The sequence below is a fragment of the Brassica napus genome, chromosome C5 (genome assembly GCF_020379485.1).
Source record: "Brassica napus cultivar Da-Ae chromosome C5, Da-Ae, whole genome shotgun sequence".
NCBI lineage: Eukaryota > Viridiplantae > Streptophyta > Magnoliopsida > Brassicales > Brassicaceae > Brassica > Brassica napus.
The window spans coordinates 37,811,939-37,884,027 of record NC_063448.1 but is presented as its reverse complement, the minus strand read 5'-3'; the positions used below and the strand labels follow the sequence as shown (position 1 = coordinate 37,884,027).

General features: G+C 36.2%; 4 protein-coding genes and 3 long non-coding RNA genes across 13 annotated transcripts; 2 read left to right on the top strand and 5 right to left on the bottom strand.

The window, feature by feature from the left end:
- Positions 1-24,468: 24,468 nt before the first annotated feature.
- Positions 24,469-27,860, bottom strand: LOC106367508. Of its 2 annotated transcripts, none has more exons than XR_001273867.3 (2): positions 25,322-27,860; positions 24,469-25,215 (listed from the first exon to the last, which is right to left on the bottom strand). It is a non-coding gene; the product is annotated as an uncharacterized LOC106367508 (long non-coding RNA). The 2 variants fall into 2 exon arrangements; XR_001273868.3 differs by having other exon boundaries at positions 24,469-25,212.
- Positions 27,861-28,070: 210 nt separating this feature from the next.
- LOC106367509 (CRM-domain containing factor CFM3A, chloroplastic/mitochondrial-like) lies at positions 28,071-32,134 on the top strand. Its single transcript, XM_022707114.2, is given in 10 exon segments — positions 28,071-29,271; positions 29,356-29,818; positions 29,888-30,018; positions 30,326-30,685; positions 30,760-30,916; positions 30,988-31,280; positions 31,359-31,418; positions 31,518-31,616; positions 31,695-31,874; positions 31,876-32,134. Coding segments are annotated over 10 exon segments (2,616 nt in total). The 5' UTR covers positions 28,071-28,446; the 3' UTR covers positions 31,924-32,134.
- Positions 31,409-34,251, bottom strand: LOC106367510 (phosphatidylcholine transfer protein). 3 transcript variants are annotated; one of them, XM_048756591.1, is made up of 7 exons: positions 33,780-34,251; positions 33,457-33,607; positions 33,105-33,277; positions 32,979-33,021; positions 32,797-32,878; positions 32,293-32,716; positions 31,409-31,890 (listed from the first exon to the last, which is right to left on the bottom strand). In XM_048756591.1, the coding sequence occupies exons 1-7, from the start codon at positions 33,992-33,994 to the stop codon at positions 31,860-31,862; spliced, it is 1,119 nt and encodes a 372-aa protein (XP_048612548.1). In that variant the 5' UTR covers positions 33,995-34,251; the 3' UTR covers positions 31,409-31,859. The 3 variants fall into 3 exon arrangements, with proteins under 3 accessions (XP_048612548.1, XP_048612547.1, XP_048612549.1); XM_048756590.1 differs by having other exon boundaries at positions 32,297-32,716; XM_048756592.1 differs by lacking the exon at positions 31,409-31,890 and having other exon boundaries at positions 32,151-32,716; positions 32,979-33,045; positions 33,082-33,281; positions 33,780-34,130.
- Positions 34,252-35,486: 1,235 nt separating this feature from the next.
- On the bottom strand, positions 35,487-37,947 carry LOC106367511 (protein WVD2-like 3). Of its 2 annotated transcripts, none has more exons than XM_013807302.3 (6): positions 37,793-37,947; positions 36,591-37,042; positions 36,414-36,490; positions 36,230-36,323; positions 35,957-36,151; positions 35,487-35,860 (listed from the first exon to the last, which is right to left on the bottom strand). In XM_013807302.3, the coding sequence occupies exons 1-6, from the start codon at positions 37,794-37,796 to the stop codon at positions 35,630-35,632; spliced, it is 1,053 nt and encodes a 350-aa protein (XP_013662756.1). In that variant the 5' UTR covers positions 37,797-37,947; the 3' UTR covers positions 35,487-35,629. The 2 variants fall into 2 exon arrangements, with proteins under 2 accessions (XP_013662756.1, XP_013662757.1); XM_013807303.3 differs by having other exon boundaries at positions 35,969-36,151.
- An 8,480-nt stretch (positions 37,948-46,427) lies between these two features.
- LOC106364771 lies at positions 46,428-47,627 on the bottom strand. Of its 2 annotated transcripts, XR_002660221.2 has the most exons (4): positions 47,127-47,627; positions 46,973-47,064; positions 46,830-46,900; positions 46,428-46,735 (listed from the first exon to the last, which is right to left on the bottom strand). It is a non-coding gene; the product is annotated as an uncharacterized LOC106364771 (long non-coding RNA). The 2 variants fall into 2 exon arrangements; XR_001273307.3 differs by having other exon boundaries at positions 46,830-47,064; positions 47,127-47,624.
- A 3,265-nt stretch (positions 47,628-50,892) lies between these two features.
- LOC106367512 lies at positions 50,893-56,945 on the top strand. Of its 2 annotated transcripts, none has more exons than XR_001273870.3 (6): positions 50,893-53,599; positions 53,906-54,210; positions 54,918-54,994; positions 56,050-56,285; positions 56,385-56,474; positions 56,571-56,945. It is a non-coding gene; the product is annotated as an uncharacterized LOC106367512 (long non-coding RNA). The 2 variants fall into 2 exon arrangements; XR_001273869.3 differs by having other exon boundaries at positions 50,898-53,599; positions 54,909-54,994.
- A 303-nt stretch (positions 56,946-57,248) lies between these two features.
- On the bottom strand, positions 57,249-62,005 carry LOC106363348 (putative F-box protein At3g23260). The gene has a single exon (XM_048758776.1). It carries the CDS (start codon positions 59,832-59,834, stop codon positions 58,701-58,703), a length of 1,134 nt encoding a protein of 377 aa, XP_048614733.1. The 5' UTR covers positions 59,835-62,005; the 3' UTR covers positions 57,249-58,700.
- Positions 62,006-72,089: the final 10,084 nt, after the last annotated feature.

Here is a 72,089-nt window from a genome sequence, read left to right as displayed (position 1 = left end):
TTCACTCACTACAAGAACCAGATTACCAAGAAAATCTAATTATTGAATCTATTTAGCACTTGAAGGATGATATAAATTTAAAGGTATGGTTTTCATGAAACTATGAGTCTGACTGGTGACCATCCGGAAAACAAGAGGAACAAATAAAAAAAAATGTACGGAAATAAAATAGCAGGAATGAAAAAGAATGATTATTTTTTATCAAATTTAACAAGGAATAATTTTGTTCTTTAATTCTCTACAAAAAAAAAGAAATGAAAGAGAATAAGAGAGAATTATTATTTCTTGTGAATGATAATTTTTTTTCAGGAACGTTAGAGAATGCATTATTCTTCGCCGTTTCCTGGTAACCATTCATACCCTATATATTTTTTGATTCATCATAATATTGTGACAAAAAAAATTCAAAATATTGCGACAAATCGCATGGATTTTATATGCCAATACATTGCATGTATTTTATAATTGGATAGCCACTATTTTAAACTATACTAACTAAATTTTGACAAAATCAATCATTTATAATCATGATGCAATGATAACTAGTGGATTAAAAAGGATCGTGAATGGTAGTTTCCGGTGATAGTGTGAAAGGAGTCGGTTGCGGCAAGCATCATGTAGCAGCAGTGCATTATTATAAAACATATATATTTTTTATTATAAAATAACAAAATTGCAAAATAAAATAAACATCGACAAATAAATTTACTTTTCTTTTTGAGTATAATAAATTCCTGCCTTCAAATTAAATACTTGTTTTTGATATGCTGATAAATTATTTTAGTATTTAGTTACCTTTATGTAGTATTCTAGAAAACAATATACATAGAACATACGTAAAGGAGCGACACAATGTCTAGTAACTCTAGTATGTGAATTTTTTACAGAGACATTTTCTCACATTCAAATTACACTACAAGACACTTATCACTTGAGACACACTTTCTTTTGTCAAAAAGACTTTTATAACCCTAAACTAAAGAGAATATCTATCCTCTTATTATTTCATTTTATTATTTTTCTTATTCTACTTTATGTATTTATTTACTTTTATCTCAAGTTCTAAAATATATTAAACAAAAATAATTATCATAATAAACTATATATAAAATTTTCTATCTTTTAAGATCCATGTTCATATATATATTATATATTAATGTGTAAACAAAATGTGGACGTGGACACCAAAACGTGGATAACAGAATTATAAATTAGTTGTAGACATGAACATCTTAACAAAATTATAAACTAGTTGTGGACATTGACAATATTCATTCGATTCCATTCATTATCCCGGAATCTAAATTCAACTCTAATCAAAATTACATCCGTCCACATCATGACAAAGCGCAAATTCCTTAGATCAGAAATCTCTGACATGCAAGATCTATTACTCTCCGACAAAAGGTAAACGCTTCTTCGATTTTTCTCTCCGCTCATACTCACAATATCATCTCTTTCTCATTTTGATTGAAGGTTAACGGCAGATAATTTATCAATTGAGCTCAAGAAGCCAAATGTTTGTATTGGAGATAACAGAGTCATTGTCCACGTTTTATGGTGTAATTTTAGTAACATGAGTCTATGTCCACGTATTGTTGTATATTTTTATGGAATCAAAACAGAGAGTTTGTCCACGTTATCTACTATAAACACATTAACATCACTCATCCACACATCACCTATCCACAAATCACCCAACCACGCATCACTCGTCCACAAATCACTCATCCACAAATGTCATTTCCATTAAAGGCAAAATTGTCCACAATCTGTTGCTGGCCCACAACAAAGTGTGTCACATGTAAGAAATATCTCTAGGTGTAATAGAAAGTCAAAAAGTGTTCTTAGTGTAATCAACTCCTAGTTTGTTGTCATATAAGAAAAATCATTTACAGTATAATATATGTTTTTCTAACCCAAGATAGTTTTTTTAATTCAAAAGAAAAACTGTGAAGGAGAAAGTTTAGTAAAAAAAACTGTGAATAAAAATATCAGTCAAAAATTAAATGTGAAGAAAAATAGAAATATTTTTTTGGTTAGCAATATTTAGTTACTATGGATACTTACTGACACAAGCTCGTTTTATAATATGGGAGGTCTCCATTATCCGAGTCTTTACTTGCCACTTCGTTCCGAGTATTCCAATCATCATCGCAATAAATTCCAGATACCAAGCCTTTTGTCAAAAATAAAATAAAATAAATAAATCCCAGATACCATCTCCTCTCGAGTCTTGACATTATTGATGTGTATGTTAAAAAGAAAATGTGAGATGATTATCTATTAGAGGAGATAAGGATGATGTCATATTTTGTCTTTTTCTTCTAAGTCGGTCACGTGAACCGACCTTGGATCATTATAAATAGTGGTCTCTTCTTCTTGTACGATGAGATATAAGTTGAATGAAAAAAGTCTTTCAACTCATAACCCTCTCTTTATTACCACTCAAAAATAAAGCAATCAATAATAATAAATATAAACTAAACCTCAGCTTTTATTATACTATACGTTATCAGCACGAAGCTCTGAACAACTGAAGTTTATCAATCGGAAAGTTCTTAAACCAGCCGAGGTAATGTTTAAATTTATGTATTTCAATATACTTAATTTATTTAAATTTTATTATTATTTCGGAGTGAGAGGCTGAACCTTCTCCGTTTATTTTTCGGGATGATAGGCGCTGCCTTCCCCGACTGATCGTTATGGTAGGCTATGCCTTCACGATCAGAGAAACACGTGGTAGGCTTTGCCTCCGTGAATAAAAATAAAAGGTCAAAAATGGTAGACTAAGTCTCCTCGGACTTTGAAATAAGTAAAAGTCAAAATGGTAGACCATGTCTCCTCGGACTTTGAAAAATGATCAATATGGTAGTCTATGACTCCTCGGATCATGTGGTAGGCTAAGCCTCCCGATTTTATTTATGCTATTTAAATTCCTGCAATTTAAATTTCTGCAATTTAAGTTTATGTTTTATTTTATGCCTTTAATTTCTGCGGTTAAATTATGCATTTATATTATGCATTTAAATTCTCGTATTTACTATATTTATATTATTATTCTATGAATACAGTTATCATCTCGAATTTGAAAAAGCTCAAAATTAATGCCCTGGATATTACGAGAAATAATTATATGACCTGAGCAGTGGGTGCAAAGATGCACCTGAGAGGAAACGGGTTTTTGGAAACCATCGATAGTTCGAAAACGGTGTCGGATGAGAAAAAAAGGCTAAAGCCATGATATTTTTACGACACCACATCCATGATGGTTTAAAGGATGAATATATTACGAAAGAGGATCCTTGTGACCTCTGGAAATCTTTAAAAGAGAGGTTCGATCACCAGAAATATGTGATCTTACCGAAAGCTAAACACGAGTGGATTCATCTCCGGTTCCAGGATTACAAAAGTGTTAGTGAGTTTAATTCCGCGATGTTCGGAATTACTTCGAGGATGATGTTATGTGGAGAGAAAATAAATGACTATGATATGATCGAGAAAACTCTCTCCACGTTCAATCCTAAAAATGTAATCCTGCAGCAACAGTACCGGGTGAATGGATATACCCGTTACTCGGAGTTGATGCAAGTCCTCCTTTTAGCGGAGCAGAATAATCAACTCGTGACTTTAAACCATCAAGCTCGTCCCACTGGATCTGCTCCATTCCCTGAAGTGAATGTTGCATCATCCAGTTATGATAATAGAAGAGGACGAGGTCGTGGACGTAGTGGAAACCGTTATCATGGTCGTGGAAGAGGACGAGGAAGAAGATTCCGTCCCTATGATGAAAGAAATAATAAAGACTTCCACGAAAATGAAAGGAATGAAAAGGGCCAGGATGATAAAAGGCAAACAGGAAAGGTTTGCTACAGATGCGGCATCAAAGGTCATTGGGTACGTAACTGTCGTACGCCAAAATATTTAGCCGATCTGTATAGAGAATCCCAAAAGGGAAAAGAAAAAGGAAGAGGTGAAACAAACTTCATCTCTGATGAACCTAGGCCATCCTTTCATGGTTTAAACGATGATACTCATCTCGACGTATCAGATTTTCTGGTTGAGCCAGAGAGTATCGATGCGTGATGTAGATCGATGTGATATAAGTAGACTGTACTATAGTATCTATATCTTTTGTTGTAAGATATATGTTATGTTTCATGTTTAATGTTTAATAATATATGTTTTATATTCAGAAAATGCCAAACTTTGAGACTATGGATGGAGATTTGTGTTTGGCAGATAGTGCGTCAACGCACACGATAATTAAAGATAAGAAATATTTCTCCAGTCTCAAAATAAAAGATTACGCTGGAAGCGTACGTACAATATCTGGTAATGCAAAGATTATTATGAGCTCTGGAAGAGCAAAATTTTCAATGCCAGGGGGAACAATATTTGAAATAAGTGATGCATTGTATTCTCCTGAGTCTCATAGAAACTTATTAAGTTTTAAGGATATCCGAAGAAATGGATATCATATTGATACTATGAGTAAAGATGGCATTGAATTTCTTTGCATTAAGTCCGAGAGGAAACATATATTGGAAGAGTTAAGAATGTTATCCTCTGGACTATATTGTACGAAAATAACCATGACTGAGTCATATGCTGTGGTAAACATGAAGTTTACTGATACATTTAAAATTTGGCATGAGAGACTAGGACATCCTGGTTCAGTCATGATGAGAAAGATAGTGCAAAATTCGAATGGTTATCCGTTGAAAAATGGAAAAATTTTGCAAACGGGGGAGTTTACATGTAATGCATGTTCTCAAGGAAAACTTATAATTCGGCCATCACCAGCAAAAGTAGGCAATGAATCACCAATGTTTTTAGAAAGAATACATGGTGATATATGTGGGCCGATCCACCCACCGTGCGGGCCGTTTAAGTATTTCATGGTATTGATTGACGCATCTAGTAGATGGTCAAGTGTGTCTCTTTTGACGACACGAAATATGGCTTTCGCAAAGTTCATTGCCCAGATAATAAAGCTGAGAACGCAGTTCTCAGAGTATGCTATTAAGAAAGTAAGGCTTGATAATGCTGGTGAATTTACATCGTAAGCATTTGATGATTATTGTATGTCAATGGGGATTGATGTGGAGCATCCAGTTCCCCATGTGCATACACAAAATGGCATGGCCGAGTCATTGATAAAACGGTTGCAGTTGATTGCTTGACCGTTAGTCTTGAGAACGAAGCTCCCAATTTCTATATGGGGTTATGCTATATTGCATGCGGCTTCACTGGTTCGGCTAAGACCGAGTGCATATCATAAGTACTCCCCATTACAATTGGCATCTGGGCAAGAGCCAGATGTATCCCATCTCCGTGTCTTTGGGTGTGCGGTCTATGTTCCGATAGCACCGCCACAAAGAACAAAAATGGGCCCACAAAGGAGATTGGGAATATATGTGGGTTATACGTCACTAAGTATAATAAGATATCTGGAACCAGTAACTGGTGATATGTTTCCGGCACGATTTGCCGATTGTCATTTTAATGAGGATGAATTTCCAGCGTTAGGCGGTGGAATTAATAGAATTCCTAAAGATATTACTTGGTGTACACCGTCGTTGTTACACCTTGATCCCCCTACGAATCAAAGAGAGCTGGAAGTTCAGAAAATTGTGCATTTGCATAATTTGGCAAACCAGTTACCAGATGCGTTCACAGATACGAGAAGGGTGACGAAGTCATGTATACCCGCTGAAAATGTTCCATCAAGAGTTGATGTTCCTAAAGAACAAACTAATGGAAATAAAATGAATGAACCTAGGGTTCAGTTAAAGAGGGGGAGGCCAGCGGGTTCTAAAGATAAAAATCCCCGAAAGAAAAAGAAATTGGATGAGCAAAATAGTAAGGTTCTAGAAGAACTTGATATTGAAAGATGTCTGAAAGAAGACATAAATGGAAAAGTTCTAGAAGAACCTGTTAATGAAAAATGTCTGAAAGAAGGCATATATAAAGATGATCCATATGACGAGAAGGGAACAGAAAAGTATGAGATTTCCATCAACTACGCCCGAGATGAAAAAATATGGATCAGAAATAAGATAAAAGATGTTGATGGAATGTTCTCCTTTTCTGTGTCCAAAGAGATCGATCATGAAAATGATGATCCCGATCCAAGGTCCATTTTGGAATGTCATAAAAGACATGATAGGGAGGAGTGGAAAAAGGCCATTCAAATTGAATTACTCTCCCTGAATAAAAGAAATGTCTTTGGACCTATAGTCATAACGCCTGAGAACGTAAATCCTGTTGGGTATAAGTGGGCATTCGTGAGAAAAGTAAATGAGAAAAATGAAGTAACACGATATAAAGCCCGATTAGTTGCCCAAGGTTTTTCTCAGAGACCGGGAATTGATTTTGAGGAAACATATTCTCCGGTAATGGATGCAATTACGTTTAGATTTTTGATGAGTCTAACGGCGTCTAAAAATCTTGAAATGCATCTCATGGACGTTGTGACTGCATATTTGTATGGTTCGTTGGATAACGATATATATATGAAGCTCCCTGAGGGATTGAAAATGCCTGAAGCATTGAAAGAAAAATCCAGGGAGATTTGTTCGGTCAAGTTACAGCGATCACTTTACGGATTAAAGCAATCCGGACGCATGTGGTACAATCGCTTAAGTGAATATCTTTTGAGTAAAGGATATGTGAATAATGCGATATGTCCATGCGTTTTTATAAAGAAATCGTCATCTGGCTTTGTGATCATTGTTGTATATGTAGATGACCTGAACATAATTGGAACTCAAAAGGAGGTTGATGATGCTCAAACTCATATGAAAGAAGAGTTCGAAATGAAAGATCTCGGCAAGACAAAGTTTTGTCTTGGGCTCAACATAGAGCATCTCCGAGAACGGATATTTGTGCATCAGTCAAACTATACGAAAAGGATATTGAAACGCTTTCGTATGGACAAAGCGACTCCTTTGAGTACTCCAATGATTGGTAGATCTCTCAATGTTGAGAGTGATCCTTTTAGGCCCTGCAAAGATAGCGAGAAGATATTAGGTCCAGAAGTACCTTATATGAGTGCTATCGGTGGGCTGTTATATCTTGCAAACTGTACCAGACCAGATATTGCCTTTGCTACTAACCTCCTGGTAAGATATAGTTCTGCTCCTACTCGCAGGCACTGGGACGGAATAAAGCATGTATTCCGTTACCTCCAAGGTACAATTGATTTAGGGTTAATGTATTTTAGAAAACTCGAGTTTGGTATGGTTGGTTTTGCAGATGCAGGATACTTATCAGATCCTCATAAGGCTCAATTGCAAACCGGCTACGTTTTTACAATTGGTGGAACCGCGATCTCTACGCGGTCCCAGAATTAAACTCTGGTTGCAACTTCTTCGAATCACGCAGAAACTATCGCGCTTCACGAAGCATGTCGAGAATGTGTATGGCTTCGGTCAATGAGTCACCACATACAAGAATCAAGCGGAATAGTCAAAGAGAAAGAGCCGACGAAAATATTTGAAGACAATTCGGCTTGTGTTGCTCAACTCAAAGAAGGCTACATTAAGAGTGATAAAACAAAGCACATCCCTCCAAGATTTTTCTTGTACATAAGGGAGCTCGAGAAAAATAAAGAAGTGGACATTGAATATGTACGGTCATGCGACAATCCGGCTGACTTGTTCATAAAAGCTCTTCCGACTGCAACGTTCCGAAAACACATTTATGGTATCGGAATGCGGCATTTGCGTGACCTGTGACGAGAAAGTTAGGTCCACTATTTTCAGGGGGAGATTACGGTAGTGTACTCTTTTTTCCTTGTCATGGTTTTTGTCCCAATGGGTTTTTCCATGACTAGGTTTTTAACGAGGCACTACGTACGTAGTACAAAATAGATAATCAAGAGGGAGTGTTAAAAAAAAATGTGTGATGATTATGTATTAGAGGAGATAAGGATGATGTCATATTTTGTCGCTTTCTTCTAAGTCGGTCACGTGAACCGACCTTGGATCACTATAAATAGTGGTCTCTTCTTCTTGTACGATGAGATATAAGTTGAATGAAAAAGGTCTTTCAACTCATAACTCTCTCTTTATTACCACTCAAAAATAAAGCAATCTATAATAATAAAAATAAACTAAACCTCAGCTTTTATTATACAATAGTGTACTCTTTTTTACTTCAATTATCACAAATTTGATGCATGGATACACCAGTTTCAGGCAATGGTTTCGTGGATGATATAAATCACTAGTCTAATAAGTTAAATTTGCATCGTTAATGTAAATGGGGTGTTTTTTTATCAAAGAAATGGGAGATATTTTGGATATCCAAATGGATATTTGAAGCCTAATAACATTTGCATTAACATGGCATGTCACATACTCGTACGTATTACTAGTGCTGATCGTTTTATTTTTTTTTGTAGAAAGTGCTGATCGAATTTTCTTGTTAACACTAGAAGTTTTCGTTGGTTTTAAAAACCTGATTATGTATTAACTTTTACTCGAAATTTTAGCAATGAACATTTTTTTGTTAGCTAAAATTTGGTTGAACATATCTTATTACGCAACCAAAAACAAGAAATTAAAGTTGGTCTGTTGTCATTTCATCATACATTGGTATCCGAATTTTCTTGGACATGTGGTCCGTAATCTGTCATGTTTAAACTAACTGATGATTATATTTGTGGCGGCTTTAGATTTAAGTCATCTCTCTCAAAATATATGTTTTTCCTAATTTTAAATCAATAATTTTCATATTTTCATGAAGAAAAAAGTTTATAAGTTAATTATTATACATTCGCAAGAGTGGATATACATTTAAGACAACATTTTAGTATTGTGTACACATAATACGTACTCTTATACGCTTGTTGATGGTTCTTATTATTATCACTGATGCGATGTGCTTTTTTTTCGAAAAACAAAATTATTGATCATCATGAAACAAAATGAAGACCGAGTGTCGTTGTATTTGAACGTAAACCGGTTCAAATCAATCAATTAGAACCGAGATTATTTAAGCCGGTATGTGGCTTGAGTTAGTAATCATGTGCTGTGTAGCACGTGCTGTGGGTGCGGTACGTTTATAAGCCGTTAAAATATCTATCTCTCGAGGTGTATCGAAAACGAGAGATAGAGAGAGTCACCACAGATTGAGAGAGAGATCGAGTTGTGATCTGAGCTCGGGGTTAAGATAAGCTAGTGAAGTTGCTGGTGATCCAGCTCCGGAGATATATAGCGGCTCTTCCACGTTGGGAGAGTGCGGTAAACTTCGGGTGACCAAATACTCTCTTGCATGTTTTCTTTATAGCTTTAGATCAAACGCAATCGAGTAGATCAAGACCATTAGGAGCCGTAGATCGCACAAATTGGTATCAGAGCTGAGGTTCAGCTAACGGGAGGAAGCGATCTGCAAATCTAGGGTTTCGGAGGTGAAGCGATGACCAGAACAAAATTTGAGATCGAACAATTCGATGGCGATGGTGACTTCTCTCTTTGGAAGAGAAGGATACGCTTACCTTAGTGTATCAGGCTTGAAAGACGTTCTTGCCGAGAAGACCTCAACCTCTGAGGGGAAAGAAGACGGATCTGGTGAAGAAGATCTTGAGGCCAAGAAGAAGAAGATCTCACACGAAGAATCAAGATTAGAACGGTGTGATAAAGCAATAACATGATCTTTCTCAACGTCGGAGATCATGTTCTGAGGAAGATCGAGAGATGCACCACCGCGGCAGAGACGTGGTCATTACTAGAAGTGTTGTACCTACCGAAGTCTCTTCCAAACAGAGTACACGCTCAGCTGAAACTCTACGGTTTCAAGATGCAAGATCAACGAGCAATCGATGAGAACGTTGATGATTTCCTCAAGATTGTTGGTGAACTGAGTCACCTTAGTATCGAAGTACCCGAGGAAGTTCAGGCAGTACTCTTGTTGAATGCTTTACCAACGAGGTATGATCAGCTGAAGGAGACTTTGAAGTACAGTCGCGAAGCCATCAAAGTAGAAGATGTTACGAGCTCTGCAAAATCCAAAGAAAAGGAAATCAAGGAAACCTTCCGGGTCTCGTCCCAGCTCAGAAGGCCATTATGTTCGAGAGAGATCAGATTCAAGAAACTGGTCCAGTAACAGAGGCAAGTCATCAGGGAGGTCGAGGTCCAAGTCAATAGATAAGAATAAAGTCTGTTGGATATGTGGAAAGGAAGGGCATTTCAAGAAGCAATGCTACAAGTGGTTAGAGAGGAACAAAGGAAAGAATCAGTCACACAGTCAACCTGAGTCGTCTATGGCTATGGATGATGCCCAGGACCTAGTGGGACTAATAGCATCAGAGGTCAATCTTTCACAAGGGTAGAATGAAGCATAAGAGTGGGTACTAGACATTGGATGCTCATTCCACATGACTTCAAGAAAGGACGTGTTCATCGATTTTCAGAAAGCTACCGGGGGCAGGGTTCGTTTGGCTAACAACAACATCACAGAGGTTCAGGGTATAGGATCAGTGAGGTTCAGAAATCCAGATGGTACAACGTTCGTACTACATGAAGTCAGGTACATGCCAGGCATAGCAAGGAACCTGATATCATTGGGAACTCTTGAAAGGAAAGGCTGTGAGTTCAAAGGCTCTGATGGTATGCTGAAGATAGTTATGGGATGTTTTGTGATCATGGGGGGAGAAAGGAGAGGAAATGATACTCTCTACATACTTCAAGGAGGAGCCTTACCGTGCGAAGCTAATAGTTCAAGTCAGACAAAGGACGTTGCTGAGAGATTGGCTACCACCAAGCTTTGGCACAGTAGGCTTGGTCACGTGGGTCAGAAAGGCCTGGAGGTGCTGGCTAAAGAAGGATGCATCGACAAAGCGAGCATTACTGATATAGATTTCTGTGAAGATTGTATCATAGGCAAGGCTCAAAGGGTGTGCTTTGGACCAGCGAAGCACGTTACCAAAGAGAAGTTAGACTACGTGCATTCAGATCTTTGGGGGTCACCAAATGTTCCAAGGAGCTTGGGACACAGTCAATACTTTATCTCATTCACAGACGATTGGTCTCAAAAGGTGTCGATCTATTTCCTTAAAACCAAAGATGAAGCTTTCGATAAATTCGTCGAGTGGAAGAAGATGGCTGATACGCAGTCAGAAAGGAAAGTGAAAAAGCTAAGAACGGACAATGGTCTTGAGTATTGCAACCGCAGATTTGATCAGTTCTGTAAAGACGAAGAAGTGGCGAGGCATAGGACGTGTACATATACCCCGCAACAGAACGGGGTTGCAGAGCGGCTTAGCATGAGTATTATGAACAAGGTTAGGAGCATGTTGAGCGAGAGTGGTCTGGATCAGAAATTATGGGCAGAAGCGGCATCTACGTCTGTATACGTCATCAACAGACTTCCCTCATCATCTATTGAGTTCAAAATCCCAGAGCATATGTGGACATCAGCTCTTCCAGATCTCTCAGGGCTCAGGAGATTTGACTGCATTGTGTATGTTCATTCAGATAAGGGAAAGCTAAATCCAAGATCAAAGAGAGGCGTTTTCACAGATTATCCAAAAGAGGTGAAAGGCTTTAGAGTTTGGCTTCTGGATGAGGAAAAATGCGTCATAAGCAGAAATGTCATTTTCCGAGAAGAATTGATGTACAAAGACATCAACAAGACAAACTTAGGTAACTCTGTTCACTTAAATATTTTATCTACTAATGAAAATTCGAGTTTTGAGAATGCAAGAGAACATGTTACAAGTAATGGTAATCAAGAGATAGAGACACAGTCAAATGAGGAACCTGTGTCTGGTTCTCAACAGTCATCAAGCGAGTCTACTGCACCTGCAGCTCAACAAGATGTAAGCGGGTATCAGTTGGTCAGAGACAGAGAGAAGCGGCAGGTTCGTCAGCCATCAAAATTCAAAGACTACCTAGTGTATGAGGGCGACGAAGAGATAGCTGACTTTGCGTATCTCATGACGGAAGATGCTGGTAGGCCCGAGCCTGGGAGTTATCAGGAAGCCTTAGAAGATCCTGATAGTGAACTCTGGACGGGAGCTGCAGATGAAGAAATGGAATCCTTGATCAAAAATGGAACCTTGGTGCTTGTTGATAGAGTGAAAGACCAGAAACCTATCGGGTGTAGATGGATCTTCAAGAGAAAGGCTGGAATCGTAGGCGTGGAGGATTCTAGATATAAGGGGAGACTGGTTGCAAAGGACTATGCTCAGAAGGAGGGAGTAGATTTTCAAGAGATTTTTTCCCCGGTTACAAAACATGTCTCTATCAGATTCATGTTGTCCATGGTGGTTCACTTCGACATGGAGCTTCAACAGATGGATGTCAAGACAGCGTTCTTGCATGGATATCTGGATGAGGTGATCTACATGGAACAGCCTGAAGGATACGTCGATAAGAAACACCCAGAGAAAGTATGTCTCCTCAAGAGGTCAGTGTATGGTCTGAGACAGTCACCTCGTCAGTGGAACACACGGTTTGATGAGTTCATCACGAAGCATGGATTCACTAGAAGCGAGTATGACATTTGTGTTTACTACAAGGAGTACGAAGCAAATGGGTACATCTACCTGCTCTTGTATGTGGATGATATCCTCATAGCGTCCAAGAGCAAGAGTGAAGTCACAAGTTTGAAGAAAATTCTCAGCTCAGAATTCAAAATGAAATATCTTGGAGATGCAAAGAAGATACTGGGAATGAAGATTACACGAGACAGAGAGAAGGGGAGTCTCACAATATCACAAGAAGAGTATGCTATGAAGTTTCTTGGGAACTTCAACATGGACAAAGCCAAGAGCGTCTCAACCCCATTAGGAGCTCACTTCAGACTAAGCTCAGCCACTGAGAAGGAGATAAAAGAAGAAGGCGAGTATATGAGAAATATTCCATATCAAAGTGCAGTGGGTTCTCTTATGTACTCAATGGTTGGAACCAGGCCTGATCTTGCGTATGCAATTGGAATGGTGTGTCGGTTCATGAGTAATCCTATCAAGATTCATTGGCAAGCAGTCAAGTGGATCTTGAGGTATGTTCGAGGCACAGCGAAGATGAAGCTTTCATTCAGAAAAGAAGGACAGTTCATAGTAAGAGGGTATTGTGATGCGGATTATGGAGCAGACCTAGATAAGAGGAGATCAATCACATGAATGGCATTCACTGTTGGAGGAAATGTAGTGAGCTGGAGATCGAGTCTTCAGAAGTCTATAGCGTTGTCAACTACAGAAGCTGAGTGGATCGCACTAGGAGAAGCCTCGAAGGAAGCTATGTGGCTAAGGGGTTTTATTAATGAGATGGGGTTTGAACAGGATAGAGTTGAAGTCTTCTGTGATTCTCAAAGTGCTATTGCATTATCGAGAAACCCGGTGCATCACGAGAAGACTAAACACGTTGATGTGAAGTATAACTTTGTCAGAGAGTTGGTGAGTGAGAAGATCATTGACGTGGTGAAGATTGCAACTCAGTACAACCATGCAGATATTTTTACGAAAGTTCTACCAGTTGGGAAGATGAGAGAGGCTCTGAGGTTTCTCAGAATCTCTGAGAACTGAGTACAGTGGAGGAGTAAGTTATTGAAGTCGGGTGGTCTAATCCGAGGAGATAAGTTTTAAAGCTGAATGGGTTTATTCAAGAAGAGTTGATGAGAAGTGTCAACAAGAGAAGACAGTCAGTTGAAGCTAGAGTCAGTAGCTTCAGGAGGAGTTGGTAATAAGAGTCAACAAGAGATGATGGAGGATTTCAATACAGGACAAGGAAGAGATTTGAAGAATGAGTGTCCTTGTATTTGAATGTAAACCGGTTCGAATCAATCGATTAGAACCGAGATTACTTAAGCCGGTTTGTGGCTTGAGTTAGTAATCACGTGTTGTGTAGCACGTGCTGTGGGTGATGTAAAACGGTGCGTTTATAAGCCGTTAGACTATCTATCTCTCGAGGTGTATCGAAAAAGAGAGATAGAGAGAGTCACCACAGATTGAGAGAGAGATCGAGTTGTGATCTGAGCTCGGGGTTAAGCTGAGCTAGTGAAGTTGCTGGTGATCCAGCTCCGGAGATATATAGCGGCTCTTCCACGTTGGGAGAGTGCGGTGAACTCCGGGTGACCAAATACTCTCTTGCATGTTATTTTTATAGCTTTAGATCAAACGCAATCGAGTAGATCAAGACCATTAGGAGCCGTAGATCGCACACAAAAGAATCAAAGCTAGTAAAATTGATTTATTAACATGTAATAATTCCAAGTTACAAAGAAAAAATTAATAATCTCAAGTGGCAAAAAACCCCATGCATGTTTTAGTCAAAAAAAACCACATGCCATGGTTTTTAAAACCCTTTTGATCGAGCATTATAATTATTATTATTCAGATTATGAATTACTACTTTTATAAGATAAATTAATCATGTAATTTGATATTTTCTATCTAATGAGAAATTTATTAAATCTGGGGTCCACGAGAGGGGCAGGGAACAAGAGCATGTGCATGTTGATGGGTCTTTTAATTCACATGGCCATTATGATATTGTAACTTGTACCCTATTTTGCCGATCACGAGATGAGAAATTTATCATATTTTAGAATTTGTCTCAGTGTTTGTGTCATATTCTAACTCATATAAATATTTTATACTTTTTCTTGGTCGTTTTAGGGAGAGAAAAATAACTAGACCAAGGTTAAGCCTGCAATATGAAAATGACGAACAGAGAACTATATTAGTGCGAACAGAAAAAATTAACTAAAGCAAGGTCCTAATGAAGTAATTATACACCAGCAATATTTGACAATTTTGTTCTTTCTGTGTATGGTAACTATACTAGTATATATTTCTTACCAATATAATTTTGAATCTCCTGTATATTAAAAGAGAAGCATTACAACATTTGAAGTAACCACGCATTATCACCACAATGATTTTTAAAATCCTTAAAGAAATATGTCGGTTCATCTAAATATATAATAAACTTTTAATTAAACTAAACATAAATTAATTATTAATATTCTCAATTATTTCCTTAAAAAAATTACGAAATTACCTAATGTGGCTAAAGTATATATGACAATTAATGATTTTGAATAATAAAGATTTGATACAAATTAGTGTATTTTCTATCATTTCTGTTTAACTTTAAGTTATTAAAATAAATTAAACAATAATAACTTTAAGTTATATTTTGAACTTTTTAAAAAGTCTCACATTGAAATTTTTATGGTCCATAATTTATTTTTTATGACAAGATACAAATTATTACAAAATCATGTAAGTAAAAAGTCTCTTATATATTAATATCTTTTAATTAAACTATATACCATAGAAAATACATAAAGATTTTAATTTTGAAATTTGCTTTGAACAATTATTTTTTGATAAAATCTTTGAACAAATTCTGAAAACTTAATATTTAAAATTGAAAATTTGCATTAAATGTTTATAAAAATTATAAATTACTAAAACTTTCAAAAACATTGCACAATGAAAATTTGTTATCAACGATTTACATTTTTTATTATAAAAAGATACAAATAAGTAGAATGCATCATTTAAAAATATATCAATATTAAAAATATGCTATTTATCTATGTATATGTTATGAAAATTTTATTATATAAAATAGAAAATAGAAAAAGTGATCGTTCGAATTAATAAAATTTATTTACCTATTCATACCAATTTATTTATATACGTAATAGTTACTAACTTTTTTATTATCCAATATATATATATATATATTATTTTATAATATATAAAAGAACATATAATATGTAAAATAATTTTATATACGATGTTCATCCTGAGCGGATCTTAATGTAGTTCTAAGCTTAAAACGGAACTTGGGTGCAATACAATTGACAAGAAAATATTATATACCTAATCAAGAAAATCCCATAAACTTTACAAACTAGGCCAGCTCCCATTAAAAATTTGACAAATGGCTGTAGGAATGAACATTGTTTCATAATATTATATACTATACTTCAAAGGTGAAGTGAAATGGACCTCAAAATCTATTTGTTATATTTCTGTTTATAAAGAAAATGAGTGATAGCCTAAGTTACAGAAAAGAAAGAAAATGAGTGTTAAACCTTTAAGTCATGGAAAACGAACCCGACACCTTATTGGATCCGACGCAATGATGCGACTTTCCTTTTAAATATGTAAGCTAGTCGATGGAAAATACTAAAAGTTTATAGGGCCACGCATTTGCATTCTACGTCAACTCTCATGAATTTAAGCACTATATCTTGCTAGGGTAGGTCTATGCTACGCGTGGGATGTTAATTATCGTGTGATATATATATATATATTTTTTTTTGATTAACCAGGTGTTGACCTTGCGGCCCCCCACCTAGGCCCGGCGCCAGCCTTTGTCTGTACCTTGTTACGGGCTCTGGACACGCCTCCCCCTCCCCGCGAGTCGAACAGCCGACCTCCCCTCCCCAAGGAGGTAGTACCACTGGACTACGAGGTCCTGGGTATTATCGTGTGATATATGTAGTGTGATATATGTAACTATATTATTGTAGATTTTCATTGGTTGTGTTTTCGTTTAGAATTTTGCAGGAGTGATTTATAATAACATTTATGGTTTTTAAAAATATTTTAGCGTGTAGGTATTATAAATACTAAGATTCATTATGTTTGATTTTTGTGGTTGTGTTTATATTAAGTGTTTGTGTATAAAATATTATACTAAGAGTTAGATTTTTATGATTTTAATTCTATAGTTTTTTAAATTAAGTAATTTCTCTTAGACTGTAAATTTAGGATGGCGAAAAGATTCATCACGTTTATTTCATAATCTCAACCTCTCGGATGGTGGAGAAGAATGAGTGAGTTAAATCCATAGAATCAGATCCTGCGCCGTATGAGAGGATTAAGGTTTTTCGTTATGGGATGGAATCAGTGAGCCGAACATAAAGCCCACACATGAAATAGCCCACAACTCTCGCTGGTTATGTTAATGAAATGAAGAGCATAAAGAGAATGGACACGTGTAGCACCCAACTTCACCGAATTAATGACGTGGTACATGTGAGGAAACCCTACTTTATATATAGATATATAGATTGTTACTTTTAAAAAATATATTTTTCATTATATATTAATCACTTATTGTTCTTTTCTATTATTTTCATGTTAATTTCTCTAAAAATTAACTTGGTAACCACATAAGAAAAATAATTATTTGTAAAATTTTATCTCTTATTTATGTTAGTTGGAGTTTGAGAAAACATGAAAAAATAATATCTTAAATGGATTTCCTTTCTTTTTTGTTCATACGAACTTTTTGCTATTTATTCTTGAAGTATATATATTTAGGATGAGATTGTATATTTATTTGTCAACTAATCTTTTCACCAAACTGAAATTATAATATGCTTTTTTTTTATTGTTTTGATGATATATCTTATTATTTTTATTTTTAAAAATTCTAAAATATTTGTTTGAATATTTATCAAGCATTTTTTGTTGTTTTTTTTTCCTTGAGCTTATTGACCTAAAAATAGAGAGCAAATTTAGTGAGATTCACTTTTTTCTTTTGGTTTTGATTTGATGAAACGTTAGAAAAAACAACTATATGGAAAATTGAATTTTCTCCTTTTCGTTCTTATAGGTTTCTCTTGAAGTATATTTAAATATTATGTAATTTTACTAAAGTATTGTATGTTCACCATACTTTTCACTAAACTCATATATTATGTATCATCACTAAATTTAATTGTTCTATTTTTGTATTTTGTTAGCTTTTGTTTTACATACTGGTTTTTTTCCTTCTATTTTGATTATGTATTAATCAGTAATTATTGTTTAGGTTAACTTTTAAATTTGGTACTCAAAAAAGAAAAAACTCGCGAGATTCATTATTTTTTTTAATTTTCATTGGTATTAATATAATTAAATGTTAAAAAAGCTCGCGAGGTTCATTATTTGTTACATTGTCAGTATTTACGGAGATCTTTTTGTTTCGCCTTCTTACAGCTTTTTCACCGTAGGCAGAAATTAGTAGCCGTAACATATGTAGCTAAGAATTATTTGTTTTGAAGTAATTTACGTAAACATAAGTCTCCTATAAATTATATTTGAGTATAAACCAAGTGGTCTTGGCCTAGTGGTAAAGGGGTTCCAGCTGGAGCTTCCGCCCTGGGTTCGATTCCCCTTGGCCACCCATAGACGCCTTGCCTTAAGTGGCAAGAAAACCCGGATTTCTATGAGCCTCTTGGTGATTAATCTTTGGGCCTAGAAAGCATTTGGAATCACACCATGGTTATCAGAAAAAAAAAATATATATACCAGTGTATGTTACGAAAGTCAAAGAAAAAAGCAGCAGCCACCGCAATTGTTGAAAATATAAAGATGTGGGGCCCGCTGCACTATTTGCACAGTGAATTTCTTCTCTATATAAACGATCGATTTCGATCGTTTAGAAGAGCATATCTCAACTTCTCTTCTCTCTAATAATAAACACTCTCTATCAGTGTTATAAATTCTACGGATATAAATTTTGCCCTTATTTAAGTTCCCGCGATACAATAAAATTCCAGTTCTTTTTATAATACGTTATCAGCACGATCACTCTGCGATTCGGTAAAATTTATTTGTATCATTTATACCCTGTTATAATGGTCGGTATACCGCCTCTACTATTATTTATATCATGTTATAATGGCCGGAATACCGCCTATATTTTTTACTAGTAATTTAATTTATTTATTGGTCGGCCGAGCCGCCTTATATCCTGTTTATTATTTATAGGTCGGCCGAGCCGCCTTATATCCTGTTTATTATTTATTGGTCGGCCGAGCCGCCTTATATTCTGTTTATTATTAATTGGTCGGCCGAGCCGCCGTATAATTTATTTATTACTCTGCATTGATCGGCTGAGCCGTCACATGATTTGTTGTCATAACATAAATATTTCATTGCCATAATTTTTACTTTTATGAAATTTTATAGATTTGATTGACTGTTTAATACGATATTTTCAGACTGATTTTTAGTGCACACGATTTAACCCCAACGGTCACAAAGAAAAATTTTCAAAAATTTCCCCTTTCTCTAACGGTCATGAACAGTAATTTTCATCTATAAATACAACTCATTTTCACTCCATTTCATCATCCAAAATATTTCATCTTCTCTCAAAAATTTTAAATCGCTCTCCTCCGATTTTTCATTTCAAGAAAGATGATTCGCGCACTTTTGTTTTTATGTGCCATTTTTATTTGTGTTTCTATTTATGGTTTATTCGTTGGAGAATTTACTCCGAGTGAATTTAAGATGAATATCGGTTTAATTTTCTTTACATCGCTTCTCCTTGTAATTGCTTGCATGATTAATGTAAACGGTTCCTTTAAATATTAATAATATTCTAATAATTTTTATTTATGTGCTTTAGAAATACAAATGGCAAAAATCGAGAAACTTCAGTTTCCGGCATTGGAAGTAACTGGGACAAACTACACGGCATGGGTTACAAACATGGAGCTTCATCTAGATTCCGAGGAAATACTCGGAACAATAAAAGACGGCAATATATCAACCTCTCATGAAAAGGCTAAGGCCGTGATATTTCTGAGAAGGCATCTAGATGAAAATCTTACGCATGATTATGCGAGAACCAAAGATCCCTTAGATCTTTGGAAAGCTCTGAAGGAGAGGTTTGATAACCAAAAGAAAATTACTCTCCCCCATGCACTCGATGAGTGGAAAAATCTACGATTTCAAGATTTTGAAAAAGTGGAAACGTACAATTCCGCTATATTGAGAATAGCGGCGCAATTAGATTATTGCGGTAAGCCTGTCTCGGAAGCAGAAATGCTCGAGAAAACTTACCAAACGTTCCACAAAAATCATTATGTTCTACAAGAACAATATAGAAATTGTGGGTATACGAGGTTCTCTGAACTCGCTGTGGCGCTTATAATAGCGGAGAGAAATAATGAACTCCTCATTAAAAACCACAATGCCCGACCCACGGGAACCAAAGCATTTCCTGAGGTAAATGCAACGGATATAAAAAATCCGGAAAAAGGAAATTATTCCTATCGTGGGCGTGGTCGTGGCCGTGGTCACAATCGTGGTTTTGGTCGTGGTCGTGGTTATCGATTTAACCGCAACCATGAAAGGAGTAACAACCCAAGAGGAAGGGGATCCAACACATGGAATCGATCTGATCGGGTAAAAGGGAAAGAAACCCAAGAAAACCCTACTCATAAAAATGAGAACGTCTGTTACAGATGTGGATCGAAGGGACACTGGTCTCAAGTATGTCGAACTCCTCGGCATCTATGCCAATTGTACCAAGAATCTATTAAAGGCAAGGCAAAGGAAGTAAATCTCAATGAACACCTTGTGGGTACAACATCGACATACCTCGAATCCTCTGACTTTATGGGAGATTTCGACGAGGCCACTCATCAAAATAATTGAAGTGCTTGTACTGATCAAGCTTAATAATGCCTAGTGATGCCATAAAATATTATGTATTTCACTTTCAAAATAATGTTGTATTTCAAAATATCTAATGTATAATTATTGTGTACTTGTTATTGATGCATAATATGTTTACTTATGAAAGTTTATTTTCTTTATTAATATTAACTGTGTGTTACAGAAATGGATAAGAAAGCAAATGGAACAACAACTAAACAAATTGGTAGAGAAGTTTGCATACCAGATAGTGGCACAACGCACACTATACTGAAGGATAAGAGATATTTCTCTACTTTAAAGTCAGTAAAAATGACTATAAACACAATATCAGGTCCTACAGACCTGATCGAAGGAATTGGCAAGGCGAACTTTATGTTGCCTAATGGAACAAAGTTTTCCATAGATAATGCCTTATATTCTCCAAATTCTAAGAGAAATTTGTTGAGTTTCAAAGATATATACCGTCAAGGGTATAACACTCAGTCTGCAACTGAGAATGGAAAGAAGTATTTGTATATAACTTCTGAAAAATCAGGCAAAGGCCTTGTACTGGAAAAATTTCCAGAACTTCCTTCTGGATTGCATCACACTTATATTGATGCTATAGAATCACATCTTGTGATCAAAAGAAATCCAGAAGATGTTACATTATGGCATGATCGTCTTGGTCACCCAGGCACTACAATGATGCGAAAAATCATTGAAAGCTCACATGGTCATTCAATAAAAACCCAAGATATATACCAAAGTAATAAAATGACATGTGATGCGTGTGCTCTTGGGAAATTAATCATAAGACCATCACCAACCAAAATTGACAAAGAATCACCAAAGTTTTTGGAAAGAATCCAAGGTGATATTTGTGGACCAATACATCCACCGTGTGGACCATTCTACTACTTTATGGTATTAATCGATGCATCGAGTAGATGGTCACATGTTTGTTTGTTATCATCTCGAAATATGGCATTTGCGAGATTTCTAACTCAGATAATCAAATTAAGAGCACAGTTCTCAGATTATCCAATTAAAAGAGTTAGATTAGATAACGCTGGTGAATTCACATCCCAAGCTTTTAATGATTATTGTATGGTATCAGGGATTGAAGTAGAGCATTCTGTTGCTCATGTTCATACACAAAATGGTTTGGCAGAATCATTAATTAAACGGCTGCAACTAATTGCAAGGCCATTGATCATGAGATCAAAACTCCCAACATCTGTATGGGGACATGCTATTTTGCATGCAGAAGCACTAATTCGGATAAGACCAAGTGCATACCATAGATATTCCCCATTACAGTTAGCATTTGGAAAAGAACCAAATATCTCTCATCTAAAAATCTTTGGTTGTGCGGTTTATATTCCAATAGCACCACCGCAACGTACAAAGATGGGACCGCAAAGACGGTTGGGAATATATATTGGCTATGATTCTCCATCAATAATAAGATACCTAGAACCACAAACTGGTGATGTGTTTACGGCACGATTTGCCGATTGTCATTTCAATGAGAAAGAATTCCCAACTCTAGGGGGAGACAATAAACAAGTAGGAAAAGAGATCAAATGGAGTGTACCATCGTTATTACACCTTGATCCTCCTACGAAACAGTCAGAACTAGAAGTTCGACGTATCATGCATTTACAAAATATAGCAAATCAGCTACCTGATGCATTTGCTGATACCAAAATGGTAACTAAATCACATATACCCGCTGCAAATACTCCTGCTCGTATTGAAATACCACAAAATGGTGGAACGGCAGTTGATACACGTGAATCAGGAACACGTTTAAAGCGCGGTAGACCTATTGGTTCAAAGGATAAACTTCCTAGAAAACGTAAGGAATGTGAAAAGCATGATACTCCCAAAATAACAGAAAATATTTTGGACGAAGAAAATTGTGAATCTAACGACAATATAAAGCATCTTGAATCTGAAGGAAATCATGAGATTTCTATCAATTACATCCATAATGGAAAGATATGGAAACGAAATGAGATGGATGATATTGATGACGTTTTCTCATACCTTTTAGCAAAGGAAATAAATGAAGAAAACGAAGATCCAGAACCAAAGTCTGTATATGAATGTCAAAAGAGACATGACTGGATAAAATGGAAAGATGCAATTCAAGTCGAATTAGATTCGCTTAACAAACGAAATGTATTCGGACCTATTGTGCTCACACCCAAAGATGTAAAACCTGTTGGGTACAAATGGGTGTTTGTCCGAAAAAAAAATGAGAAAAACGAGATTACAAGATACAAAGCTCGTCTCGTAGCCCAAGGTTTCTCTCAAAGGCCAGGAATTGATTATGAGGAAACTTATTCTCCTGTTATGGACGCAATCACATTTAGATTCCTGATGAGCCTAGCGGCCAATGAAAATTTAGAAATGCGTCTCATGGATGTCGTTACGGCATATTTATATGGATCATTAGATACTGATATCTATATGAGAATCCCAGATGGATTTAAAATGCCAGAAACGTTAAGTTCCAAACCTAAAGAGTTATGTGCAATAAAATTGCAAAGATCATTATATGGGTTAAAACAATCTGGACGAATGTGCTATAATCGTCTCAGCGAACACTTAACAAAAGAAGGATACACGAATGATCCTATATGTCATTGTGTTTTCATAAAGAAAACAACATCCGGATTTGTGATAATCGCGGTGTACGTTGATGATCTTAATATTATTGGAACTCAAAACGAAATCCAAAAGGCATCAAACTATCTGAAAGGAGAATTTGAGATGAAAGATCTCGGGCAGACAAAATATTGTCTAGGATTACAAATTGAGCATTCTCAAAAGGGTATATTTGTACACCAGTCTACATATACCAAACGAGTATTGAAACGCTTTAACATGGATAAAGCAACTCCTCTTAGCACCCCGATGGTCGTTAGATCACTTAATGTTGAAAATGATCCGTTTCGACCATCTGAGGAAAATGAAAAAAATACTTGGTCCTGAAACTCCATACTTAAGTGCAATTGGAGCTCTAATGTATCTTGCAAATTGTACTCGACCTGACATATCTTTTGCCATTAATCTTTTATCGAGATTCAGTTCGTCTCCTACGCGAAGACATTGGAATGGAATTAAACATGTCTTTCGTTACCTTCAAGGAACAACTGATTTAGGCTTGTTTTATCCTAAAAGTTCAAAAGGTCAAATGATTGGTTTTGCAGATGCAGGTTATTTGTCAGATCCACACAAAGCTCGATCCCAGACAGGATATGTTTTTACAATTGGAGGCACCGCCATATCTTGGCGTTCTCAGAAGCAGACACTTGTTGCTACTTCTTCAAATCACGCTGAGATCATTGCACTCCATGAAGCAAGTAGAGAATGTGTATGGCTAAGATCAATAAGCCGACACATCTGTTCAAGCAGTGGGATTGACGAAAATACGGAGCCAACTATTCTATATGAAGATAACGCGGCATGTGTTGCTCAAACGAAGGAAGGATATATCAAAAATGATAGAACCAAACATATACCTCCGAAGTTCTTCTCATACACTCAAGAGCTCGAGAAGAATAAAGAGATTGAAGTAAGATATGTTCGATCATGCGACAATGCAGCCGACCTCTTCACAAAATCACTCCCTACCTCGGTATTCAGAAAACACATCCATAACATTGGGATGCGTCATCAGAAGGATCTATGACTGTTCATTCGAGGGGGAGCTTACGTAGTTGTACTCTTTTTACCTTACTATGGTTTTTCCCATTGGGTTTTCCTGGAAAGGTTTTTAACGAGGCAACAAAGACGTTAAGCGAGAGCGGATAGTGACACCGGCCCCCAAGGGGGAGTGTTACGAAAGTCAAAGAAAAAAGCAGCAGCCACCGCAATTGTTGAAAATATAAAGATGTGGGACCCGCTCCATTATTTGCACAGTGAATTTCTTCTCTATATAAACGATCGATTTCGATCGTTTAGAAGAGCATACCTCAACTTCTCTTCTCTCTAATAATAAACACTCTCTATCAGTGTTATAAATTCTACGGGTATAAATTTTGCCCTTATTTAAATTCCCGCGATACAATAAAATTCCAGTTCTTTTTATAACAGTGTATACATTATACAACATATATTATTAGGTGATACAAAGTATTTTTGTCCCACCAAACATCTTTGTATCCGGACAAAAGGGAATGATGATGGCAAAAAGAAAACGTCTATTATTGTCTTCTTAAGGTGAAGAAGGTGTGATTGTGATGCTTTTATTGTTTCCTTCGCAGCTTGATCACGTTTAATGCTATCTCTCTCGTGTGTTGCTTTGTAAAACCCATTAGCTCATCTTGTAAATGTGTATTGGCAGATTCAGCTACTGAAAATGGAAACTGTAGAGGACACAAATGAGAAGCAAAGAGAAGTGCAGCACCTGAAATTCACAGATGGTTTAAACTCGAGGAACTTGATATATGCGAGCATAATCCAAAGTTTTTTAGTAGAGGCATTGGAGAATTTGATAGCTTGATTTGAGGTAAGATCTTAGTACTACTGGTTTTCTTTCAGCTCAAAAAGACCAAGGAAAATAGCAAAAAGGAGAAAGGATTAATAGAGCACATCCACCATATAAGAGCTCCTAAAATCACATTCTCTATTTTCTACGTTATCTGAGAATCAAACACCTCAATCTCCACCTGAAATTCAAATTGTTCAGACCCCATAGGACTCACCTTCACAACGTAAAGATTCACACTTTTTGAGCTATTCAGTTACCGGAAGATGACATATATCTCTGGCTTTCGCAGTTTTGCATATATCCAAGGCTTTGGTAGCTGCTGAAGAAACAGTAATTAATTGCAAACAATATATCAAATCTCAAATGAAAGAAACGATAGATTCTGTTACAATTTGGAAAAAGGAAAAAAAATCCAGATGGCATACCTTTGGTTGCAACTTGAAAAAGAAAAACAAAAGGCTGTAACACAGGAGTTAACTACTCATCCTAAATTTTCTTCTACACCAGCTTTTAAACCAAATCATGTCTTCTACAATAGGAAAGTGAGTGTTCGTGTTAGCCAGTCCAAGTAGCTCACTCGTCTCTTCAAATTCGGTTGAATCACTAAACCGAATCAGCAGAGGTAAGTGGTGAGACGGGGGACGTTGACGGTGAGCTACAGTCTCGTCCACTAACAGTACATTGTTTTATCTCTTGATAGCTTGATATGCAGCATTTCTTCTCATATAAACACTTTCCGCCGAGCCCTTTACCACAACACAAACGGCTGTAGAGAACACATAAAACAGAGGGAAAGAGGGAAAAAGGAAGAACACAAAACTTAAAATTTTGTTTCCGTACCAATCCATTCTAGTGAAATCATCCCGCAGCGGAATTGTTAAAAACGGCTTTAACGGTGATGAATTTATTTTAAGGAATGATCAAGAACTCATAAGTTATAATAAGGGCGATTAGGATGAACACGTCGATTGCAGCTGATCGAGATCTGTCGCAGCAGACTGTGACTCGGAAGCTAGCTGATGACTTTGTGATGCTCCTTGGCTTTTGATGATGAGATTCTGCTGACTTCGTCATGATAGGTAATTGGTCCATAACGGAGATTGAGATCTGGAAGATTTTATGGTTCGGGTAACCCTGGATCAACCCTCACCCAAATTGATAGGGTCCTTAATCCAAAGTTTAGTTCCATTGTAAAAACCAAAAAAAAATCGATGGACCAGAGTGGGATGCTGAAGTTGAAGAAGTTCACGGGAAGAAGAGGATGAACCCTAAACTTCTTCTGAAACCAAGGAAGACGATATGAGTTTTGTCGCTTTAGTTCGACCAGCATAAAGAATCGTAAAGCCCAACACACAAAGTCCAAAAATATTAAGTAAAACAGTTAATGAAAAGCAGCGTTGAATGAGAGAGGACAGGTGTCACGTTCTCCTTGCATGAATTGACGACGTGGCATCCGAGCTGGATCCACTAGGAGTGATTCAAGGTTTCCTTTGTATATAAAGAAGATTAGTTTTTCTTTTCTTTTCTGAAAGTAGATTTCTCATTTCGGTAAATTGGATCCAGTAACCACCAAAAACTTTGTTATAATTCACAAACTAGTTTGTTGTTCAAAAAAAAAATTCACAAACTAGCCAAAAAGTCAAAATGATATTTTTTGTATATTATATTTTTTCTCTTTCTTCTCTACTAGTTACATTTCTTCTTTCTTTTCTTTTCTGTTCTTTTATTTTCGTGTTAATATTACTTGGTATTTAGAAAGTTGAATTAGATTAGAATTTGAGGTAAGGTTTATGATTATAATATTTATGGAGTTTCTATTAATTAACTTTACAAAAATAATGTTCAACTTTATTACTTATGTATGTAAATGAAATAGAACATCTATTTGTAGAGAATCTATACTATGTATTCTACATGAAAAATAAACTTTTTATTTTGTCTTCATCATTGTTTGTCGCCTGCTTATTTTGTCTTCATCATTGTTTGTCGCCTGCATCGTTGTTCTTCCATCTTCTGTTTAAGAAATAGAACTTCGGTATGTGGTAATTAGTTAAGTGTTGTCATTTTATATGCATGATTTAACTTTCAATACTGTAACTTTTATCTTGTTCGATCCATAGATCTTCTTAATCGTCGACGATATTATTTTCTCTCTCTCTCACTGGAAACTTGAAAATAAAATGGGTAATAAAAGATAAAAACTGTCAAAATTGTTATGGATTTAATTATGTCAAAATCAATGCTATATTCTTAATTTTATGAGAATTTGTTCGTAAATTCACACCCTTTCATTTTTTGTAAAAAAAGAGAGAAAAAAAAACTAATACAACGCCATATGTCTTACTAATAAATTTCTGATACAATACTAACCGTAAAATGTATAAACATAATAAAAGAACCAAACTACACAAACAATAAATATGAAAATGCTTATAGGTATTGCATGTTTAGTAGTATTGAAAAAATCATTCGGAAAAAATCTGAAATGTTCATTTGAATTTAACAAAAATATTGTTTCATTTAGAAATAGTCAAATAAGTGAATTTTCAAATTCTGACTTTAAATGTCTAGAAATGAGCTCTTTTGACCTCCATGAATTTATCCACATCACGTTTGGAAGCTCCCTTAATCCAATGATTTGACTAATGGTTCATTAATGCTTCTACACCATGAAATCTGAAAATCAAGCCTCCAAAAATGTCGTTCAAAAAAAAAAGCCTCCAAAAATGCAAATTATGCTGATTATAGAAAAAAATGTTACATGAAATATTCAATATAGTACAAGGTGTATCGAACATGGATTGCATAAGACTATTTTGAAGTAGCATAGTCAAACATGAATTCTTATAAAGTAATAGAATTGTCAACTGTAAAATAAAGTAACAGACTTGTAGGCAGTAAAATCGTACTTAATATTTTTCATAATTGTAATAGCATAGCTACGGACATTTAAGAAGAAAAAAAGGCTATCGGCGTCTGAATTCTGTTTTTTTTTTTTTTAAAACTAAATTCGAACTCTTGAAATGACCGACTGACAGAATGAGCCATAGAATTTGAAAGCCTGGTACATTAACAGACCCAAAAGCCTAACCAAAACTCATGGGCCCATATTATGTAAGGCGTAGTTTACTTCTTTTAGAGCTTTGTTTATTTTCTTGATACAAAGAACGCCATTTCATATTTACTACCTAGCTTTCTATTTCTAGTTCCTGGTTGTTCTTAAGAAAATGAAAAAAGGCCATTTTCCCAAAAAAATTAGGAAATTTTTCTGGTTTGGTCGTGGTGACGGAACCGGCGCCGTTTCCGAACTGAGGCTCATTTTAGCCAGACTTTCTTTTAAGATAAGCCGATCGATCTCCTCTGAGTGAGGGCTAGGTTTAACGAAAGACTTGTATCCAAACAACCCTTTAAGATTGTCTCCCATCTCCAATCCTTTTGCCCGCCATGGATAATCAGATAGCCATGGCTTAGCGGCGGCAATGAATCCGCTAAAGCTTAAACATTTCTCTGTGATTGAAACCATCACTCTCGCGTACATTTAACCTCAGCGATGGCGATTAAACCCAGTCGCCAGTTTTGCCCAACCATTCTCACGAAGACGAAGCTTGTACACTCGTTCCAAAGCTCCTTCTGCTTCCGTTTCTTGAGGTACAACAGTTTTTCGATTCTAACACCGACCCGTAACGCGATTATCGCCTCTGGTGATCAAACTCAATCGAAAAGGTTTAGCCTTTCTCTGGTGAGCAAAGTAAAGAGTAGTAGTAACGCTGAGTGGTTAGAGAATTGGAACATAACTCAGAAACGGAATCAACCTAAGCCTCCGAAGATAGTTGTAAATTACAGAAAAGAAGGTCGATTTACGAGTGGTGATTCCGTTAGTAGAGATGGTGATGGCGTTACAATGGAGAAAATCGTGGAGAAGTTGAGAAAGTACGGATACATGGAAGGTGATGATAGTAAGGAGATTGAGCAAGAGAGAAGGATTGAGAAAGGGTCAGTGGAGGATATATTCTACATTGAAGAAGGGATGTTACCGGACACAAGAGGTGGGTTCAGTGACGAGTCAGTGCTTGGAGAAGTTGGGTTTCCTTGGGAGAAGATAAGTGCTGAGAAGAGGAAAGAGTTGGAGTCTGAGTGGATTGCCAAGAAGGAGAGTAGATACTCTCTTGCGGAAATGACTCTTCCGGAGTCTGAGCTGAGGAGGTTGAGGAATCTGACGTTTAGGACGGCGAGCAAGATGAAGATTAGAGGAGCAGGTGTTACTCAGGTGGTGGTGGATGCGGTTAAGGAGAAGTGGAAGAGCTCTGAGATTGTGAGGTTGAAGATTGAAGGAGCAAGCGCGCTTAACATGAGGAAGATGCATGAGACATTAGAGGTTTTGCTCTTATATGCTCCTTAAGAAATGTAGGCTGTGAATCTTTGTTTAAATGTTCTTTTGTTCTCTCTCTCTCTGTTGCAGAGAAAGACTGGTGGTTTGGTGATTTGGAGGTCAGGGACTTCCATCTCGTTGTACAGAGGTGTTAGTTATGAGCTTCCAGCAGGAAAATGGAATAAGCAGAAAAAAGAGGAGAAGTCACCTTCTTCCTTACCTGCAACTACAAGTGTGGTGGAAAGTAGAGATGAAGAAGTGCTTCTTCCTCAGCGAGACGAGGAAACAACTAGTGTGGAAAAGAAAGACCAGGAACCAGAAGTAGAATACGAAGATGAAATTGAAGAACTGTTAGATGGTCTTGGTCCTAGGTTCAAGGACTGGACTGGAGATCATCCATTACCTATAGATGCTGATTTGCTTCCAGGCGCCGTTCCTGGTTACGAACCTCCTTTTAGGATACTTCCTTATGGAGTTAGATCATCTCTTGGACCAAAGGAGGCAACAGCTTTGAGAAGACTTGCTAGATTTCTCCCTCCACACTTTGCTTTAGGTAAGTTTCTATATTTTGAGGAGTCTGATAGAATCTTTTCAAGAGTTGGAGTTTCCTTTTGATTTCTAGGTCGAAGTAGGCAGCTCCAAGGCTTGGCGACAGCAATGGTTACGTTATGGGAAAAGAGTATGCTTGCAAAGATTGCCATTAAACGCGGTGTACAACTGACCACTAGTGAGAGAATGGCTGAAGAGCTCAAGGTAATGACAACCATCTCTGCTGCTTAACTCGTTATTATGGAAAAATACTTTGTGTATTTAGACTTGTACAAGTAATGTTATGGCATGTAATCCTTTTCGAGAAGAGTTTGCTGGAAACTGAGAAGAGAATTAAGAAAAAGTTTGAATTGATTTGGTCATGATATAGAATGTCTATTCTATGATATTTCTTCTAGTTCTAATTCTAAGCATCGCTCGTTCTGTTCTCAACATTTATGCTCCTCTTCTTGTCTTTTATATACAGTTGAAGCTGAATATTTGATATCATGTTGTTGGTAAGTAACTGCAGAAATTGACAGGAGGGATACTGCTCTCAAGGAACAAAGACTACTTGGTTTTCTACAGAGGGAAGAACTTTTTGTCACGAGAAGTAGCCGAGGCATTGGTGGAGCAAGAGAAGTTTGTAAGGAGTTTACAAGACGAAGAAGAAGAGGCACGTTTAAGAGGATCATCGTTGGCGCTGATTGTGCCAAGTACAGAACCTAGTAATAAACTTGTTTCTGCTGGTACCCTTGGTGAAACTCTTGACGCGACGGGTAAGTGGGGAAAGAATCTGGACGATGGTCATCATGCAGAAGAAGTGAAACACGAGGTTGAGAAACTGAGGCATGAGAAACTCGTCAGGAAGCTGGAAAAGAAACTTGCTTTTGTGAGTTCTCTAAACTTAGCATGTGTTGAAGAGTGGTTCCTTGAACTAATTAGATTGTTTTCTTTCGCTTTTAGGCTGAGAGAAAGCTCTTGAAAGCTGAACGTGGTTTGGCTAAGGTGGAAGAATGTCTACAGCCAGCAGAGCAGAGAGCAGACCCAGAAAGCATAACTGATGAAGAGAGGTTCATGTTCCGCAAGCTCGGTTTGAAGATGAAAGCTTTCTTACTTCTAGGTAAATCATCAATAACAGATGAATGTCTTTTCCATATATTCTAGGACACTTACTTGAAACTGTTGCTTCAGGTAGGCGAGGAGTGTTTGATGGTACGGTGGAGAACATGCACCTGCACTGGAAATACCGAGAACTGGTCAAAGTAATCGTGAAGGCTAAAACTTTTGAGGGTGTAAAGAAAGTGGCATTAGCACTTGAAGCCGAGAGTGGCGGTATCTTGGTTTCTATAGACAAGGTCTCTAAAGGATATGCCATTATTGTTTATAGAGGAAAGGACTATAAGCGTCCGCCCATGTTGAGACCGAAGAACCTTTTGACAAAGAGGAAGGCTTTGGCACGTTCCATTGAACTCCAAAGACGCGAGGTTCCTTGACAGAAGATGCATCATTTGCCTTCTTATTTGGAACGTCAGCTAATCTTTGTTCTGTTTGCATTTCAACAGGGACTTATAAAACACATTTCGGCAATGCATGCAGGAGCAGAACAGCTGAGAGCGGAACTTGTAATGGCTCTACCCTTTTATCATTCATTGATTGAACAAAAGAATGCAATTTGTTATGTAATGGTAGACTAACACAAGTCTTTGCAACCAATTTATCAGGAACAAATGGAGAAGATAGCAGACAACGGAGATGAAGAGTTATATAATAAGCTTGATGTGGCTTATGCTTCTAGCGATGAGGAGACAGAAGAAACAGACGTGCGTATTCTGGTTTTCATCATCATAAGATTGTGTATATTAAGGTCTCACATGGCTTGGTGCTATTCTGGCTTGTAGGAAGAAGTGGATGCATATTCAGAGACATATGGAGAAGGAGAAGAAGCTGCTATTCTGGCAGAAGGAGAAGTTTCTGAAATAGACGATGAGGATTGGGATTCAGATGAATCGGAAACAAGATTTGGTGATGATTTTGTACCATACGCAGAGGATCTTCAAACCAAATCAGAAGATGTACATAGGCAAGAAAGTTCGTCTGCAGCATCAAAACATTGAATATCAGCGCTGAAAAACAAAAAAGAAATAAAATTGAGAGCTAAATAGTTGTCCACAGATGTGTAAAAGGTTGTCTCGGGTTGATAACAAGGTTGGCTATGTCCAATAAGTTCCATAGTCTTAAACCCGTTATTACATGATGTGCTTTTGACCAAGTTTCAGCTGGTTTGTTCAGATTACACTCTTTACTATGCCTGCAACGATAGATATGCTCTTCTCATGTAGTTGGAAGAAAACACATTACCCATAAATGAATGCATATAACTAAATTATTTTTCTTTGCAACCCATGAATGCATATAACTAAATTGTTTTTTTCTGTGCTGGCTAAAGAATTCTCCATGGAAACACATCATAATATGAATCGACGACAATGATTTCACCTACGAGCAAGTCTCTGCGCAGCTCCAAACATTAAGGCCTTGCCAATAGCACTTGAATGAAGCCCACACGCCAGTGCAACTCCTCCTACAACGATCAACTTCCAATCTACACTGAACTGATCCTTTCGTCTCCTTGCCTTCTCCATGTCTCGCCCTCTCTCTTCTTCATCTACCCTCGATGTTTCAGCCACATCCATGTTCAGTTTTGTAGTGATTCTTGCAATTTGCGCGCTCAGTGACAGAGCCGCCCCTGCTTTTCTAGCGGTTTGGTAAGACCTTAACCCGGAGTTTAGCTTTTTGACGGCTCCCCACATGCCATGACGGACTCCTAACTTTGCTACGTCTTTTGGGATTCCCATGTCTTCGCAGTGGACAAGAGAGACTTCACAAGCTGACAGTTGTCCATCTCCTTTTCGAGATTCAACTGCATTTTAAAGCATTCCGCTTAATTAAAACCTGACAAAAATACGTAATGGAAACTTGCAGTTTGTAAAACCAACTTACCCGCTTTGATAATCCAGCTTGAGAAATAAATCTCAACTCGCCTGGGTTTATCACGCTTTGGTAGAGCTGGATACGGTACTCCCTACACAAACGTACAGTATATCAAACATGTGTTCTGCTATTCCAAACTAGTTGAGACAATTTAATCTAAATGAGGGGGAAGCAAAAGCAAGAGATGTTACCTTAGTCACAGCATAATACTTCTTTTCAGATTCCCATATTCTCCTACCAATGATGTATATACAACAGCTCTTCATGGACGAGAGGAGGAACAAATATATTTACAAAAAAGAAAAGCACAAAAATACCTTTTTAATCCAGTGAACAATAGTTGTTCCTGTATTAGGATCTTCTTCCAAAGTTTTGAAGTAAGCAAGCATAGGATCCCATTTAGGTCGAAACTCATCGTCCCAGAAGAAATCCCTAACAGTTTCTGGAGTTGCGTCCTCAAAAACAGTCCGACTACGATACACAACAGGACCTGACTGTCGAACAACATTCATTGCCTTTCAGGAACTAAAAGAATCTATGAACTGCTAAAAAAATAGTATCAGTTATCAGGTAAAATGTGAAAAAGCTTAATGAATCAAAGAAGTGAATATGCAGCAGCTTTCTTCAAGCATATTCACAAAACTGTGGAACCAAAGATCAATAAATAACCTGAGGCTCATGTCGCCAGGCCTGGTAGCTCACATTGGGAGTAGACTTATCCATCATAGATTGCCATTCCATATTAGCATTTTCAGCTTCAAGCAGATGCAGCAAATGCTCTAGATCCTGCTCTTTCTCTGTATCTTCTGTATCACTAACTCTGCAAATCCATAAGCACCAAAAAAAAAAAAAAAAGAACAAATCAATTATCTGACCATCTACAATTAACTGTATAATAAAATCAATCTCAAGAGACACATCAAAAGCTTATAACTTTCCCTAACAAAAGCATAACTCAAAGAACATAATTGATTTCTTCATGGAGACTTAACCTTGAGATTGCTTCTGTTTCACCACTCTCTTCCGATTTCTTGTCACTCGAACCGAGCCTTGACCATAAAGTGCGACACACTGAGAGAGCGGTGAAAGCAAGCCAAACACGGCGAGCTCCGAAACCGGGCGGAACAGTGCAGAGAAAACGGAGACCTAGATAAACCAAACCGGTCCACCTCGGACGCCAAGACCACCCAATCAAAAGCCCGATCATGATAGGAACTGAGCATAGCAAGATGTCTCTGTAACAGAGCTTCTCCTGAGTAAGTCCGTGAGGTTGCGATAAGATGATTCGTCCATCGAAGAACCAATTGACGGGAAAGAGATTCGACGAAGGTAATTTTAATGTTTCCGCCTATTTATTATAAATTAATTATTTTTTCGCTGATTACAGAGAAAGAGAAATTAATAAATGCGTTTGCTGTATCGAAAAGACGTTGGCGGGTGATAGAGAGATTTGTATGTAGGTAGTAGTGATAGGAACAGCACACTGGCGTTGACATGGCTTTCTCGTTTCGTTACTGATACATTATACAACAAGTCTCTCACGCGTCAATATAGGCGCGTGTTCTTCCCTTTGGATAAGGATAACTTTTCGTTTAATCCACAGTGGATAACTAACAGGCTGTGTGGTTCACTTTTTTTTTGTCAAGTTAAAATGGCATAACAAACACGTAGCCATTTCAAGTATGTTTGAACAAAAGTATTATTTATCACATCTATTAATATGTGGTACATATATATACAAGATTTGTTTTCTATATGATACCTTAAATAGTGGATAAGTTTCCCCTAGAGAAGAAGAAAAATGAGTAAACAAATGTTTCTTTTTCAGAAAACAAAAACAGTTTTACCTCGCAAAAAGTTTGACGGCAATATTTCGAAGTTGAAACAACAATAAAATGAGAGGGTGAGAAATTAGAAGATGAGAAAGTGAGGTTCACGTGAACATGAGGTTATTCAGAATCGCAACACGTGGAGATATAATTTGGACAATGACTGTAACCGATTTGCTGCAACATGTTTTTGTCAGTGTTAGATATAGTGCCTCACTCAGCCACCATCCGCTGCGCCACATATCATTCACGAATCTCTTTTACTTAGGCCCATTAATCAGATCCAGTCCTTTATGAAACCTCGATTGTGCAAGAAAAAGTTACGACCCAACTACCCCTATTACAACTCGGGTCAATCCTCTGAAAGACAAAAGAGCACTTCTCTTTATTCGGCCATGCACTCAAATCTGTTTTTGCACTTTCAATGTCTTTTAATCTATTTTCCAGAGTTGCAAGCTAATGAGATATGGATTAGGATAACTCCTACTAATTCCTATTTAGACTAAGATAATGATGTAAATTGTCCTCATTCTTATCTCGTTAGGACCTTTTGCTTTGTATAGCTTTTTTTTTTTTGAATGAATTTTAAATAACCTGATATATAAAGTTGCAATTTTTTTTTTTAGTTGTAAGTTGCAAGTTGCAACATGTTGATAAGATACTTAAACAACAAAACAATGATTAAAAAGGAATAACCAGTTCATTTCATCCACCAACTTCTCACCAATAATGAGAGCTTTGATCAAACAACTTACCTTATATATAATAAAATTATTGAAATACTATGGGTTTTCGATACGTTAACTTAACAGGAAGCGTCTAAAAAGCTCAACAGGAAAGATTCATGCTTTTATGCGTACACATTCATAATTAAACACAACATAAATAACATTAAATTACACACATGTACATTTCAAATCATAAGTTAAAATAATTTAAAAAACACAAACCATCCCACACATTCTCACAACAGAAACAACACAACTCTCAGTTCCTTGTTACCAAAAGACTGTTTAGCAAGCAAAAGCAGTCTCCGGTTCCGGTTTCAAATTTTGGTTCACTTCCTCAGCAGCAAACTGGTTTATCTGGTCAGATTTCTGTGTGGTTGCATCATCATTGTCTTCTTTAGCGATCACTATTAAAGTCTTTCGAGTTTCATGGCGCCTCGAAACTCCTTTGGATCTGTTCCCTTCTTTTGTGTTTCTACGCCCTAGTTTTGGCGACTTTGCTCGAGTTGGAGGAGGCTGTAACAATCATAATGAGTATTATTAGTTAACAACTCGAAAAGGGTTTTAAAAGTTTAATGGTAACGTCTATTTTTTCTGAATGTTGTAGACAACCTTGTGTGTTACCTTCTTAAGTTCAACCTTTGGAGGAGGCCCTTCATGGTAGAAGTTAGGCATTGGGTTTGCTTTGAACATCAAACTCTTTCTTAATTGCCTCAATGCTGCATCTTTCTCTTCCTTGTTCCTTGCTTCGCTCTGCGTTTTCTCTGCCTCCATGGCTTGGTGTTTCTCTTCTAGTTTTGTATAGAACTAAAGAACACCAATCAACTTTTAAAGCCAATGCAAAATGTATTATAAGAAAACAGAAAAATGGAATATTATGTCTACCTCCTTCCTCTTCTCTGCACGCTCGGTGGATCGAAACGAAGGAGCTGCAGTGACAATGGTTCTTGATTTAGCAGACTTTGCAGCTGACGTGGCACTTTCAACAATAATCACATGTTCAGTATAGAAACGTTTTAGGCAATAGTAAGTTAAAAAGAAACTAATCGCGATTAAAAAAAAAACATACTAAGAAGCAACAGAGCAAGAATCTTCTTCCTCATCAGAGAGCTTCTTGTTCTTTGGCTGCAATGGTTTCCTTGGTACCTACAGTCGCAATAAGTCCATAGTCATTATGGCTAAGCTAGAAAAGAAACTGTGAATTCAAGAGAGTATATATAGGCTTATAATAACATAAAATTCTGACCTTTATAACCTGCTTTTGTATTTTACTGTACATATCTGCTACTTCATGAGACTCACGGGTAGCAGATGAAGCACGCTTTGCAGTAGCTAAAGCAAATGGCTGTGGAACAGTGTTCCTTATTTTATTACTCCCACGACCTGGTTTAGAAACATGTTTTGCATGCAAAACAGACTTGTTTACCGACTTAGCGTCTTTTCTCAAGGTAGCTATCTCCATATTGCCATCTTCCAATGGCTTAGCAACTGGAATCTCATTAGTACACTCCTTAACATCGTATTCTTTTACTTCTATGCTCTCTTCTGTAGATAGAAGCTCTGTATTTCCATTGTCTTCATCGCTTGGTACTATATCTAAGGGAGGCAGTACAGAAACATTTTCTTGGATTGGGTTACAGGAATCACCATTATTAGCATAGACCACCACACCATCTGGCTCCTTGTCCATACAGATATCTGTCACAAGACCAAAAAGATAAAGTATCTAATATGGTTCAATATAGCTGCTTAAAATCACAGACAAAATACAACTCAATTTTGGTTATATAGTATAATAACTAAAGTATGCTTAGCTACAAATGATGACCAAGAATTCAACTAACCATCTAAATTATTCTCTTAAAAAACATTAGGCTAACCAAACGTGGGACCTCAAAGACGAATACAGCTTTTGTTTTGAAGGAAAACAATATAGTATTCTAAAGCATTATCAACTACAAGCATACAAATATAATAACAATAATCAATAAACTTTCAATTTCCCTAAAAGATAAATTAAACTGTACACACGGGCACGGCCAAACTCCTTTTCATAGTCAAGAAAAGATCAACGAAGAGAAGATGCTTTGTTCATCATGGCTTGGACCAAACATAAACTTTGGGACTTTCATTGTCAATATTTTCAAACTAAGTTTTAATTAAGCAAAACATTAAACATGAAAACCAAATATAACAATAAGAAACTCAAATATTAGTTGTTAAACAAGCCGATGATTCCTGCATTTAAATAAAAATGAACATGCAGCTAAGAACCTAAGTTGCCTTCATTTCAGAGCGATTTTTCCAAAAAAAATCTTGAAAATGTCAAGAATCAAAAAATATATATCTCAGATGAGGAAGTGACCTCTATGAAACTATGATCATCAATCTCAATCAACAAATAAGGAAGACATAGATGAAATCGAAGTAAAAGATTGTATTGCTCACCCATTGTTCTCGTGACAGGCGAGAGAATCTTGTAACTGCTCTTTTATCTCTCTTGTGTGTGTTTGTTTGTGACTTCTGAGAATGATGAATACTATGCAATTTATGTTGTTGGTGTGCATTTTATACCACCTCCTTTCCCGTCGGTGCTAACGCCGTTACTTGACACCGTCTCTTAGTGCTCCACTATTAACATTTGTTTTTTAAACATAAAAAAGCTTGGGGTTTACTAGATATTAATTTTTATAGACTACCTCACAAATAATTTGAAGGAAAAGGAAAGTGTTTTTATTTATCTTAAGTAATGTTGGTTGGTAAATAAAACACAAATATTCGTGTTGATGGTTTGCATCTTTGGATGATTGTTGAACTATTTTCATTACCAAAACTCCAGCAATACAGAATATTGAATTTGTTGTGAAATGACTAATATGGAATCAATTTATAAGCCACACACTATAGAACATACAGAAGCTAATAAATTATATTATAGTATTTATATATTGTGTATTTATGTTTTTATCATTTATTTACAAAAAATGTTTTTATAAAGAAAATATCATATTATTAATATACATAAATTCAAAAAATATTATATTACTTCTAAAATATTTTTATGATAATTATACATCCATAAATTGATATCAGTTAATTTAACATATTACGCCAGTTACCTTTTTCGTAAACAGTGATTGGTTGGACTGTGGCTCTAAAAATTTAGCTGTAAAAGTTTAGCTGTAGGTAAATTGGTTGTAGCTGTAAAGTTGTTATTGTAGATTTTTTTCCAGAGACTTTTGCTATAATTAAATTTGTTGTAGTTGTAAATTATAGGCTGTAGATATTTTAAAATAAAATATGTGAAATCTATGATGTATATATAAAATAATTACTTTTTTATCAATTAAATAATTTATATTAATATTTTTTTTTATAAATTCTCAAAGTTTATTGTTATTTAAAATGTGATATATAAATAATATATATTTTATTTAAAATATTTCAATAATTTTTACAACACTCAAAATTGAATTAAATATTTATAGATGTTTTTAATTATGATTATCTAATTTATTTGATATTATAGATAGTTTTTTATTTCACAGATTCTACCACCTATAAAAGAAAGCTTTAGGTTTTTTACATAAAATACATTAAAAACAATTTTGCATTAATTTTTTTGATGTACCTTTAAAAATAAAACTAAAGCATAATTGGTAAAAGTTTATAGAAACTTGATTTAGATTTTAACTATTAAAAATAAAAGCTACAACATGATTGGTAAAGTTCAGTAATTTAAAAGTAAATAAAGTTAAAGTAAAGAGATAAAATCCAACCAATCACTTCAGAGTTTTTAAGATGAACCTAGAGTCAGTAGACAACATAAATCCATTTACATTTTGAGAAGTAAAAATGTGTATCTGTAAATACTGATTCATATTTTATAAGTACACCAACATCCGCGTAACAAAGTCACTAAGCTACAACGATTTGGTTTCTAATCGTAATTTAGTTCAGAATAACTTTCAGGGAGTGTGGGGTAAGTATTTTCGGCAATTAATGCCCTTTTACAACAAAAAAAAAGTATTTTCGGCAATTATGCAACTTTCTTCTTATATATGTGAACAGTTTTGAAATAACCAGACAATCATTACGATAGCACAAAGGGACAAGAAATCAAACTATTATTTCCAACCTCCATTTTTGAGTTCGGCTACAAACATCTATAGTATTTTGGTGCAAGTAGTCAAAGTACACCTGTTATATTTTGTTTATTCACAAATCTTTGTTTTATACAAACACATCACTATTCGTATATATTTACTAAGAATTGTCTTCTTAAATATATGAATTGATGATAAACTGTTTACAAACATACCAAAAAAACAGAATTACAACATTGCTCAACAAGAATCATTTAAGCAGTTATGAAAATAAAAAGCATTTCCACACGAATAATTTTATGTTTCAAAACGTGCTTTTGGACTTGGCAAGGAATCAATCCATAAATTAAAAAATAAATAAAGTGATTATAGAAAAGACCTAACATCTTTATTGGCATTGCATCCAATCTTATTATTTTCTCTTTGATTTTGATTATCCCACACCTAAACCCTTGTTGAAAAACCCTTCCCACCACCCTTGTTTATTAATTTAATTCTAAGATAAGCATCTCATTATGTATATATTCCTCATAAGCCCTCGTGTATGCAGTGGTCAAACTCAATCTTCAAGGGTATATAGGAAAACTAATTAGAAGACGTGGGATGATTGAGCTGTGTGTGATAGAGGTATGCGCTGAGTGGAGTAAAAGAAAGACTATCCAACAAATAAGTGGGTCGGTCCCATTTGTCTATAGCCAAACCATAATAATAATTCCTAAAGAAGGTTACAGAAAAAAACAATAATAATTACAGAAACTATTATATTTTAGTTTGGAAAATGTATATGGAACCTCCCTGTTACCCTGCTAATTTAAATATAATTAATTTAACGGTTTGATCATAGTTCTTTGTATTGACATGTTGTTATTGATTGGGAATTTTCTATCAGAATTTCCAAACCACAAATGAAACATAAATGTTCGACAAACCGCATAAATATTTTAAATCTGTCTCACGGTACGAAGACAAATTTGTTAGGAGCACTGGAAACGAGAATGTCAAGTTAAAGGTTGTATATGTAGTAAATCAGTTACTATTGTGATAATCAAGGTTCAAAAAGTATTAGAATCAAAATCAATGTAGATAAGTTCAGAAAAAAAAATCAATGTAAACATACTAATGATAATGCACATGCTACAACACAGTTAACATTTACAAAATATTCAAATACTTGGAATTTTATTGAGAGCGTACAATATTTCTAGGATCGATCTTTTGCCTATGATGATGCCATGCAACTTTAACATTGAGTTGACACATGCAGTCATTCAAATCTGCAGCAACGATTGTTTCCTCCCTCGACAGAACTATCCGTAACCGGATTCAGGCTACTCGAGACTCAAACCCACCCGTTCCTCCCTCATAATGAAATTCTGGCTATTTTCATTACCGTTTCTAGCGGCTCCGTAATCATCTTCATCACCCACTAGATCTCTCGCCTTCTTCCGTAGATCACTCCTCTTACATGTCTTCTGACTGGTTCTCTGATTCAAGCTACACTTTGGTCTCTCTGTTTTATCAATTGGGTTTATTCTATTGGCCCAAATCTGTATTTACAGTTTTTTTGGTCTATTTTAATGGGTTGTATTCTATTATGTTGATTTCTAGAATTAGGTGCTTCGAGTAGACAAACACTAAGATCTGACAACACTTGTATTTTTTTTTGTCAACTTCAATTTCATTTCATTGCTCAAACGGACTGATGATTACAAGTGGAAATAAAAAAAAAACCATTACATATAAGTTAAAACCCAAAACCCAGTCCATCATAAAAGATAAGATCAGAATCATATATTAGCACGTGTATAGACATGTAACACCACGTGTTCTACAGGCATCAAAGGGTTTCTCCACGTGTTGAATAATGAGCGGGAGACATTTAGGTCGCCGGAAAACTTCACCGCCGGTTTGAAAACAGCCACCTCTATACCAAACGATGATTTCCAATATCGTTATCGATTCAGCTCCCTAGATTCCACTTGATCACTCTTCCTCCTATACTCTCTTGAATCCAACAAGGCCCATCACAATTTGTCAAAGTTGATAAGCACAGCGAGATCTTCGGTAGATTTGGAGCAGATTATTGACAGAACGCATCCATATAGTGGAAGCTCCATCTCTTCTGAATCTGCCATAAATCCACGAAGCTAACCCGAAAAGATTGGATACTTTGCAATATCAACACAGAGGCAGAGATTGATTCCTCTTTGAATAGAAAACCAAGAAAACTCCAACGATGAGAGAGAGAGATACTTTTTGATTCACAGAGGATATATGATATCTGATTTCTCAGAAATCATTGTTGAAGATCAGAGGAGAAGAGAAGGTTAAAACTTTTACTAAACATAACAAAAAGTCGCCTTGCGAAAACGAAAGTCCGCTACCGGAAGATTATTTCGATCGATAGATCAAAAATATGATACAAAGCAAAAAACAAAAAAACAAAGGAGATGGCCGGCGGCGAGATGCACGCCGGCCACCGGAGCGATTTCACTGTCAAGAGTCTAGAGAGAATTTAGAGCTTTTTAGTTTTTTCTTTTCTTTTTTCTTTATGTATTTTTTTCTTTTCATTTTCGTGCTTTTGAAAATGAAAAGAAAAAAATACAAGTGTTGTCAGATCTGTGAGAGATGAGGACTCTCTCTCCTCTCTCTGTTCTCTCCTTCATACCTTTCACAGAGAGATTGAGATGAGAGTCGGAGACTTTGTTTGACCGCCGGTTCGTTACGGCGATCGACTTCCTGTCCATCGGGACCTTTTCCGACAGCCGTCAGCTTCGTCAGGGATGGTTGGTCGGCTTTCGACTATGGGGCTCATTCTTTCTCATGATGTAGTCTCTGAGAAATCGCCGGCTTTTGACTCTGGCGAGCCACCTTCTTCTCCGGTGGTTTCGGCCGGCTTGGTTTCGAGTTTATCTCGGATTCCGTCTTCATAGTTCTTCGCTTCTGGGTTTTCGATCCTTTCTGCTTTTAATCCTCTTGTGATTGAACGCATGCAATCGGATTTCTTTTACAAGTGAAGATCTGTTTCTTATCGACAGTGTTTGTGGCTTTTGGATCTGGCGGCTCTGTTCTCAGTCGAGCTTCCTTCAGCTTATGGACTTTCGGGGATTTTGGAATCTCCGTTGAAGTTCTTCTTTGTCGACGGTGCGTTAATTCCCTCTTGTCGACTGCGGTGGTTCTAACAACGGGTTCCTGTTTCCGGTGGAACACGCCGGTTAGAGCTTCTATCGGTGACTTTCCGGTCGGCGAAGATCGGTGGCTTCTTGACCTGTGGACACGTGTCCCTCACACGCTAACTTGGTAACGCGTGGAAGAGTGTCGATTCGCCTCACCTGCTTCCCTTTCGACCATTTTTGGTCTGGGCTTCTAGTAGGCCTCGTGGTCTTAATGATTTGCCTCTGTTTGGGCCTTATTTTGTAGTGGTTTATTGCCTTTCTTTTGGGTCTACTTTGTGTTATAGTTCATGTTTAATATATACCCAGTTGACAAAAAAAAAAGATCTGTGAAAGATGAAAACTTTTCAAGATTTACTTTCGTTTCTAACAAAATCTGTGAGAGAGAGAGAAGAAAAAGAATTGGAAGAGAAGAGAATAACGTAGAAGGAGGTGAGATAGATGATAAGAAATCTGAACCTCTTTCGATTGAATGTATTCAATGGTTTAGATTAGAATCCTTGTAAATGAGGATAGACCAATGAAAAAATTCTTTTTTTTTTCTGGATTTTATATGAGAATAAGAGCGACAATGAAAATATTTGAACGCTTCTTTTTTCACTAAGTGCTTAGCGGAAAAGTGAGATTATTTTTCCGCCTAAACTAAATATAGCGTTTAAACTTATCAATGATGTTATATATACCCTTTTTAATAGCATTCACATACAAACGCTATCGTAAAGTTAGGATTATGTCAACGATAGCATTCAAGTACAAAACGCTATCTTCTTAAGATATCTTTATCCACTTCCCTTGTAGTGCTCTCCCCAGGAGCCTAGTATTACATCCAAAAATGATCGTCAGTAGTCTTATAAATTTTGAATCCGACTAATAGAACAGTATGTAGATCAAGAGGACATACCGATGATTCAAAGTTTGGCCATAATCCATACTCATCGACGGAATACCTTTTGCTGGAGCTACACCAAAAATGGTCAATATATAGTCAAGTCTGGATATTGGGTAGCTACAAATATACTGACAAATGACGGGGAAAAATAAGTTCTAGAGCCCAGTATAACCAAACTTCAAGCCTTTGCTTGGAAAGTGAATGCACCTCAAAAAAATTGTCATCTTATTTGGCAATTAATCTCAGGGCAGGTAGCAGTCACAAGAAATCTGGTACGCCGTAATATACGATGTGATAACTACTGCCCAAGATATGGAGAGCCAGAAGAAATTGTTACTCATGCGATTTACGAATGCCCACCGACCTTACAAGCATGGGCATTATGGCATTATCATCAACACCGTCAAGCTCTCAAACTTTTCCTATCTCGAGTATCTACGCCAATATGGACTATCTTTTTCAGAGGAATAATAGTATTATGGATCCAGAAGATGATAGAGACACTTATCCTTGGATAATCTAGTACATTTGGAAGGCTAGGAATGATAAGCTATTCAGAGATATAGACATGCACCCGTTGGAGGTAGTCAGGTATGTAGAGAATGAGTGTCAGACTTGGTACAATGCAAAGGATACTATACCTGCTACTCCACAAGCACAAATTGTTGAAGAAACACAAGCCTTAAGCTTGGAAAATATTTGTATGGTGGATGGTTCATGGACCTCCACAGATCAGTTCAATGGAATTGGATCGGTTTGGAAGGATAGCATGGGAAAGATCCAACTTATGGAGACCCGAAACTTAAGGAGGCGTGAGACAGCATTACACTCGGAACTGGAAGCGCTAAGATGGGCAATGGAGAGCATACTATAACATTTGACCTGTCAGAGATTTGAGACATATTGCAAGGACCTGATTGCAATGATAACAGACCCACAAGCTTGGCCAAACTTCTCAACTGAGCGAGAGGTTATTCAAATTCCCCAGATGTGTTTTCTGGACTTCAAGATCAGCCACTTCCCAAGGACGCAAAATAAAATTGATGATTCGCTAGCTAGGAATGCTCGTTCTTTTCATAGATTTCTTTGTTTAATTGGTTGTTCTATTCCGGTCTGGTTACCCAGACCACCTCAAGATTGAGTAATAGAATAGCCATTTGTTGCCAAAAAAAAATTGAAAATCTTTAGCCAAATTTTTTCTTAAAAGCTTTTCTTAATTAGTTCTTTTTTGAGTTTTTACTACAATAAAGATGCATAAAATGAATAAATGATATAATAAAAAAAAAAGGTTCAAATGCCATCCTCAAATGGGTTAGAAAGTGAAGAAAATACGAAAATAGCCGACTCACAAAAAATCTAATGTCAAAAAGTTCCAACAAATCCTAGCTGTCTGCTCAAGAGTAACGCCTCTATAAAACATGCGAACCAATGTGAAAACCCAAGTCGAACCACGAAAGATAACGAAAGAAAAGAAGGATACAGCCAAACATGACACAAAAACACGCAAACACCATCACCACTAGAGGATCCACATAGACTAAAGACAATGAAATATTGTGAGTGGAATTGTTCACCGGGAAGGAGCTAGCTTCTCGAACAATAGAGAAAAACTTTAGAGCCAAGCTGGTGTAGAAACCGTTGTCATAGTCAGCAGCTGTCATAGATCCCCTTCATATACTCGCTATCCCCTAAAAATGCAAATCTTGATCATGAATCTAGCAGTTCAAGCTCCTCGCTGCTACACACCACCAAACAGTTCACTGCCTCCCCTACACCGACAAACACACCAATCTAAACACCCTTGGCGTTCGCGAGCTGGAAGAGATGACATGTAACCACTTTTACGTGGAAAAAGCGAGACGACAGAGGACTCTAGATCCGCCACATCAAACTGTTCCAAAAAAATCCTTATATCCGCATATGAAGAACATAGAGGAGAAACGAAAGGAAATGAAATCAGACCTTGTTGGCTCTGGAAATTTATGAGCCAAAGGATGACATTCAATAGGAAATATTTATTTTTAGAGAGATGCTTCTAGTGTCATTTTCTTGTACTAGTATAAATTTAAATACTACATTATCCAGGTTTGTGTCATAAAAGAATTAATGTTTCCTAAAATAAGAAAAAAAATATTTGAATTGAAAATAAATTGAGGATGTTGCGATAAAATATTTCATAGTATTTGAAAAACAGAATAAAAAATTCCTTAATTTTGTAATGAGAATGTCCGTGAATGAAAACAGTAGTTACTATTGGCCTTATGACTATTATCAGTGAAATGTAAACCTTTTTTGGAATTTTACACATATAGGCTGAGTCATCTTCCACTAGAAGATCCACATCGACTAAAGACAATGAAAGATTGTGAGTGGAATGGTTCACCGAGAAGGAGCTAGCTTCTCGAACAATAGAGAAAAACTTCAGAGCCAAGCTGGTGTAGATACCGTTGTCATAGTCAGCAGCTATCATAGATCCCTTTCATATACTCGCTACACTACAAGAAATATCGGTATTGGTAGCACCCGAAAAACGCTACTATAGTGCTTTCGTAGCGTTTTTGTAAACGCTCTGACAGCCGCAGCTATAATAGACCCCTCCCGAAAAACGCTACTATAGGGCTTTCGTAGCGTTTTTGTAAACGCTCTGACAGCCGCAGCTATAATAGACCCCTCCTCTATCATAACGTATTTTCATGTGCTATTATAAGTAAATATATTATAGCGTTGATCATCAGCTATATGATAGTTTTTTCTAGCATATGATTTGTGCTATTATATAATTTTGTATAGCCTTTTTTTAGTGCTGTGAAATATTTTGATAATGACAAAGATGTAATGTTATAATTGAAAATAAAATAATTATAATTAATTAATTAAAAATAACGTAATTTAGAATTAAATCAAAAATTAATTTGTAACCAAAAGATAAATTTTATTTATTAATTAAAATTAGATTACAAATAAATGTAAAACTAAACCAGAATTAAAAGATTAAATAAACCAAAACACATTAAACCAAAAACTAATTAGAACAGATTAAACTAAAACCTAATTGAACCTAAAACTAATCTACGCCGTCGTCATCTTCTACTCCGCCTTTCTATTCTTCTTCTTCTTCTTCTTCTTCTTCTTGCTCGGCTCCACCACCACCACCACCACTAAAGTGCCAGCTGCTCCATCATGTTATACGTTTCAGGAGTCGATCTTGAGCTCTTTCACTGACCTGGAAACAACAAGAAAAACACATTCTTTATCAAAACCAACAGCAAGCAGAAAAAGGGATACTCAATGGACATATATCTTAAAGAAACCAAAACCTGAGATGCAATTCCTTTATAATTCTCGACTCCTCGATCTCAGATTCGTTAGAAACACGACAAAGCATTCACTAGCACCAAAAAAAAACTTCAAAACCACATAAACTTTAAACACTAACAGAGAACAACAACAGGACTCTCACTTAATCGAACACCTCGGCAAATGTCATGACCACCACATTTGCTCACGAACGTCTTCTATGGTCATGACCACAAGCTCTGTCACGACCACCACCTTTACCAAGAACAAAAATATCAGATTCAGAGAGAGAGAGAAAGAGAGAGATAGAGAGTTACCCGTCGGATTCACGACCACCACCTCTTCTCATGACAACCACGTCAACGTCATCTCTCTGTCTTCAAGAAACGATTCAACATTGTTTTCTATGGAACCGCGGTTATCGTTTGCCGCCAAGGGAAAGATCTTCTATGCCGAATGTAGAGGAACAGAAAGGAGCCACGACTGCAGAGCAACAGAGAGGAGTCTAGACTGCGGAGGAGCAGAGAAGAGACTGAACCGGAGAAGAGACCAGCCTTACACCAGCGGAGAAGAAAGAGGAGATGAGTTAGATCTGGATTGTTTTTTTTTTGTCACAAGATCTGGATCGTTAGATCTGGAGAAAGAGGGGAAAAAGGAACAAAGAGATACGAATGAGATCTGGATCGTTAGATCAACTTCTATCAACGGTTCAGATTAAAATATTTAGCAATCCTCGCCTTCTTATTTCATTGGCTAGCAACAATTCACCTTTCTTATTATTTCTTTTCTACACGCCACAATCCACCCTTCTTGCTTATTTTTAAATATATATATGATCTTATTTTGACTTAAAAAACAAAATGATTTTTAATATTTGTATATAGAAACAATTGTTATATTTGGATTTATGATTATGATTTAATTTCAATAGGTTTTAGTTTAGTAATTATATTATTTGAAAAGATTACATTTATGACTTTGTATGTAGTGTGTAAGTTTGGAGTTTAGGATATTATATTTAGGGTGTAGATTTAAGATTTAGTGTTTGAGGGTTAAATTTAAAATTTGATATTAGATTTAAAAAATGATTAAATTTTGAGTCAAAGTTTAAGATTGAAGTATTGTACGTGGTTTGAAGTTATATAACTTTTATATTCCATAAATTAGACTTATATATAACTTTTACAAAGTTAAGGGTTTACTGTTTATGATTTAGGAGTTAGGTATAGTGTTTGGAGTTTAGAATTTAAGTTTTGAGAAAACTAAATTTTGAGTTTAAATTTATGATTTGAAGTTATAGTGTGAAAAGATAAGAATTTTGAATTCTATACCGAAACCCTAAAGCTAAACCGTAAATCATAAATTTAAACTTTAAACTCTTTTTTTGTATACGTAAAAAGTAGTTACAATAGTCATTTTCATAAAAATTATGGCAATTATGCAGTGTAGTTTTACGAATAGAGCAACACAGAAACAATGGTAATAAAATCAAAACCAAATCGACTAAAACCAACAAATATATATTTGACATGATTATAACGGTAGTTTGATAAATAATAAGCCACTAATACTTATTCCAAGCATACTCTTCATTGCCACCTCTCCTTAACATAATCTCAGCGTGTGTGTGTATATAGGAACCAACAGCTCTACACCATTCCTACTGAATCAAATACCTAGCAGCCTTTAAGATGGATTCATTCATCTGCAACAGACATGAAAAAACAGTCAGAGACTTAACCCAGAATCGATTTCGAAGTGTAAGTCCTATAACGAGACGACAAGAACCACAAATCAATTTTCGAAAACGAGACATCTCAAGCTCTGAACTTCCCCTACAACTAAAAGTTTTTAAAAGCCAAACCTTTGGTCACAATAGCTTTGCTTCTCGAGTTCAACTGATACCATATCAATATATTATCTTGAGTATCAAACAAAATCAATTTATTAGAGCAGACTACAACTCTCTTCATCGCTTAAGTGTATCAACCCCCAAAAATGCATTCATCATGGTTCCAACTTCCACGCTCCCTCTCTGCTGTCGTAACAATCAAAGCACCGTACTTTAGTCAAGATAAAAACTTTAGTCAAGTGTTCTTCATGACCAAAACAGAGAAGAAACGGAGTAAATACATAAACTATAGGCAAGTAAAGACTTTAAATTGTAACATAGAGCATAAAGGTGAACAAGAACAGGGAAAAAACCAAACTTTAGCCAAGAACAGAGCAAAGACAAAGACTTTGGTGTTTCTAAGACTTGGAAAAGGATTAAATGACCGAACGGATGTGACGGCAGATCTGACGGTGAGGCGAGGAAGTGAGGAGTGACGGCCGAGAGGGGGAGGAGGATTGGACGGTATAAAGTTCGGCGAGTCCTGTGTAGCACAGTGATAAGTGATGGCGGAAGAGAGAGGTTACAGGAGGAGCAAGATGAAGAGTGTCACCCGAACCGGTGAACTTTCTCTCGGAAAGAGCAGATCCAGTGTTCCCTTATCCTTGATTTTCCTATCGTAACTTTCCAAAACCCAGAACGTGTAGTCCTCCTTGGCCTCTTCTTCGTGGATTCATACGAGAGAAGAAGTACCACACAAGATCATTCGATTCGATCTTCGATAACCCAAATCAGACAACACGATTGATTTCAAGGTGAATTGAGATTGAGAAACTTACCAGGCAGAAACGCTGGTTCGTAGCTATAGATGTTGATCTCGCTGATCGAATCGTCAAGGAGCCAACTATTACCCAGAATTCTGTTCTTCTGATAAAAGTTTATCAATTCCTCATCCATAGGACTAGACCTAAACCCCACGGGATAATTTTTCATTTACTTGGATGATGAGAGATCGTAAGCAAACAATGAAGAAGAAGAGGTTCTAGATTTTCAGTTTTTAATTCAAGGTGATTGTGCCATAAGAAATAAAGGGGATATTTGATCAAAAAATAAATAAAATAAAATAAAGAGATGTCTGGAGTGAGAATGGCGGAAAACCAAAAATTGGCCAAGTGTTTTGGCTCTTAAATTATTTTTTAGCTATTGCAGTGATTTTTGTGTTTCCGTTTAGTGAAATTTTTTTGCAGCGCAATTTTAATGCTATAATAGAGTTACGATCCGATTTTGATACTTTTAATAGCAGTTGGTGAATTCGTGATACCGTGAATTGCTACCAATACCCATATTTTTTGTAGTGCTATCCCCTAAAAATGCAAATCTTGATCATGAATCTAGCAGTTCAAGCTCCTCGCTGCTACACACCACCAAACAGTTCACTGCCTCCCCTACACCGACAAACACACCAATCTAAACACCTTTGGTGTTCGCAAGCTGGAAGAGAAGACATGTAACCCCTAAAGGAGCACGCTGAGACATGTCCTCAACGGAACCAGACATGCATGAGAGAAGATACACCGCTACTACGTGGAAAAATCGAGAAGATAAGAGACTCTAGATCCGCCACATCAAACTGTTCCAAATAAAAATCTTATATCCGCATATGAAGAACATAGATGAGAAACGAAAGAAGATGAAATCAGACCTTCGTGGCTCTGGAAATTTATGAGCCAAAGGATGATATTCAATGGAAAAGATTTATTTTTATAGAGAGGCTTCTAGTGTCATTTTCTTGTACTAGTATAAATCAAAATACTACATTATCCAGGTTTGTGTCATAAAAGAATTAATGTTCCTTAAAAAAAGAAAAAAAAATATTTTTGAATTGAAAATAAATTGAGGATGTTGCGATAAAATAGTTCATAGTATTTGGAAAACAGAATCAAAAATTCTTTAATTTTGTAATGAGAATGTCCGTGAATAAAAACAGTAGTTAATGTAATGTAATTTTTTTTTTGGAATTTTACACATATAGGCTGAGTCATCATCCATGTAAGCAATGGAGTTTTAACACTGATGCTGAGTCAGCATCCACAATAGCAAAAAGGATTCAGACTATAGTAGTGGAAAAGACGAAGCACACATGTCTAAGACTCGAACTCTCCGGAGCGGATCCAATATACGGGAAAGGCACTTGGCATCACTCTCGTTTTGTTATTTCCGGACAAAAATCTCATATGGAACAAATGGCCAAAAAATAATCTCTCACCACCAAAATTATTCTATGTGGACCAAGTATGTGTAAATGACGTTTTTGCCATTAATGATGGGTCAATATGAACCCTTTGATCAAATCATTTCTGTTTTAATGAGAGTCATTAAATCATGAGAAGAAAGAATGGATGAAATATTACAAGATTGCCATTAATGAAACTTAATCATGAGCTGTCGGATCTTCTCATCATGTTTTAATTTTGGCCATCGATTTCACTCATCTCTCCTTCACTCTCATTCTATTTCCTTATCTCAACCACGTGATCAACTCACAGCCACACAATTTTCGTTATTTCATCCGCATTCGACTGGGTACAACCAGTATAACTCTTACAACTAAACATGTTAAAAAATTGAATAACTAGTATATAAATGTTATAATTTATGTATTATATGTAGTTACTATAATCAACACGACTAATAAATCATGGTTTACATATGAAATAAACAAGAAAATATCGTAATTGGTATCTGAAGACAAAATTTCATCTATTTTATTTGAGACTTTTCATATTTTTGTTAAATTATTACATTACACTATTAATTTTACATTATATATTTTTTACTTTTAAGGTTTGTTAACTATATTAGCTATATTATTATGATAAACAAATATCAAACATATTTTTACAATGTTATGATGTGAAAATATTGGTAAAACCCTAAAAATAAACATATAAACAATTGATATATATCTTTATTATATATTAGACGAGTATTACTGGTACAACTAGTACAACTTTGACATTTTAGAAATTAATAAAACCAATTTGGTATTCCATATGAGAAAACAATCAAATATCACAATTATTATGTACTCAAAAAGTTTCTCTTCATTTATTTGTAGTTTTGGAATTATTTTTTTGAAAATTATTGCACAATTCCATAAGTTTACATGATCTACCTTATACTTTTAAGGTTTGTAAACTTGTTTGTCCACATAATTTTTGGAAAACATACATGAAATATATTTTTACAAAATTGTTTATTTCATTGTAACCGGGCACAGACATGTAAACATAAATAAGTGGTACAACTGAAGTAACTTTATTTATTATGTGGTACAACTAATATTTTTCAATTTCACAGCTACTGTACAACTATGCACAAACGGGTATAACTGAAAAACTAGTACAACTATGTTATAGCCGGTATAACTAACAAACTGGCACAACTACTTGGTATTTTATTCAGTATTGTTTTAAATGTGCATCACATTTTAAATGTGTATCATGTTTTAAGCATTGTGGTTTTACACTAGTGTCGAGTATTGACTAAAATACCTGTAAATTTAAACTAAAAAAATTCATAAGAAAGAGGATCTTCGGGTTAATTTGGTGATTTATAGGGCTCACTACCGGGCTGAGATGGTGCATCCGTTAACGGTTTCGGGAAAAGACCACCTTGAGAGTCCGGTTGAGATGCTATTTCTCTTTCGCAATTCCAAGCTCGCTTGGTTGGATTTGACAAGGACACACCATTCTTCTTCTTTTTTTGTTCGTCGCCGGTGAGTCGTTCTTATTCGTAGTCAGCGCTCTCACCTTCTTCTTTCCGGTGAATTGCATTATAGAGCCATAGTTGAAGAATTTTCTGGCTCCGCATCTAGTTTTGTGGTCTCGAGAGAAAAATATGAAGATGATTTTTCCCGAAAAATAGTACAACTAGTATAACTAGTACAACTTGTAAACGTATCAATATCCAAATCAAATATTATTAAAAATATGCTATTCATATATTTGACACATGCAGCCGGAGGAGATTAGACCAATATGTCTTATTGGTTCTACATCATCTTCTTTTATAGCATTTTCATATGCTGAAAACAATAAATAAAAGAAATTATAATGCCATTTCATAATTTCTCAAAGCCGTGTCATCTTTTTTTTTTGGTGATAATGAACATGGTGATGACGCATAAGAAAATCACTTCTCAAATAACGTCTAGGTTATACTTAATATATTTATACTAGTTACACTCGTTTTAGTTGTACTAGTTGGAGTTGTACTAGTTGTACTAGTAATACTCTGCGTTCTTCTTTATCTTGAAGCTCGTATGTAAAAGATGAAATTTGATTTTGGATAATATATAATTGACTAAATCTTTCTATGGGTTGATCGATTTGAGATAAGAAAGTGAAAATTAGTGGATGGTTGAAGAAAATTTTTGATTTTGTTTTATGGTGAAAGAACTAATAATGGAGAAGAAAAGGGGAAGAAGAAGAAACTTTAGGTTAAAGTTGGGTTGAATTTCGGGTCTGAAACCAGGTCGGATTCTGGGTAGGATAGTAATGGCATAGGTTAGTAAATATCTTTAAGTCCTTAGGCTTTTTAGTTATTTTAGTTAGATTTCTATTTAAATTTAAATGTAAAAAAAAAAGAAAAAAAAGATGGGTCTAATTCAGATTTTTTGGAACCCAATGGTCCATACTAGCATTTGTTTCGTTATTTCCTTCATTGATGGCTCACCCCTTGGGTTTGCAAATTGCAATGGTAAAAATCCTCTAACTTCACACCGCCATTGGCTTTCGAGGGTTTGACGGAAATGAAGCGACCGAGGAGGAGTGGCGGAGCGAGCGGCGCAGGAACCAACCGGTATCGGGGTATCTCTAACTCTCCGAGCAGTACTTAGGGTTTAAGCAGCCTGACTCGGTCTACAGTTTCTCTGATGTTCTTGAGAGATGTAAACAGGTCAGCTCCACGTTTCTTGTTTCCTCTGATATTTTGCTGATTTCAATTTTATCTAAGTGAAACTCAAAAGCTAAGTAGCAATCTTGCTGGAGTTAAGTTTCTTGATTGAAAAACACATTTCGAATGGTGTCATGTTTGACTGAGTAATGAAAAGGCTAAGGCTTTATACGATTCTATTTAGGGAATAGGGAATGCAAATGATGTTGTTGATCTATATATGTTTCTTTGTCTTTTATTGGTCTCTCAATACTTAGTGTTTACCCAAAAAAAAAAGAAAAAGGTTCCTCTATGATTAATACTCCACAGGAAGAAGTTGCGAGCAAGGCAAGATATTTTGACAAGATGAAAAGTGAAGCCGAGAATTGCAGCTTAACGCAAGGTGATAAACTCTGCAATGAGAAAAAATGGAGTTTGAGGGTGCAACTTATACAAAGGCATGTCCTTCATTGCTTAAACTAGAATGCTTGGCTTTTCTAGTCTGTGTTTTAGCACCGATCTTAGTTGCTTTTTAATGGCTGTGTACCTTCAAAGAAGGCAATAACAAGAAGAAGCAGCAGAGCCCGTGGGAGGAAGAGAGCTGCACAAGAGATTCCCCTGCCTTGATAATTTAGGTAATAGATTCCATTCCAAGTTTTGTCAAGCGTATAATATCCAGGAGAATAAAAAAAACATCTTTTGGATGAAAATTGCTCGAATTGTACTGCTCGTGAAAAAGTAAATTTAACATGCAAGGCCGGCCCTTTTGATCACCATGACTTGATTTGTCATAAAATATTTATATGATACCTAAAAGTAATTAAATCCGAACCAAAATTATCGAAACTTTAAATGAGTTCTGGTTCTAAAATGAAGCTTATAGAGTTCTGAAACCATGAAAGTTCAACAATGGTTGAATTACTTGCCATGCACGGCTTCTTTCTAAAAAGACTATTAAAATAGATTTCTTAATTATATAACTGGTATTTATAAAACAGAGATTACGAAAAAAAAACAATCTGAAATTGTTTGACCACCAAGACTTGATTTGATCATTTGCACCCGTTTTGGCGAACAAGTAAACACCAAGAATTTAAGATATTGGAAAAAAAAAAACTAAGAAATGTTGAATCATTTGTTATATAATTGATATATATGTTTTTAAACTTTATATTAACAACAGTGAAAAAATCAAAACTTTTAGTAACTGTGGTTAAAAAGTACTCCATTAGTTAAAACAAAAACTGAAATATTAAAATAAATATAAAAACACTCACTCTCCCGCTGGAGAGACGATATATTTTGTTGGCTACTTCATTACTTTCTCTCTCAGATTTTGCAGAAGAAGAATGGCTGAAGAACAACTTTACCAGCAGATGTACCAGCTAGGAGATGTGCTCAACGAAGCCACTGATAGCTGTAAGCTCTTATCATCACTATCACCATCTTCTTCTTCATATGATTCTCGATCGTTTATGTATACTGTGTCTCTCCTTCGTTTAGATTTTTCTGATCGTAATCTCTGTTTCTGACTGTGACTATCGCTTAAGCTCCTCAATCCATGATCCATCGATCTGTTTGATTAGCATGATGATTCCGATGGAAACTGTTATCGTGTGTTCATATATTAGCTTCGCTTGTTGTTGTAACTTCTAATGGTGGAGATCTGTAATTTTAGAGTTCGCTTCTTCTATGAAAGCAGTGTTTGTTGTTAGATCATAGTTTGAGTTGAAAGATAGATTCTCTTCGCATACTGTATGCTGTTTAACCGTGAAGCTACAATTCTCTTTAGCATGCTCTGTGTTGTTATACTGCTTCGATTCTGAGTTCAAACAGTTTATGATCGTAATCTCTGTTTCTGACTGTGATTATCGCTCAAGCTCAATCGATTCCTCGAGTTCGGATGATCCATAGATCTGTTTGATTCGCATAATTCCGATGGAATCGTTAACTGTTATCGTTTACGTTGTTGTTCATCGAGATTTGTAATTTTAGTCTTCGTCGAAAGCAGTGTTTGTGGTTAGATCACCGATAGATTCTCTTTCGCATGCTCTATGTTTTTAACTTGTTATAATGCTTTGATTCTCAAGTTGATTATCCGTTGCTAGCCATGAATCCGATGAAAAACGTATACCGTAAGCGTTTACTTTGTTCATCGCTTGTTGTTGTGATGAGTTATAATCATCTTGTGATCTATAGTTTTGGTATTCATCAAGGCATTCTTTGGGATGTGCTTGGTTGATGTTGTTGCATATTTGAGGTAGAGCTTTTTGTATTTTTTTTTTTTTGTTAGATTTCTCGAGTTAGGATCTGATTATACTTCCATCTATTTTCCTACCATGATTACAACGATAAAGATTACTGTTTGCGTTTGTTGGAGTTCTGAAAACCTGATATGATGTAGCTTTGGTGTTTGTTTAGTCTACAAAACACTTTGGTGTCCTTGTAGATTGTTACAATGCTTTTTTTTACAGTGATTTTTCAGGGTCTGATCCATGAACGACATGTTCAACTCCTACATGCTGCTGGAATATCTAGCTACACTTTGCTGATAACCTATATGAGAGCTGGTTCTTAGTTTTTTTAGTTAAAAGTTAAGAGACGGATTCTTATATTCCGCTAAGAATCTCACCCTAAGAACCCTCCAATAATCATGCTCTTAGCTTCAGCCACACTCAACATCATAGTTGAAGAAACAGACCGCATTAGGGTAAAGACGAAACAACTTGTTCTCCTTTTTTTTTTTTTAATTTATTGTTTCCTTTCATTAATTGCATGTCAATATATCAACCTTTACTCTCTTTTGTAGGATTTGAGAACCGCTGAAAAGAACCTCCAGACTACTGCCTCCAACATTGGGAAAACGGATCAAAGGCACAATTTGAACAAAAACAAGAAGGTCTGTCTTTTTTTTTTTGAAACACTATTTTTCTGGTTATTTTTTCTTACTTTTTTTTTTCTTCCATTTGATCTTATATTGGTATCTGTCTTATAGAGAATTGAGGAGCTGACTACCGCTCTCGCCTTGCGTCCAGACACTGCTGCCAACGTTGGTCAGAGAGCGCACTGGACGAGGGAGAAAGAGGCTTGTGAAACACGTGTAGCTAACATGGAGCAGAACAACTGACCAATCCCCACGTATGCATTTCTAAAAAGAATATACGATGCATCTCTAGACTTTTAAGAAAAATTCCTTCTATGCAAAATGTTGAGAATGTTTTAGCTTTGTGATTGTACGGTTCCAACAAGGTATTTGCATTGTGGGTTGTGGCTTGGAACCATTCCCACTTGTGAATCCGTTTTACAAGGATTTTGGACATGAACCATATTTTTACATCCTTTTTTTTCTTCTTAAAACAAGTTGAACATATAGTTTCATACCCTCAAATTTGAACATGTATCAAACCCATGATTCAGGTATTAAATATCTATGTTTCAAGATTAAAGAACACGAATGCAAAATTCACTTTGTGTATTGTGGAAATTAAATTATTAGGCTTGGATATGAGAAACAAGCCTAAGTTTCAGTGTTTTTAAAACCGGACCAGGAGTTGAACCGGAAATTGTTTGGGTCACGGTTTAATATGGTCTGACCGGATCAAACCTGGTTCAATAATCTGGTTTAATATATTTTTAGTATATGAACATACAAATAATGTTATTAAATATGATACATAATTAAAATATAAATAACTCTTAAACATAAAACATTATAAATATAAACTAGTTTTATGTTTATATGGATGATTTATAGATTTTTGATAGTTTTCGTAGTTTAATAACTTTAAGATCTAATCCGGCTACGTGGTCGGTTCATGGTTGAACCAATTATTAGACCCAACCCGTTTATATACCCGGTTCATGGTTGAACCCGGTCTAACCATCGGATCGGTCCGGTTTTAACAACACTGCTAAGTTTTAATTAATGAAATATTCTCATTCCCGTTGATTTGATAACTGAATAACATGCAGATGAAAGTTTTAAAATTTAATTTAGCAAAAAAAAAAAGAAGTCTAAATAGAATACTCAGACTATATCTTTACCCTCTCCGCCAAAAAAACCTGTTAGTAGTTAGTACTAAGTAGTGTATAGTAACAGTAAACATGCATGGTGGATCATTCAAAAGAAAATGCATGATCACTTTTAAGTTAAAATTTACTTGAAGTTGAATTACAAAAGAAATTGAACTAATAGGAATCGGTTACTAATTATTGGCTTCGACACGGTAATGTTGAGGTCCAAGGTTTTGACCCGAGTAAACCGTTGAGTTCGTCATCAAACTCCATTGTCCTAAGCATCCCTAAGAAGGCTAAACTAGCTTTAGAGATGCACCTAGTCTCGTTAAGAAGCTTTGTTGAGTTCAGAACTGATCCTACCAATTTCAGTGCCAAATCAAGTCAGATAGGACTTCTTCTTGGTGTTGCCCAAAGTCCTGGAGCTTCTCACCAAGAGCTCTTGTCGGGCAACAGTCCAACCGCTTCTTACTGGTGTATCAACGTCGATTTCGACTATCAGTTGTTCTTGCGAACAATCGCCTTAGGGATTAAGGTGAAACTTCTCCATGGGGTTCTTCTCTTTCTATGTTTCATAATGCTTTCTACTTTCGTTGTACCGTCGAGCATGTCTCTGGAATCATCTGCTTCAGTTGAAACGTTCCTCCTCTTTGAGCCCTTTAATATAAGTTTCGTGTTACAAAAAAAAAGGGAATCATTTACCCTTTCATCCTCCCACGCTGGTCTCAAATTTTGTTAGGTCTATTATGCAAGCACCAAAAAAAAAAATACAATTCAAACATTTAATAGTTCACCAATAGAATGTTCCAGTTATATTAATTAGACTGAAAAAAACAAACAACTATAATTACCATAACAAACGATGAAATCATCAGTTTCGTGTAATTAAGGGGTTGCAATTTGAGCAAACACAATACACGTTGAAAGGAATTCATCCAGAACTATATGATTCGAGGAAAAAAATAACACAAAACATAAACTGGTTTGAATCTAAAGATATTTGTAGATAGATAGGTGGAACGAAAAATTTGACAAGTCCTAAAAAAAACTCAAAAACAAAACAACATAGAAGGAAAGAGAGACTTATTTAGATTAGTGTGACAATTACAAGTCACGTACTTGGTGATTTCCTTTTGCATGTATAATCTTGTTGGGTTTGAGTTAAACTTGGAGCATAATTCAGAAGAACTGAGCTAGACTCAAAATTATCATGCGTGATGCTTTCCCTTTTGCCTTTTCCAAGCCGATTCACTTGTATGTGTTTATTTTCTTGCACAGTGTATACGACGTTGTCGGAGTTCAAACACCTTACAACCTTGCTCTGCTTGTCTGCCAGGAAACTCATCCCTTTAGAAAACTGACTACTACTTATCTCATATTCAAAGGTCACATCTAGGAGCTGACTCCATGATCCGGTACTAGTTGTCACACACACTTGTAACTCTTTCTTCGTTAAAGATAAGAGACAAAGTTGCTCTTCTCTAACCACAGATAAAGCCAATATACTATACGGAAACGGACGAGGAAGAGATAGACTTTGAAACATCTCTGCTGAAAAATCAAAACTAAGTAAGAAATTGTTATGTGGACTCCATGCTTGAGTAGCAATCCAAAAAGTATTTCCCTTCACTGATATGCCACGACGATATAGTGCTAAAAACCAATCAGTAGCAACCCCAAGAATTCTCCAAGTGTTAGAGGTGAAGTCATAAATCTCGTACTCATTATTAGGTGGTACATCTTTATGACGATCCACCCTCAAGATTTTATATTGCTTGCTGGATGATTTGCTGTCGTAAGTGTAACCGAGAGCATAGTAGTCTGATTCTCTGTAGATGTCTCTAGGTTTGATCCACGTGGTTTCCCCTGAACATGGATTCCAAACCACGAGTCTCTTGTCCTTTGTGGTGCATAGCAACAAGCCGTCGCAGTGAAAGAGATTAAGTACACCAACTCTTGAAGAATTAGAAAGGGGGTCTTTAAGGTAGAATGGATTATCTGCAACCTTAACATATGGAGCACCGAGACTGATCCTTACTTGGAAAACATTAGAATCAATCAACATGATGTTCAGAGACTCATCCTCCCTCTTTTGTGCTTTGGCAGTGTGCATCTTAGCAAAGCTAGTGGATTTCAATATAGCGCTCCATTGTTTTGATGTTGATCGAAATCTTGCCAGAGTTATAGCTGGAATCCTAGAGAGTATATCCTCTACCAAATCCGTTGGAAGGTTTCTCCACTCCATAGCTACTGTGTGATTCAATAAAAATCTTTAATACGCGAGCTAGGGATGGGGTGAGAGAAAGAGTAGGTTTCCTACGTGTTACGAAAAAAAAGAAACAATAGGTTTCCTATCTTTAAATATAATTTAACCCAAAAAGAAAATTTAACATATTTGCAAACATATCTAAAACTTGGCCGTTTAAAAGAAATTTTTTAAATTTATTATACGATGTTGCAAATAAAATAAATCTGTAATATGAGAGAGACACACCTAAATTCTCAATTATGTATAAGTTTCTATAGATAACTAAGGTCGGTTCGCGCTACGCGCATAATATGCTCTACATGTAATGTAATGTATTGACGTATATTTTTTAAATTATAATTATATGTGTATTATACAATAAACTGGTAGAGAAATACATTTTAGTGTCTGTGTTCTTTTAGGAAATTGACATTTTCTTAGGTTATTTTTATTGTTTTAGACATAATTTTTATGTTTTTTTCAATTACCGTTTAGCAGAGAATCACAGTTCTTAGGATAAATATATATCTCTTATATTTTTTTTAGAATTTTATCTTATATGATTAGATATCAGCTTTAATAAAACACGAAGATATATAAGATTTTGAATAGACTATTTTTACTATTTTGAAATAATTAGTATATATATTATGTTAATAATAGTAGTTTTTATAGAACAAAAATAAGAAAATTAGTAATTCATAATATTATTAAATAACTAAATATTAGTACACATATTTTTCAAAAATTAAAAATTATTTATTGTTTAATTAAAAGTTAAAAAAATCAATTCAAATAAAATATGAAATTTCTAAAAATAATTATAGCCACGATCCACATTGGCCACAGTCAATTAACATGGAGTGAAATCGGTGGCCCTCCTGGATGACTTTCGGCGGGCTCCCCAGCTTAGCTCCTGTGAACAATCATTACGCTCTTGTCGGAGCTCTTTCGAGGGCATCCGGATACCATGATCATCAAAATTATTTTTTCTAAAATCAACATTTTAAGTATAAAGATCATATCAATAAAGTAAATTGTAAAAAATTGTATATATTATAAATTATATTTATATAATTTACATATAAATGTACTACTATATTTTAATTGATCGGTTTATTCGGTTTTGATCTGTTTATTCGGTTTGATCGGTTTATATACCAAGTCATATTTATATAATACGGTTTCTTATAAATAACATTCATTGTATATTCAGTATTAGTAAATCCAAACCACTTTCTCTAATTCGGTTTGTTCGGTTTTAATTGGTTCGAATTTACTGAATTGAACACCTATATAAAGTTTATATGGTTTGAAGTTAACGTGTTTGCGTTTTGTGAGAAGCTGTATAATTTATTTATTATTGCAGAGTACATATAACACAAAAAATTGGTCATTGTTTTGTATTTTTGATTTTTTTTCACCTGATTGTCTTTAGCCAAATGTTTACCTTTTGAAGTTGTATTTATAATTGGTTATTTATAAGCGTCATATTATCTTCCATATTATATATTTTAACTATTAGAATAAGAGTTTTAGTGCTCTAAAACGAAAGTAGAGTTTCGTACAATAAATAATTGAAAGTAGCATTTGGTGCGTGAAGCAAAACAGAGCTAATCTTTTTTCTTTTTCTTTTTATTTCCACAGAGGCTTAACAGAGCTAAATCTTATTGATTCCAAAACACAAAATAGTCACGTCTCTGATCTTCCGGAATCATTCCACCGCCTTCAGATCATGATGTTGTCAAACGTAAGTCATCTCTGTGATTTCCACGCAATCTAGATGAAACCACTTCAAGAGTTTTAGATTCTGCAACGATTGAAGGAAAAAGCTATGTAGCTTTGACCTGAAAATTAATGAAAAACGTACTATATGAGACAAAAAAGCGAACCATCTGTGTAAAATCCATCAAATTGGTTACTCACAGAGTCCATGAGCAACTCCACAAGTGTCACTGCATTAGTGAAAACAATGCCAGAAGATCTATTACTTCCACTCTAAGGTTGTGGTGACTACTCAATCTTGGGAATGCATTCTCATAGCTTTTGAGACTGAGAATGTCTACACTACAAGAAAACGTGCCCATAACAACGAACATTTACGACGAAAATATTTCGTCTTAAATTTACATGGTGTTTACAACGCAGTTACGAGGAATCCATCTTTCGTCGTAAACGCCATGTAAATTTACGACGAATAGTTTTCGTCGTAAAATCCATGTAAGTTTACGACGAATGTACGTGGAATGAGAAATATGTCGTAATCATTACATCGACATTACAACGAAACATGTTACCGTTATATTTAGGTGAAAACGTGTATTCAATGTGCTTTAGCTTACCTAATTTCGTCGTAAAGTCGTTGTAAATATTATGTTAAAACCATGTAAAATATTCCTTGTAAAATCGATGTTATATTTCAACTACCCAACTCGAAAATTTCTCTATATATATGTCATTTCCCACAACTCTCTTCCTCACAACACACAAACGGGAGAAAAAAAAATCCGAAAAAAAAATCAGAAAAAAAAAGATTTCAAAAAAAAATCTAAGAAAAAAATGGTGGCGGTACTATTTACGAGTTACGGAGTTGGATGTATTTGCACAAAGATTCCGACGGGAGGGTGACGAACGCATTTCTGAGCGGGCTAGAGACATTCATGCACCAGGCGGGCTGTACACCGATCACACAGGAAAGCGGTAAGATGTTCTGCCCCTGTCGAAAATGCAAGAATTCAAAATTTGCACGTAGTGAAACTGTATGGAAGCATTTAGTAAACAGAGGATTTACACCACAGTACTACATTTGGTATCAACATGGAGAGGGTTATGGGGGAAATGAAGCTAGTAGTAGTAATAATAATTTTGAGGATGGTCATCATAGTGAAGAACCGAATCATTTGCATAATGAATATAATTATCATCAAGATCATGAGCAGATGGTAGATCATGATAGGGTTCAAGATATGATTAGTGATGCATTTTTAGAAACAACTACAACAATAGCTGATGGAACTGGAAATGTAGAAGAACCTAATTTGGATGCAAAAAGGTTTTATGAAATGCTAGATGCTGCAAATCAACCAATCTACACTGGTTGTAGAGAAGGTCTCTCTAAATTGTCTCTAGCAGCTAGGATGATGAATATTAAAACGGATCATAATTTACCTGAGAATTGCATGGATGCATGGGCGGAGTTGTTTAAAGAGTATTTGCCAGAAGACAACGTGTCTGCTGAATCTTATTATGAGATTCAGAAATTGGTTTATAGTCTTGGGTTGCCTTCGGAGATGATTGATGTTTGCATCGACAACTGCATGATCTACTGGAAAGAAGATGACAAGTTAGAAGAGTGTCGATTCTGCAAAAAACCACGATTCAAACCGCAAGGCCGTGGGAGGAATAGGGTACCGTACCAAAGGATGTGGTACCTACCAATTACAGACAGATTGAAAAGATTATATCAATCTGAGAGGACTGCTGCGTCGATGAGGTGGCATGCGGAACATGTCCAGAGAGATGGTGAGGTTGCACATCCATCAGACGCAAGAGCGTGGAAACATTTCAACAAGGTACACGCAGATTTTGCTACAAATATTCGGAATGTCTATCTTGGGTTATGCACCGATGGATTTAGTCCATTTGGAATGTCTGGTAGACAATATTCTTTGTGGCCAGTCATTCTTACGCCGTACAATTTACCGCCGGATATGTGCATGGAACAAGAATTTCTATTTTTGACCATATTAATCCCTGGGCCGAAGCATCCAAAACGGTCTCTTGATGTTTTTCTTCAACCGTTGATAGAAGAGCTAAAGCAATTGTGGTCAGAAGGGGTGAGGACGTACGATTGTTCCTTGAAAAACAATTTTACGATGCGAGCAGTTCTGCTGTGGACGATAAGTGATTTCCCTGCTTATGGGATGTTGTCTGGCTGGACAACACATGGAAGATTATCTTGTCCATATTGTCTTGGATCGACGGATGCTTTTCAACTGAAGAATGGTAGGAAGAGTTGTTGGTTTGATTGTCATCGTCGCTTTCTTCCACTTGCCCATCCGTACAGAAGAAATAAGACATTGTTTCGGCACAAAAAAATTGTCAGAGACGGTCCTCCTCCATATCTCACCGGCCAGCAGATCGAAGCAGACATTGATTATTACGGAGCTCAGGAAACAGTTAAAGTTGGAGGAAATTGGCATGTTCCTGGAAATATGCCTGATGGGTATGGTGTGTCTCACAATTGGCATAAGAAGAGTATATTTTGGGAGCTACCCTATTGGAAGGATCTTCTCTTACGCCACAATCTGGATGTCATGCATATTGAGAAGAACTTTTTTGAGAACATCATGAATACATTACTTAACGTCCCTGGGAAGACAAAAGATAACAAAAAGTCAAGGATGGACTTACCTGATATTTGCTCAAGAAGTGAGTTACATATCAAGAGCAATGGAAACGTTCCTGTTCCCATCTTCCGGTTGTCATCAGAAGCCAAAACAACCTTGTTTGACTGGGTTGCATCAGAAGTTAAGTTTCCTGATGGTTATGTTTCAAATCTGTCAAGATGTGTTGAACGAGGTCAAAAGTTCTCCGGAATGAAGAGTCATGATTGTCATGTGTTTATGCAACGACTACTTCCATTTGCTTTTGCCGAGCTCCTTCCAGCAAATGTCCATGAAGCACTTGCAGGTAATTATAATTTTATAATATATATACATATGTTATGAAATGTTATTAATTTGATTACTTTTGCAATATACAGCCATCAGCGCTTTTTTCAGAGATCTTAGCACACGTACGTTCAAGGAAGAAGTCATCGAACAACTTCATCATAACATTCCGATCATATTGTGCAACCTGGAGAAGATATTTCCTCCTTCATTTTTTGACGTCATGGAGCATCTAGTTGTCCACCTACCGTATGAAGCATTGCTTCGTGGACCTGTTCACAACGGATGGATGTATCCGTATGAGCGACAGATGAAACATTTGAAGGGGAAAGCAAGAAATCTTGCAAAGGTGGAAGGTTCAATAGTTGCGGGGAGTTTGACAGCCGAAACATCTAACTTCACATCATACTACTTTGCTCCAACTGTTCGTACGAGGAAAAGAGTTCCTAGAAGATATGATGATGGTGGAGTACCGACATCATATCCAATTGATGGTGTTCCTGACATTTTCTGCGAAATTGCACGGTTTGGTGGTAAAACGAAAGAAGTATGGTGGTCATGTGAAGAGGATAAACATAGTGCCCACACTTATATTCTGCTCAACTGCGAGGATGCAGTGACCCGTTACTTTGAAAGGTAAATATTTTTGTGAATGTTAATTATATGAATTGAAGTTAATTATGTATGACTTGATTATTTGTTTAATTTGCAGCATGTTTGTATCTCAAGTTGAAGAAGCAATACCAGGAATATCTGCAACTGATGTGGACACACGTAAAGATAAGCACTTTGTCAAGTGGTTAAAATCACAGGTACGTAATATATCTCATACATTGATTAATTAAGTAAGTGTTTTGATACTTCAATATTAATTAAGAATAACTGCTTTTTGCAGGTTGATTATGACGATCCTTATTATCCCGTATGGTTTCACGAATTGGTTCAAGGTCCAGTTGCAAAGGTCACCACATCACCTATGTATTTCACACGAGGATTTACCTTTCACACATACGAGTATGGGAGACATCGGGCAACGAGTAACTACGGAATATGTGTGAAAGGTGAAACAGACTTTTACGGGATCTTGCAGGAGATTATTGAAGTGGAATTTCCGGGGTTATTGAAGCTAAAATGCGTCCTCTTCAAATGTGAATGGTTCGATCCTGTTGTGAACCGAGGGATTCGGTATAACAAATTTGGTGTTGTGGATGTCAATTTTGGGAGAAGATACAACAAATTTGAGCCTTTCATTTTAGCTTCACAAGCCGAGCAAGTTAGCTTCCTTCCTTATCCTCGGCTTCGAACTTCCGGGATAAACTGGTTAGCTGCTATCAAAATTACACCTCGTGGACGCATTGTCGCTGGAGAAGAACCGCCCTTGCAAGAAGAAGACGCTATCAATGAAGTTGAGGTACCAGAACAACCAACTGATGAAATCCTTTTGATCGACCCGCAAAACTTTCAATATGAAGATATTCCCGAAGATGCGACAGATGAAGCACGTGAAGACGAGTTCGAGAGAAGCGACGATGATGATTGTAATGATAGTGATGAGAACGAAAACGATTTAGAGTGATGTAATATTGATGAGAACGAAAACGATTTAGAGTGATGTAATATATGTAACAAATGTTGTATTTCTCTATTGTAACGTATGTTTAAAGAAATATTGTTTTTTTACCATCCTAATGTATGTGTAACAAATGTTGTTTTATATAATATGTATTTTTTTAGTTTTTAAAAAATTATTTGGAGTTTTAGGGTTTTAGAGTTTAAGTTGGAGAAAGAGCACAAAGTAGTAGAGAAGAGATATGATGTTAGATGATATTGGACTTTGGGGTTTAGGGATTTCATTCTCGGTGTTTAGGGTTAAGCGTTGTAAAATCGTCGTAAATGGTTATCTATTCCACGTAATTTCGTCGTAAATGAAAAAACGCGGGCCTGGTAACTTCGTCGTAAACGTGGGGCTGGTAAATTCGTCGTAAACCGACGTTTCGACGTAATTTCGTCGTAAATCGAAAAACGCGGGCCTGGTAAATTCGTCGTAAATGAAAAAACGCGGGCCTGGTAACTTTGTCGTAATATTACGTCGCGTTTACGACAAATCCTTTTCTATATATTGAGACGCCGAGACGAGGCTGCCTCGTTCATTCCTCCCAAACTCCTCTCCTCTCCCTCTAAGGTACATTCTCTTTCCTCCTTTTTTTTTTAAGTTAGTTTAGGTTATTAATTAGTTAGGTAATTAGTTTAGGTGATTAGTTAGATGACGGAATACTATAGTTTAGGTGATTAGTTAGGTAACGGAATAATTTTTTAATTATGTCGTCATAATTGATTAAATTTATTTAAATTTTTTTTACTCCTAGAAAGAAACCAGCAGCACCTACTTATGCCCAGTTGTTTGGCGATGGTTCCGGTACATCTTCTTCCGGTCCATCGTCTTCCGATGCAGTTCCAGACTCTCAGACTTCTCAGAGAGTTTTTTCGAGTCCTCCTCTTCCACCGCAGATGCCTCCACCTCCTCCTCCAGCGGCTGCACCTGAGCCTGTCCCAGAAGGTGCAGTTCATCCGGATTTGCGTGTGCCTTCATATGCTCCCTTCGCGAGATATACGGTGGAGGATTTGCTTGCCCAGCCTGGACGGGAGGGTTTGGATGTTCTAGACCCCGATAGACCTCGAGGAACTTATTGGTAAGTTATTAATTTTTATTACATTAAAATTAAATTAATTTTTATTTTCTAACGGTTAAAGTGTATTTTTTTCAGGTTTGGGGCTAACAACCGTGTTAGCCGGAGCGTTTCGGCGACGATTAAGGGTTACTACGACGGGGCATACCCGAACTGGAGCAAGACACCAAATCACGTTAAGATCACGTGGTTTAAATGTTTTGCGGTAAGATTTTTAAATTTAATTAAATTTTCACTTTTAAATATATATATATATTTTTAATATTTATTATTAATTGTAATTTTTTAAAAAATTTTATGTTTCAGCAAAAGTGGCATTGGTCTTTGGGAATCACCGAGAGGGTGAAGACGAAATTCGTTGCAAAGGCAAAGATACGCCTCTGCAACACAGTCTCTGATTGGAAGGACAAGTGGGAGATCTACGGGTATGAGGGAAAGCCCACTGAGCTCACGATGGATGTGTGGGATGGCCTCATCGCCTATTGGGAGCACCCCTCTTCGATCAAAAAGGTCAATTCGTGCTCGGCTTCTCGAAGGACGAAGGATAAAGATGGTCATTTGCCCATGCTTCACAGAACCGGACAAAAACCTCATGCAGGAGTCCGTCTAGAAGCTGTAAGTTTTGTTTTAAATATATATTTTAAAATATTCAATTAATATAATTTATAATATTTAATTTAAATTTTTTTTTGTAGTTCGAGAAGACGGGAGTCTTACCTTTTCTGTCTGACCTATTCAAGATGATTCACGCCACATCCGACGGAGTTTTTGTGGATCCTGCATCTGAGAAACTCTTCCAAACAGTGGCTGGTCGGATTGAAGAACGGGAGACGCAACTTACCCAGGAGTCTCCCGATGGATTACCAGTCACATTGTCCACCGAAGAGGTCGACAGAATCTTCGAAGATGTACAATTTAAAATTTTTGTTTACATTATTTTAAATATTTTAACATAATTAACTATATTAATATATGTTTTGATTTTATAGGTGGCTCCTAAAAAGAAGGGACAGATAGTCGGTATAGTCTCTGTTAACGAAGTTGCAAGGGCAACTTCGTCATACACTTCGAGACGGGATGAAGAGACTGCTCAGATGAAGGCTCGAATGGATAGCCAGCAGATTCGTTTAGACTCTCTTGAAGATTTGCTAGACGTGATGGCCGTGGGAAACCCGGTTATGCAGAGAATGTTGAGTGAGAGACGAGCCGCTCTTGGAATGCCACCACGAGATCCCCAAGAGTCCGATCCAACCCGTCAACAGCCGAGCAACCCCACCAACTACTTCGAGAATATGTAGTTTTTTTTTCTTTCTTTTTGTATTATGAATTTAAATATTATTGTATGACTTTTTAAAATATGTTTTCCAATTTCATATTTCGTTTTAAAATTTAAATTATTTTAAATTCTGAATATTAAATATAAATTAAAATTTATTATATACTAATTAATAATAATATAATAAGAAACGATGTAAACATTCAATGTAAACTCGATGTAAACTACTCGTACACATTACATGGAGTTTACATCGAATGGTTACGAGTGATTAACATCGAAATATTTACGAGGGTTTTACATCGAAATGTTTACGAGTGATTTACAACGAAAGTATTTACGTGTGCTTTACATCGAAATAATTACGTGGGCTTTATGACGAATGCTTACGTGTCGTTTACGACGAATCCTTTCCCTGCGCTTTACGAGGAATATATTTTGTCGTAAACGTAACGAGTCGTTTATGACGAAACCTCCGTTACGACGGACGTTTAACAACGAAACGTCTTTCGACGTTAATTCGTCGTAACACCCCGTTTACGACGAATTTACAACGAATACTGACCTAGTAAAAAATATGTTTTCTTGTAGTGCTAGGCATCCATCTGTTTTGATCCACAGAGGCTTATTAGTTTGTGTAAGCCTAAGCAATTCTTTCATAGCGGTCACATCAATGTTAATCAACAGAGACTTATACATGTCTGAGATAACCAAGTTTGGAGTCATTGAAGAACAACTTCCTGGTAGAAGATTAAAATCAAGCAAAGGACCAAAGGACCACTGTGTAGTAACTCTAATGGAGAAATGTGCATCCGTTAGTAGTGGTGGGAGAGGAGAAAGTGGCCTCCCATGATTTGGCTGCAATGCTTGGAGCCCTCTCGAGCTGCCAAAAAAAAGACGTTAGTGGATGTTTAATCTGTAAGATCAATCACAATGTATGAAAGAGGTTTCATAAAAAAAAAAGCTAGAACCTCTTCTCTAAGCTGTGCCTTTTCAATCGAAGCTTCTGTTCATCAAAGTAGGAGTCTTCATGAACAGGAGTATCACAACAGGTGGGGCAAATGGTGTGTTTGAGAGATTCTCTAATTGCAATGTTTTCGCAACGAATCCTATCATTCTCTTCTTTGAGTCCACAAATATCAGTTCTCTCGTGTTGTGCCTGCAAGAAGAAACGATGGAGAAGCAAAACAAAGGACTCTCTCTCTTTTTCTTTGGAGAAGAGACAAAGCTAAGAAAAGAGAAAGCGAAGAGGTTGAAAACCTTCTTCTGTGTTCATCGAATCTGAAATCCAATTCTATGCTAAATTGCATCCTCTGTTTCTCATCTGAATGTCAGACACTCATTGAAAGCCCTGCAAACAAAACCATAAGAGAGCAGAAAGAAAGAAAAAACTGGAGAAAACAGTTAAGTAGAGAATAAGAGAGAATACGATTCAAGCCGTTGGATCCGGTGAGGTGTGTAGCGAAACCATTTTTCTTCATGGTCTTCTTGCCCAACATTGATGAACTTAACTCCCTTGAGTGCAACTCCTCTTCACATTCGGACCCTCGAAAAGAAAGACGCATTTGGGAGGATTGATCGAATGATCTTTAATGGTGATCTTGATCTTCTCGATGAATGTGAGAATGATGAGAATAAGAAGCATTAAACTGAGAATAAGTTTTTAGTGTTATCAAGAATTGTGAAAATGATGTTCAAGGGATGAAAGCTGACCTTTTTATAGATAGAGATCCACCTCCTAGAAGAGATATAAGAAGCAATGAATGTTTTATCTTGCTGAGTTAAGAAGGTTGTTAAAGGCAATGATTCAATGAATCAGGTAACGTTCTAGAGGAGAGGGTAATAAGATGAAACGACGCAATCGAACTGGATATATAGATTCTTCACGACGATTCATCTCACTCAACCTCCTGAAACTCCATTGATGGCTTAGGTTGTCAAAGCCGAAAAAGACGATAAACCCTAGTTTTAGACATCGCTATCGGTGAAGAAGATCTTGGTCTCTTGTTGGCAGGCTGATATTTCCATTGAAACAGAAGCCCAAGACATAAAGAGCCCGCATTGTATCTCATTTAAATGAAGTGCTGCGTTTCATTCGGGTGGGATACGTGTCATCACCATATTAAGCAAATTAGTGACGTGGCTCAACGTAGAAGAAAGAATTTTTTTTTTTTTACATCTTAACTTTATTGATAACAAATCAATGTAACATATTACATGAATCAAAAATTACAAAAAACATGTTGTTAAAAAAAACTTTTAACAGAAGCATCATTAACACGATGCTTCCTAACGTATTCGTAGGACAAGCTGATTCGCTAGCTTTCCTCCACTTTGTTCTTGGTCTTGTAAGATCTTTCTTGTGGCTCTCAGTTTTTGTGAGTAATCGCCTTTTGTCTCTAAAAAGATCATTGGATGCGATCCATCTGTTACATCGCAATCTGTCCCAAACACTTCCAAGGAGATAACATGTTTTGTTTTAACTATCCACGGCATTGAAATTCTTTTGATTTGAAACCAAAAAAGCCATATCTTGTCTTGTATTGATTTTTCGATTCTCCGTGAATGCATGATACCCGGATTCCATATTAGCTGATCGGAAATCAACAAATTTATTTGAAATCTGTACTCAATCCCTCCCATTGGTTGGAATTGGTATATACAAACATCATGAAAAGTCAAACCACTTTCCACGGAAATAACGGGCTCGCCATAACACAGATGTAAATCAGAGACGAACCAAGAAAAACTCAACTCCAACCTTGGAGGAGAAGAAACTTGTAAGTTTTTGCTTACTAACCGACGATGATCGCTGGACCAATCTCCTCTTTATATATATAGATTTGACATTAAAAGAAAATTTAACATATTTGCAAAAGTATTTAATAATACAATACTAGAAAAGTTCCTAAACCTTTTTTGAGCTTTTAGCAACGGGTGAAAAAATGTCAAATATATATCTTTCAAAATAGAACTTTGTCAAAACGTTACTTTCACCGTAGCTGTCCAAGTGTGAAAAGCTTGATGAAGGTATGTCCCAACCTTCTAAGAACATGATTATTAGAGGGTTCTTAAGGTGAAGTTCTTAACGGAATATAAGAACCTGACTCTTAACTTTTAACTAAAAAAGCTAGAACCGGCTCTTAAATAAGAATTTTAAGAGACGGTTCTTAAATTTTTTAGTTAAAAATTAAGAGACGGATTCTTATATTCCGTTAAAAACCCCACCCTAAGAACCCCACCCTAAGAACCTCCCAATAATCATGCTCTTACCAAGAGCTCAAATTTCTCCACTCACTTCAGAATCAAGAAATATATAATAATTCTATAATCAGAATTGCATAGGAGCCCCTTTGCCTGATCGCTTTCGACGAATGAGCAGTCGAGAACGATTTAAGTTCAACTTCATTCATTAGGCAATAGCCAGAGGTAAGAGTCCTTTGAAGAAGCAGCAGTAGGTAGGATTTTCATGATATCTGCTTATGTGAAATGTGCCAAATAGTTTCGTCTGTTAAATATTTGCTGCAGATAGTATTGGTTTTATACAACTTTGATAATATTCGATGACTTTATCATGTTTGGTCGATGTGGTAAGTTTTTAAACAAAAGAAAAATG

What these genes read in the sequence shown, in the direction of transcription:
- LOC106363348 (XM_048758776.1), bottom strand. Translation starts at nt 59,834, where the DNA reads ATGGAGTGGAGAAACCTTCCAACGGATTTGGTAGAGGATATACTCTCT.
- LOC106367510 (XM_048756592.1), bottom strand. Translation starts at nt 33,994, where the DNA reads ATGATCGGGCTTTTGATTGGGTGGTCTTGGCGTCCGAGGTGGACCGGT. An exon ending in CCTGGCGACATGAGCCTCAG is followed by an intron (nt 33,282 to 33,456) that starts GTTATTTATTGA and finishes GTTGTTCGACAG; the next exon opens with TCAGGTCCTGTTGTGTATCG. An exon ending in AGTATTATGCTGTGACTAAG is followed by an intron (nt 32,879 to 32,978) that starts GTAACATCTCTT and finishes ACGTTTGTGTAG; the next exon opens with GGAGTACCGTATCCAGCTCT.
- LOC106367511 (XM_013807302.3), bottom strand. An exon ending in TACAAAAGCAGGTTATAAAG is followed by an intron (nt 36,491 to 36,590) that starts GTCAGAATTTTA and finishes TTGCGACTGTAG; the next exon opens with GTACCAAGGAAACCATTGCA. An exon ending in TTAAGAAGGTAACACACAAG is followed by an intron (nt 35,861 to 35,956) that starts GTTGTCTACAAC and finishes TGATTGTTACAG; the next exon opens with CCTCCTCCAACTCGAGCAAA.